The following is a 61,881-nucleotide window of genomic DNA, read 5'->3' as shown; positions in this document are numbered from 1 at the left end:
TCAAAAAGTAGATGGCTGTAATGGCTAGGAAGGCTTTTGCACAGCTTTGTGTTGTGGATTAGGAGGTTCTGGTCACAGTCACTCATGGGCAATTATGTGTTCTCCTAGAACACATCTCCTCTGCAACCTGCATTAGTTGCTAGTTTGCTTTCAGGGCCAATTCAAGGTGCCAGTTTTGATCTTTAAAGTCTTTCATGGTATGGGCCTGGTTATTTGAGGGATTACATCTGCCTGTCCCATCAGGTCTGGCAGAAGAAATATGCTCTATGTTCTTTCTGTTAAGGAACTACATCATGTGGGACCCAAGAGAAGACTTTTCTGCTGTGACACCTGCCGTGTGGAATATCATCCCTCCTGAGGTGAGATTGACCCCACTCTTGAAGCCCTTCCATAAGTGTTACTGTTTTAATGGTTTTATTATATGCTGCCTAGCCCTAGAGTGTTTGTGTGAGATGGGTGGCATATAAAAATGATAAAAAGAGCACAGATACATTTCCAGTGTTGGATTCTAGTACAAAAGCACCTGTCAGTCTCAATAAAAATTCTGCAGAATATACTTCTGGTCTACCAATTTTTGAACTGTTTACATATTGTAAAAATGGGAAGGTGAAACAATATGTTTACATATGATTTAGATGCAATATGTTAAGGAATTTAGTTAGTTCTATATTAATATTATATGGCTCCTTTTTCTCTCCAATTTTAATTCATTTTAACCATTATCTCTTAATTTATTTTGATTATATTATTCAGGTTAAATTATAAAATTCTCTGTTAAATTTAGTGCTTTAACTTCTGCATCTTTTTAGAATGAACTCAAAATCATTTTCTGAGCCAATTGATTGTTGCTATATTAAAATTAGTTCTTTTGGATAAAAATGTGCAGATTTTTACTCTCAACACTGTATAATCTGAAAAAGAGATGTAATAAAGATTTTGCTAAGCCTCATCATATATACTGTATACACACACACACACACACACACACACACACACATACACACACACACAATTAAATATTGATAGATTGGCTGCCAGAAATCACATCTTTCAAAAAAGATATTTGCCCAATCTTCGTGTATTGGTACTAAATATACTAATAACTGTAGGTGGGTGAAGATGGTTGTAGGTAGAGGTTCTCTGCTGCATTTAAGACTCATGTAATGATTTGTGGTTTTTTTTGGTCAAAGTGATCTTCTGATGAGCACTTAAATGAATTTCCCTTCAACAATAGTTATTCTATTGTTAAATAAAAGTTTCCCATCTACAAGTTCAGATTGCTTTAATCTCTATGGCCTGAGAATAAAAATCCATGCTGCAATCTCTTGTAGAGATATGCATGGTTTGCTGGGTAGATAACATTGCAGAAATATATCACCAACACTTATACTATGTCCCCCAAGGATAGACAGAAAGCAAGAGAGTTCTCATAATCCAACATAAATTAGTCAGCTATATCTCAGACACAAGCAAGATACCAAAAGGCATTTATGTTTTTTTCTTCAGTAGTGCCAGGTGAAAAGAAAGAACTGAGATCAACCTTGGTGGCACTAGCCTGAATTTTAAAAATGGTAATCAGCTGCAAGCATCTGTATTTGAGGAATCCATCAAAATGGAGATTTTTTTTTTACAATCTTTTAAGGGGGTGGGGGAAAAATGTGATATGTGAATCAGCAGTAATAATCAGCAACTAGGAAAAATGCTGCAGATGAGGCAGAAGGCCACCATCAGTCTTGTGTGGGCTTCAGACCACTGTTGCTCCATCTGTATATTTGGAATGTTCTAATTATGGATTTCTACAAATAAACATACATCCAATTAAAACAATTGCTTAAACTGTACAGCACTCTGCAGTGTTGTATGCTGAAATATTGTGTATATATATATTCAAGAATGAAAAGCACATTTTCAGAATTGCTAGCTCAATCTCTAGTGGTAAAGCTAGCTGCATAACTAAGGGAATCAAGCAGCTAGGGAGCAGATGTTGGATGATATGCAGTGGCAATAAGGTTGTGAAACAGAGAACTGTGGGTACCAGAGAACCTACAGATAGGAGGATGCTATCCTGTAACTAGTAATACTGATACAAGCTGCTGATCCATTCTGCATTTGAATTGGAGTAGCAGACACCAATCTGTCTTCATCTTGGTTGATAAATATATCTCATGGGTTTTGAAAGCTTCAGGTACTAAATCATATTGGAATAGGATTGGGTGCTTTTATGGAATAGGAGATCTTGGAAGCCAGCAGACTTGCTGGGGAAGTTCATGAGGTTTCTTAGGAATACGAAATCATTTCACTTTGGAGAAAAGACAATAAACTTGGTCAAAGGGCCTTAAACCAGAAATCAGTTCAATTTGCTAAATATGGGAAAGAAAATGTGTATGTGTGTAGATGAGCACTGTTATGATCCTTTCTGAAGTTTCAGAATTATACTGTGGCAAACAGTATGACTTTATTGAACTCTGGATTCTTCAAGAAGATATGAATCCTAAGGCCCACAATGAAGTTATATAGCATTCTACTCCAGATACATTGATCTACAATTCCCATCATTCCTCAATCAAGACGGTTTGATGCAATAGGAGTTATAGTTGGATATTTCTAAAAGGCATCAGGAGGAAAGTCACATGAGAGAAACAAAACAATTATCATCTGGTGTATAGATATAAACATGAATTAGTTTAATCAGAATAGAAAGGATAAAAGAGAAAAATATATGGCAATTGTACGAAAGTATTACATGGAGAAAATCTGGTTTTAGTTAACAATTTGTGTTTTGTTCATGAAGTCTTAACTTCAGCTACAAAACTTCCAGTTGCCTTTGGAAAAAATGTGGTACTGATTGCCAGACTTCAGAACAGTAAGTACAGTCTGACAACATTGTATAAGAACATTTCAGGAGCAGGAGATGGGGAAATTGTAAGATTTCTTCACTTCCTCACCTGTAAAAAAAACAAAACCCAGTGACTGCTACTCAGGATAATCCATTCACTGATGTAATGATGTGAATTTGTCAAAGAATGAATTTTTGCTCTACTTTTTAAGACTTAATCTCCTTTTAAAAAGCTACATTTTTACATATTAGAAAGAATGTGTTTACATACATATCATTCTTTGCCAGAGCTGGCCTCTTTTCTTCTTACATATAGCTGCAGTTATTAATGCAATGGTCAATTGATTTGAATTAGTGCAAGTTCAAACTATAGATTTGATAGAGTTCTCATAATACTGAACAAGCTATGTCAAAGAAATGAAATTTTACTGTAGAAGTAATCATGATAAACTGTTATTTTCATTGAAATATTTCAAAGTATTAGTGGATGGAGATGTACAGTAATTTCAACTGAGCATCCAGCGAAAAACAAGGCAATCTATCTCCAGTACACATTTGCTCAACTAGAATGAATTTTCATCAGTTCTTATGGGACAAACAAGAAACAGACTTTAGAAGAAAAAGTGTGTAAAAAATGGATGTCCTAGGTTTTTCATGACTAATACTGCAGCAAGGCGAAAAAAATATTTGTAGACTAAGTAATATAATTATCACAACACAGCTACATCTGGAAGTCTTTACCTTGGCCCCTAGGACCACCTACCAAAATTGTAGAATCAAAGTCTTTAAATTATATCATTTTCTGAACATACATTTCGGATTTATGGTGTTTTGGCTGTCAAAATTCTACTTTCCAAGGAAATCATCTCAATTCCTGCAAACTGGAGAATGTAATTTCCACCTTTCCTGCTGCATATACTTAAACATGCATATCCCCCTTTGAGCACTATTTCAATAATATTGATATATCTTTTGTCTCTGGCATGCTGATCGAGCATGCAGCTGGAGGACAGATAAAAGGATTTCTAAATGTGATCACGCCCCTGGTGATTACACCCAACATGCACCCAACATGCCTTCCTTCTCCAACCTGTGGGATGCTGGACAAGGTACTTATCCATACATATGGTTTCCAGGTTCTTAAAGCCAACTGTTTTTCCAAATAATCAATTCCTGTGTGCACTGAAAAGTATTTTCAACAAAGTCTTTCTTGAAGCACTAGTAATGCCTTCCTGACCATAGGGATGCTCCATATAATACACTTTGGTACTACGGGGCCTTCACCTTAAAGAAAACATTTAACTTGGTGATTGGAGGAGGGAAAAGCTGAGCATTTCCAGGTATGCAATAGTGCACTTTCATGTTTATGTACCTTAGTCTTCACCTTCTATGGCAAAGCACATAGCCCTAGAAGCAGAGATTCCCCCATCATTTTTTCATATGCCCAGCTTGTGATGGATGTATATGTAACACAACTTCTACTGTACCTTTCCTCATACTTCAATCTCTTCCCATCTCCAGATTTTAGCCAGATATTTACATTTGTACTTGTACTTTATATCAGAGTTCCCCAATTTTTCCGGCTTTGTGGACAGGCGAGGGGGGGAGAGGGGATGGTTCTGTGTGAGCGGCCAGCAAGTGCGCATGCATGGATGCAGCTCCATTTGTGCAAGTGGCATCCACACATGCCTGCAGCTGAGCATGTACACACGCACCTGCCCACTGCACATGTGAGGATGCATGCGCAATTGCGCAATTGCCAGCCATTTCCATGGCCCAGTTGCAATCCCATCATGGCCCACAGGTTGGGGACCTCTGCATTACATTATTTTATTTATCCTTTATTTCCTATATTATTTACATTATTCCTAAGCTCTTCAAATGCTTAGATCAAATTTTCTTCTCCAAATTATATTTTGATTTATTTCTCTTCAATTTCTTTTTAATACTGAAACAGGTGATAAGTCTAGTCCAGTTTTTTTAGAGGATGTGCTGAATGCTGATTATTGAATAAGAAGTTTGGAAATTGCAGAGCAATTTGTGAGCAGTGAACTATTTATTTGTCTTCTATAAGAAAAAGATGGCTAATTCTGTTGTTGCTAATATTCTTCCAGACAACATTCTTTGTAAAGAGAAAGTGAACTGTGACAATTGCATCAGAAATGAATTGCCTGAGAGTATTAAGCCAAGAATGGTTTTACTTGCTCAATTTGCTACGTTTTTAGATGCCCACCACTTTTATCTTGTTCATATATTTAATGTTAATGCAAACACTTCCTCCCTCCAACTATGTACAATACAGAACATATCTACTAGCTCATCTTCTGGCATATTTTATGTCATCTGACCAGAGATTTTCATGGTTATTTTGATAATTAATTGTAGCCAGCTTTCAGAATGTATCAGGGAAACATTTCTTTTTAAACTTAAATATATCAGTTTGTTCTTTAGAATCAGAAAAATGATTTTTACCACATGGTAGAACACAAATATTTGTCTGCAGGTGTACCAACTTGAGATTATTGTTCAAAGTTCTGCGGTTCCTACACAGACTGCAAGATATGCTACTGAGCCTACCCCCAAGGCACTGTAGCCACAATATGCAGAAAAATAGGTCAGGTTATGTCTAGACATTTGACAAATTTGTGAACATTTGGTTATTCTCTATAGCATTGATCATATTCAATTCTTTCTTTCATTCTTATTTTGTGAAAATCATTAACCTTTGCAGAGGCTAGGATAATTTACTGCTTACTAGGCTAACTTTCCATTACTATTGCCAAGTATTCCTCACATAATTCTCCAGTGTCAAGCGCTGCAGTTTTACTACAATAAACACATCCTAGTTAGAGAGTATTTAGATTCCCAAGGGCTTCTCCTGATTGCTTTGACTTCCAGAATAGCCAAAAAGATTTCTAAAGATGTGCATTAGGAAGCACTACTCATTACTATTCTTCATTCCATTTAACTCTTTTGCACAGACACACCAAACTCTTCCTTTAGCCAAGTAAGTGATGGAGATACAATAGCTCCATCTTTTTTAATTCAGGAAAATGCCAAGAAGTTGTTTTTTTAATATTTAGAAGGAAGCGAGTTCTGATCCTGATTTGCCATTTACCAGTTTCAGTATACAGCCTGTGACAAGGTTGATTTATGGAATAATTTTTATTTAGATGAATAATTTGGGCCTATTCTCAGGACTCACCCAGTAAAGAGACAGATAGGGCCTTACCAAAACCAGAATAGGTTAATATTTCTTGCAGTAGTTATTTCTCTTCTCAAAATTCTTCTTTGCTGGCCAAGTGCATGAAAACAGGAGTCTCAGGCAAATAAGCACATCGTTTAAAGCAAGGATGGACAACTAACTCCCTCTTGTGGTCCCAAGGACAATATTATAGATTTATATTACAAATCAGCAAATGGTCCATTTTGGGTAATTCAAACTGCTTTATAGATAGTCTAAACATCAAATAAAACAGTATAATGCGGCATGCATGGCAAAGTAATCAGGATTCAGTTTCCAAAAGGTAGTTTTGGAGATTTTTTTTTCTAGAAAAAGGGAGGCATTTGACCTACAATCTTCTCCTCTTCCCAAAAGAATATATCTTCCTAAGAAAAACAAGCAGCAACTCTGCAAAAGAAATCAAATCTTTCTTTTGGGTTTGTTTTAACTCTTAAAATTAAGCAGTTATTTCAGAGTTGCTATGTCCACCCTGTACTGTCATTGCCATGGTTAAATTTCAGGCTGGGATTTACATGAATAATGAAGAAAGGAAATTATTACTGCTCTGTTTTTACATATATACTGTTCCAGATCCACATCGGAAACCTGCATGTGAACAAAAACATATCTGAAGCACTGCAAGAAATATTCTGCCCAGAAAATGTGAATGATTGTCGGCATACCTTTCTCTACTGCTTTGAATTTTATGACCCACAAAGGGCTCTTGCCTTCTCTTTCTTTCATGCTTTATTTACTCAAGTTTTTTTTTACAAACATTGGAAAAAAAGCATTTCAAGTATTTCATGACACTTAAAAAAGCTTCTTGCTAATTGAACTGGCCAGAAATATTTCATGAATTCCTTCTTAAAATGTCTTTTTCTTCTGGAATGGTATACTGACCATCCTAATTGCAATTAAACATGGATGGAATCTGTATTATTCCCTTCCTCTTACCTCACCATTTGTAGTAAAAAAATACTTTATTTTATTTAGATCAGGATAATACAAGAAAAAATGTCAAGAGACATATTTCTGAGGCATATGCACTGCACCTTTTTTCTGAGCAAATTAACAATTTTTAACCTAAAATTGATTAAATCAGGTTTTTTTTAACATAGTTATGAAATTCATTTGAGACAGGTCACTCTCAAGAACATGAATGCAACCTATAGTACAATTTGACACACATCTATCCATAAAGGTAATATACAATCCAATAGTTGCTCTCAGGTGCTCTCTGAGTGGCACTGATTTTACCTAGTTAGATAATTAAATGTTTGCAAACAATCAAGCTTACAGAATACCAAGAATTCCACAGTTCAAACCTGAATTCTACATATTATCTTCTATTAGAATACTGTATATCTTTCTTGAAAGCTGAACATTCAATTGTATGTACTTTACACTGGAAAAACAACGGCTTTTAATACTTAGAAATTTTCTGTCTGGAAATTCAGTTCCAGAAGCATAACCTTTAAAAGTCAATGTATGTGTTATAAACCCGCATTTGGTGTTACAAACCAAACCAAAACTGAAGACACAAAAATGGAGAAATTTGTTAACAAGGATCCACCACAAAGAATTATTTAATATAGAAATTTCACATTAACAGATAGGGCAACATTTAAAAAGTATTATTTACAATATTGCATTGCATTGGTAAGTGAAAGTCCTCCATAGCACAGATGAAGTTTAGAATAAAATGTAACAGTTCTTGGAGGCAATTATTCTAGCTATGTTCTAGAATTGCCAATTCTAAGATTAAAGATCTGAATTAAAAATGAGCTTAATATTTTAAGCATTTCGGCAATGCTTTTTAGGGCAGTGTCAAATAGTGAATTCCTTGCATGTGATAGAGCAGTTCACATATCACTAATAAACTGCACATTCACTTTCTCCTCCTGCACAGCATGCTTAGTTATTTTATAGCTTGTACAGGACTACACTTTAGAGTTATATGCAGGTATAGTTTGCATTTTTCCCTCCAAGAGTTTGCAATTCTGATATGGAGAAGATACCAACGAGAGACCTTGCCAGTTTGAATAGCAAATAATTTTTAAAAAAAATGGTTTGCCACAATGTAATCACTCATTTGGAAAGAGTGCATAAAAAGGATTATAGTTAAGTATAAGAATACAATACCAAATAATGGCTTGGTATTACATAAAATATGAGACCGATTTGTCCATGGTGCACACGAAAACTTTGCTTTCAAGATTTGGATGGATTTTTTTGACATCTTTCTGTCAGATTCTTCTCAGTGTAGTAAAACGTGACCAAGTTAAGGTAAGAATGAGAACTTAAAGAGTGTTCCTCTCTAACGTTTCAGTTGTTTTTGCATAATTTCAGCCTTAACTATGAACTCGCAATGTTAGCAACCATTTTATTGTTTGGTTCAAATGACTGACAAGTAGATTTGTGGGTATCCGTATTGGTAGCCTGCTAGAGAAAACCTTGCATATATCAGATTTAGAAGCCTACCCCTTTAAAAGAGAAAATATCAGTCCTTATATTTAAGGAACCCAAATATACACCCAATCCTAAAAATCAAACCAGACTTCGTTCCATATCACTTCGCTTTTTTGGAAAAAGTAACTTACTGAAATTTAAAAACAAAATAAAACCTCAGCATGAAACAAAAGACAACATATACACTTTTCTTTGGGGTGGGGTAATGAAAGTCATGTTACAAAGCTTTCAGACAGCAACGAAGGGAGAAACTTAGCAGTTTCAAGCAGCTGCAATATTGCTGTAGTCTTTTTTTTTTTACTCAAACAGCAGCACTGCTGTATCAGTGCATCCTCCTCCCACATGTGTTCGTCTGTTATTGACAAAAGAAAAAGGAAACATTTCTTTTAGTAATTTGACAGCCTCTCCGCCTTCCCTGTGAGCAAGTCAGCTGCCTTCCACATTAACAAGCTCTTCTGCCTTTTAGTATTCTTCCAGTAGATTGTTAGTCATTAAACTGTCAGCTCTTTGGCCCTGCCTGAAAAATGTGAGTCAGAGCCTAGATTGCAAACAATGGAGATATAATGGTGGTGCTGGGGAGCTTCATCCAAAATGTTTTCTCAGCTCTGAGGAGAAAATAAGAATGGCACTCTCGGGACAAGTACATTTAGCAACAGAGTCACTAGTCCCATGAAAGGAGAAAGATGTAACTGATTCAGAACATGGAGCAGAATTCAGATCAAGAGACCTGTTATATTTTGCTAGTGAGACACTTTCTGGAGATTGTGCACAGCACAATTTCTCCATGTTCTTAATCTAAAAATGTGTCAAGATAGCTCAGGGATTGAAAAATTGGTGTGAGAGTGGCCCCAGCAACCTGTGGGAGATAGTTAAATGTAAGAATCCTTTTCCAATCCTGGTCTTCCAGGATTGGAAAATAAGTATTACATTTAACTATCTCTCACAGAACTGCCATTTCCAAAGGTCACAAGAGGAACGTAGCTGCAAATAAAAATTGACTATGGTGGATGGCAATGGGAACTGCCAGATTATATAAAAAAGACACATCCCTGCTAAGAACAAACTTCACCAGTAAACACAAGCATAGACAGAGGATGCAAACCAAGTGTCAGTTATCAAAATACTGAACAGTTGGTAACAAAAATAATACTACATAATAACCTCTTCAAAGAGAGGCAACACTACAAATATCATCCAGTGCATCAACATATGGACAGACAGAAATGTCCTTATGAAAGAGAAAGACTTGTTATTCTGGAAGACACATAGCTGTAAGCTCCAGCAAGTGAAGTTAGAGGCACCTAGGAGGCCTGACACTTAGCTCACAGCTTGGAGTGAACAGGTATTATTCAAAGGTTTGCAATCTTCTTTGGACATATACACCATCAGCTCAACTTCAATACTCTTGAAGTTCCATGAAATCAAGTGTTTTTAGAGGCATCCTAAATCAGAAGAAAAAAAAATTAACAGATCTGTCCCATGCTTCAAAAGACCACAGACACACATAATAAAAACACCCTTATGAGTTAGCTTTTACTTCCTATTGTAAATACACTTGGGGCACAAATGCATGTACATTTAACTTTTAGTTGTATGGTACAAGTTCACAGACATTATGGAAAGAAGAAAAAATGTGATTACAGGAGATCAATCTATCCAGGACACTTATTATAAATATGAGTGTGCACACAACTCCTTTACATATTAAAACTCTCACCTCTTTCCTATGTTCAAGAGATTTCAGCTTAGCTCGTATCACGTTCATTGCTGGAGAAGAAGCAGGTATCTGCAATTAAACAAGATGCAAACTGAGACTCTTTAAACTAAAACAGTTTTAAAGTCTCCTCAATTATCCTGGCCTTAATGTAAATTAAATTATTTAATCAATTTATTAGTTCCCTTAGTTGCAAAGCAGTTCTTTGCATTAATTTAGCTGTTGCATTGCTTAACACAACAAATTATGATCATATCAATCCAACAAACATCTGGGAAATTTTGTCCTCTCAGGAAACCCAATGAAGTTCACTCTAGCATCCCCCAAACTTGCACCTTAAGGTACATTAAACCATAACTGAAAACTTCTGTATTGATCGATAACTCTAGGAGTTGACCAAGGCTGTTTTATTGTGAAGAACATACCTAATTCCAAATATATTAATAAAATAATATAGAAGTTTAAAATATAACAATTTAGGAATAGGGAAAACAGCTCTTAATTACAAGGGGGGGGGAAGAATCCAGGAGGGCAGAGCAAAAGAGGACAGATGAATTTAATGTTCATCCGCTACATAATTAAGGAACAGCTGTATAATGTTGGTAAGACACCAGATATTATTATGATGACTGATATGCTGGTGAAATGCCTCAAATACAAAGCAATTCGACAATTTCTATTGGAGGCACCATAGTTGAGGCATTATTATTATCCCTTTAATCCATAGGTACAACATCGTATCTGATGTACAAAAATTCCCTTAAAATTGCTCTATGGTCAACTAAAGAACTTGGAAATTCTTGTACCATAATTCATGTTATTCAATTTAAAACTACAAATACGCTACTTTTTGTTATTGTTTGATGGAATTTAGTGGATTGCATTTATTTTTCCCAGTATTGCACAGCGTAAAACTGTTTCAGCTAGTCTTAGGATCAGACATTTCAAGACAGTTTGATGCTAACTGGGCTCAATTACTGTTTTTCTTCTGATGAGCCTCTCAATGTACAATAGGAGTTAGAAGTTGTTGCTTTTTGTCTGAGCCCATGGGCTGTCAAGGAAAAACTGATTGAATTCTCAGACTAGGATATTCAAGATCTCAAGCACATTCCAACAGAGCTGCTTGGACAATATCAGAACATAGGCGATTTTTTATTTGTACTATTAGACTTATCCATTTGGAGCACTGCAATATTATACATATCTTCCTTTTTGAAATGTGTTTGCAAGTGATCCTCACCTAACAACTATCCTGTTTAGCAGTTACAAAACACTGAAAAAAGTAACTTTATGATTGATTCTGACACTTACAACCATTGTAAGGTTTGGGTTTTTCACAGCCAGCTTCCAACAAGCAGTTAATGGCAGGAAAATTGCAAATAGTGCTCATGTGATGTCTCACTTAATGACTGCAGATGATTTATTTAACTACTATAGTGTGAGTGAGGTCATAAGTATGCTGCACTCATGTGAAGTCACACTGTCACTTAGCAATGGAATTGCCAATCCCAGTTATGGTCGTTAAATAGGACTGCTGGTATTCTTTCCTTTCGGCTACATTTCCTCCTCCAGTATTGGCTGAGTACAATCTGGATATAGAACCTATTTTATGGGTGCACTTCCAGCCCCAGTATAACTAAAGTATAGGCTTAGTTGGTGTATAATTTATTTATGCCAATAAGACTTCTAAAAAAAATAGCACTGATTCTAGACTCTCATTCTCAGGACAAATTAGGGAAACAGAATAATGTAGATACACATAGGAAATGTTAGTAAGATCATATGCCATATACAGAAATCCTCATCTAGCAACTGCATCATTTAGCAGCCATTCAATTACAACTGGGATGAAAAAGTAACTTGGTAACTAATCATCACATTTATGACTTGTACAGATTTGTAAAACAAAGAAAAGCTGACGTAAGTTCATGAGCACAGTTGCTGTTTTGCTTAGTGACTGAGTTGTCAATCTCAATTGTGGTTACTAAATGAGGGCTTCCTATAGTTCTTTTAAACAAATTTCCTCTTGCCAAATAGATTCCATTGGTTAATATAGGAGACCCTTCTTCCAGCAAACCTTACCATGCTGATATTCTCCTTGCTGCCATGCTTTGAATCCTTAGTGCCTGCAGATTCCGTAACATCATTTTTCTTTTTGTCTAAAATCACTTGACTTCCCAGCACTTTACGCTGCATTTGGAAAAGAAAATTATTTTGAACTGTGATAGGGAGCAGGAAAGTAATGGAACAATATTTATTAATGGAAATTTCCAGCATAATGAGAGGTATGTTTCTCTGGGTGAAAAGTCAGTGAGTTTTTCCCTATATTTTCTGCAGAGATGTTTCGACTCTGAATCCCACATTTGGTCAAGCAATAGGATTCCTTTGTGCAAGAAGATGAAAGGTCTTATACTGCCTCTCTACACCATGGAAAATTTATTAAAATAAAGTGCTGTTGTTTCTGATGAAGAAGTGGAAGACCCGGGAACAGAAGACATAATAAAATGAGATGGAAGGAAATATTTTCAACTTTCATAAGTGCCATTAATGCAGCAGCACCTAAGGCAGGCGTGTCCAAGCTGTGCCCCACAAGCTGTGCATGCAACCTTGGATAGCTAGTAATGCAGCCCCATAAAATTGTAAACTTTTCAGAGAAGTTTGTTCTTTATATATATTGACTGGATTATATATCATATGCGGCCCAAGATAATTCCTCTTCACTCAGTATGGCCCAAGCAAGCTCCATAATGTTGGACACCCATTATCTAAGGCAGCGGCTCCCAACCTTTTCTATACCCCACACCCCTATAATGCTTCTGATATAGTCTCACACTGTTCTATACCAGCCTGCTACCGGCCCTGCAGAAAAGGCAGGGACAACCCCTTTACAAACGGCAAGAGGCTGGAATTAAGCCTGCCAAATTTATTAACATAAAACAGAGCAAAACAAGACACCAACCATGAAACAGGAGCTATGAAACAGGAACTAATCAAGTGGTTGCCTTCAGCAAACCAGCCCTCCCACCCATTCCCCTTTTATACAGTTCAGGGTGTGGCTTCTCTCTGCCTCCTTCCGAGGTGCCCCATTGCCTTCCTCTGTTTACTCCTGATTGACTGCCTCCTGCGTCGGGCGTCCTTGAACAGGGCCAGCTGTGGGTCATCTTCATCCACGCTGTCAGGCTCACACAGCTGGGTCTCCGTCGTGACCAGGTGGGAGGGGCCTGGCTGAGGGCTCTCATCAGCAAGATCTTCAACCCCCTCAGCAAGCTCTTCAACACCCCCCTCCTCCTCTGAGTCGTCCGACCCAACTGCCGAACCCACAGGCTGACCCTGAATCACAACACACACCCCTTACCAAAGTTTGAAATAACGGCAACGAATTATGCAAATACACTATAATTTTGAAAACCCAAGTTTTTGCACTCCCTGGAATATCGTCTTGCACCCCCACAGCACTCCTGGTTGGGACCCCCTGATCTAAGGTAACCAAGACACATCTCATGCAACGCCTTCCTTTACATCAGAACATTTTGGTTACAGTAGAGTGGATTTTACCTTGATTAGGCCGCTGAAGGAACGAGTTCGGGCACGTTTCTGAATCTGTGTGGATATAGCTGTCTGAGGAGTAAGTGCTTCAGGGTGCTTCTGAAACTAGAAGAACAGAACCTAATAGCACAGTTCATTCCATGATGATGTCCACACCAAAGCCCAGTTCTACTTTCCACTCGTGCCTTTTTGCCTCAACACCTACTTTTACAAAGGTTACCATGCTTTAATCTCTCATTGAGACAAAGATATCTAAAGGTTGCTTTTTCCTACGTTACCTTGAGCCTGAAATATTCCTTTTAAAGTCTGCTGTCAAGAGGACTAAGATAAATAACTGCCAGATAGCTTTCTGCATGGATATAAAGTTGCTGTGAAAGGCCTTTCTTAGGAGACCCATCCTATATGATCAGTCTGATATTAGATGATACCTTCAGGTCTTTTAATAAAGCTGTGATCTTTGTTATTTGGAACCATCATACAATATAGCCCTATATCTATATTATTGTAAAACTGTTTTTATGGTGCTCTCTCTTTCCTGGGAGCATTCTGTTCCATGTGCTCTTTCATGATATGTTGTGTTACCCTTATTTTTATTTTGTGAGATGAGGCATAGTCTAAATATCAATATCAAAAATAATCATACCTGCTGAATAAGCTTCTTTTTCTTGGCGGAGTCTGGCATATTATGAACATGGCAGAAAAGCTCTTTCAGTGCTTCTTCTGTATGGTGCTGTGTGTCTTCCAGGTGGGCAGAAGGATCTAAGAGCCCTCGCTTCTTGAATTTTAGAAGCTGAAGGTCTTTGAAATTCTGGAGTATTGGCAAATCCAGGTCATCCTTTGGAAATTCAAGCAGGCCATTAGGCTGTTGGCTCTAACTAGCTTGATTCTATAAAGCTGGTTAATATTCCAGTGAAAATCTTCCATGAGAATATTTCCAATTCGAACCTTAGATTCAGTAACAGAACAATATTTGCCTGTCCCATCTGCGGCCTGATCCTCCCTTGCATTGTAACCAAATTCTCTAAAATGGACTCATTTGGTTGACAGTTGAATAAAAAGTTGTGCAATTTTCCAGAACCTTTTTCCCAGCCGATGAACGGGGAATATATTTGTTATTCCAAAATCTCCAAAATGGTTCTCAGCATATGGCCATCCCTCACCCACCCCATAACTCCAGCACACCTATCATAGAGCTGTCATTGTTTATTTAGGCCAAGGTCTGAAATCCAAATATATTTATTAGATTTATATTTTGTTTTTATTTTGTACAACTCCAGGCACTGTACATAATGCTTCCTCCTCCTATTTTCTCACAATGATCTATGAGGTTGGTTGCACTGAGGACTTATGACTGGCCCAAAATCACCCAGCCGGCCGAAGCACCTTAATCATTACACCAAATTGGCTCAAATCCAGACAGATTGTCTAGGCTGTCATATATACATACATCAGTATATGGCTGATAGCTGTCATGTGTATATCGGATCTCTCATATTTAATCTAGCACCAGACAGATCACCCGTCATATCAAATTTTGTAGGAGTGTACAGATAGTACTCAGCTTATGACCACAATTGAGTCCAACATTTCTGTTAAGTGAGTTTTGCCCCATTTTACAACTTTTCTTGCCTCACTTGTTAAGTGAATGACTGCAGTTGATAAGTGAGTAACTCAGTTGTTAAGTGAATCTGGGTTCCCCTTGACTTTGCTTGTCAGAAGGTCACAAAAAGTGATCACATGTTCTTGGGACACAGTAACAGTCATAAATATGAACCAGCTGCCAAGCATCTGAATTTAGATCACATGTTCATGGGGATGCTGCAAAGGTTGTAACTGTGAAAAACGGTCATAAGTCACTTTTTTTTAGTGCTGTTGTACCTTTGAACGGTCACTAGATGAACTGTTGTAAGTTGAGGAGTACCTGTATAATGAGCTAAATGCTAAATCTAAAATTTAATTCTGCCATTTCTGTTTTCTCCAAACATGAATCTCCACAAGACTCCATTCTCAGTATTTCGTGTTATCATGAAGAAGTCTGTTATTTAAGTTCTATTCTTCCTTCCAAAAAAGATGACAACTACGTACCTTTGAGGCATGAGTTCTGGAATCCAAGTAATGTAGCCTGGCATATTCCCGGATATATACTGGAGCCTTACAGTGAAAATGGAAAAAAAAAGTTAGGCAAAGATGAATCAAAATGTTCCTGATATTCAGAGACACATAGGAACTGACTAGAGATTTCCAAGGATCCTGCTGATTATCTTGCTCCTTGAAAGAGATATCAGAGATGGCTCCAATTAGTTCTTCACAAAGAGCAGATCAGTTTTGGTTTGACATAATTCCAATATGATCAAGAAAGGGATTCTGTGGCCTGTAAGTCACACACAACACATGAGCCTTTGGATCTCATCTGCAACTTTCTCTCCTTCACTTTATTTCCCCTAGTATAGCAACTGGGCTTAGAAAAAAAAGTGACCTTTCTTCCTACTTGTAAATCAGAACTTAACTTTTCCTAAGCAGAAATGTTATGTGAGGTTACCAATTTAAGGAATGGTTGGCAGTTACAATTAATATTTTCTTCATCCTTCACACTGCTATATCTGCCTGCTGCCATTAGGTTTAGAAGTAAATGGAGTTTTTTCCCCCTCAAAATAAAACTTCTGCAAAGTGAAGGGAAAAATGAGAAATGAAGGTGATTTTAATGACTGTATGTGGACAATTGCACACAAAAGGTGACAATTTACATTTTCCACTCATAAAGTAATACTTTCTACCCACAACATCCAATTCCTTTGCAGCAAATATAACTTAAAGATAAATCTGGAAAACGTTGCCCATCCTTACTTCATGGATAGAAAACTATTTTATTAAATTTCTATTGAAATTTACAAAGAACATTAAAACTAACACAAACTATATGGGGATCAGAACTTCTGTTGCTAACAATCTAATCATTAGCCGACTCGTGCCTGATTTTATGCTTTTTTTGCCAATCATTAAGTGAATCGTGCACTTTTTAACTGAATTGGACTTTCCCATTGATTTTGCTTGTTGGAAGTCCCCTAAGAAGATCATAAATAGCAATTATGTGGCCCCAGGATGCCACAGCCATTGTAAATATATGCTGACGGCCAAGCACCTGAATTGTAGGCACACTGCAACAGTTATTAAGTACAAGGATTGGTTGTTAGTCACTTTCAACACTGTCGTAACTTCAAATGGTTTTAAATGGTTGTCAGTCAAGGACTATCTGTAATAAAATGTAAACATAAGAAAGAAAAGAGAAGAGAAGAGAAGAGAAGAGAAGAGAAGAGAAGAGAAGAGAAGAGAAGGGAAGGAAGGAAGGAAGGAAGGAAGGAAGGAAGGAAGGAAGGAAGGAAGGAAGGTGGCAAAAAGTGCAGGAAAAAAGAACAGAAAGAAATAGAAAAAAGTTTCTAATCCCTTTTGTAGCAATACTTTTTACAGCAAACTTTATTCTATTCAATTTCTTTTAATCATCAAAACTTCAAATCGTAAGCACATTTTTCATTTTATGCAAAAAATCTGTAATGGTTTCCAGTAAGCCATAAATGTCCTTGCCAAAGCCCAGAATCCATTTTTTCTAATTAAAAGCTTAATTTAACTATCATGTCAAGTTCCATTGTCTTCACCTGCTATTCCTCTCTTGTGGCTAGTGTCAAACCTTTCCAATTTTAAGCATATAATATTAAAATGCCCATTTCTCAAAGAGTTCAGACCTGTGGTGTACTCTCATATGTATTGTATACAGTCAGATGCTGTTTAATAAATAAGTTTCCTAAGAAACTTTAGCCTAACTAAAGACATCATATATCATCCTTCCATAAACAGAAAAGTCTTTAAAGGCCTAATAACCAAATCAATAAGTGATAAGAAAAAGGCATAACAGGACTGCTTACTAAATACAGTTTATGTCCATCAAAAACCCTTAATAAAATGAATATCACCTACTGTATATCCTGCATTCACGCATAGAAAATATTTTTTTAAACTTCCACGTGTGAAAGATAATTTTGTAAAAACATGTAAATGCCAGAGAGCTCAGCAACAGAAACAAGTAACACCTCCAAAGCAGCACCTCCCAAAAAGCAGAGTATCTCATAGTTTGTTCATAGCAACACTTTCACCCAATGAGTAATGCCCTTGGACAATTAGGCAACAGAGTTGGAGATTAGTTCCTCCCTCTTTGTGATCTTACTTTGAAGAGTTTTTGTGAGTGCTTGATCATGAAAGCCATTCCATTATTCAGTTTGTTAATGTTTTCCTGCAGATCGCTGGCAGTCACCTAACAACAGATGAAGAATGAGAACAGGTTAAGTGAGTTGCAAAATCATAGACAGAGGCAAGCTTATTTTAATAGTGAACTCCAGCCGTCAAACTATTGGGCAAATCCATCCTTCCTAGCGTGCCCATCTCCCCCACACTCGCCTTTTCACTTTTGTATTAAACACAATACTTACATTTCGGGGCCACAAAATATGAGGTGAAAACATAAGAGCAAGGTTATGTGCTGACATCTTGTTCCTATCCTGTTTCTTGGCTGTTTGATAGAGCAGATCCAATAGCAATTTGAGCAGATTGCGATTGGCAGCTGGTAAGATCAAGAAGAGCAATTGCAGTGCTTCAATTTGACGCTGTTTATCTGGAACGTTGGTCTTGTTGCCCTTGTCATCAAACTGCATCAGGTCTATAATCCAGGAATCAGGAAAATATCTGTTAAACATTGCTGGCTAAAAGAAATCTCAGCCTCAGGAATTCTATCCAGTTCTTAAAACTATTTATTTTCAATTTCTGAATACTCTTTTAAAAATCCCCAAAACTTCATATTTAAATATCCTTGCCATTGGTTTGAACTGGGAAATATCAGGGTCTCCAAACTTTTTAAAGCACCAGATTAGCATATGGTGTCGTTACAGTAACCAGAAAACCACAATGATATTGCAGAGTAGTAGTTTGGCTCATCAAAGTACCAGCCCTGTTATAGGATACACTTGCATGCTTTCCAAGGTGTGCCACAGGAGGCTTCGCACCAGAGAGAAAGACAAGCGGTTCTTCCTGCTATGCTACTGAAGGCCCTTTCCCTTCCTGGAGCTGCCCCGCAGACGTGTACTGCAGCCAGAAAGGTTCCCAGCCATCACGAATCTGCCTGCCTGCACAGAGCACCAGCCCGTCTCCCCACCAAAGTGATCTCTATCTATCTACTTGCATAGAACGTGCTTTCAAACTGTTGGATGGACAGAAGCTGAGGCGAGTGACAGGAACTCACCCAGCCACGCAGTGCTTGGGCTAGAACCGCTGGAGCTGAGACCATTTCCAGCGTCATTAAGCCACCAAGCCACTGCACCTCCAACCAACAGATGAATTAGAAAAATAGATATTATGAAAGACGGATCTTTTTTCCAGAGCGCCTGCAGGAAAGAATACATATCTGATAAAATTGTCCAGTTAAAATGTTGATTACCTGAAATTTTAAGGTGTGCATGGAAATGTTTGTGAGTCAACAAAGGCTCTGGTAATTCTCCCAGGAACATCTTCAACAAAGTGGCCACATCATTGGAATGAAACTCGCCTGAATCCAGGTCAATTTCTGTTCCGCTATTCAAAGCTTCTTTCAGGTTCTGTTGCCTGGTACTGTTTCCTGGCACTCGGAACAAGCCTTCTGTCCGTAAATCTGCACCATGATGGGAGGGGTATTAAACATATGCCAAATACAGTAACTGCTACCATTCTTAATTTTGAATCTAGATCTTGGTCTAGATCAGGGGTCGGCAACCTCGGCTCTTTTATGACTCGTGGACTTCAACTCCCAGAATTCCTGAGCCAGCATAGCTGGCTCAGGAATTCTGGGAGTTGAAGTCCACGAGTCATAAAAGAGCCGAGGTTGCCGACCCCTGGTCTAGATCTAGAGATTGTCTGATTTTTTTTTGCAGTCCAAGATATGATGGCCCTATTTACATCTTTCTTCTTCTTTTTCAATCTTTTCAGAGCCCTAATAGAAGAGTCAATGAATTGCTCAAAAGCAAATAGAAGTAATCTGGTTATGTTTTGGGGGTTCAAGATTACCAAGCACAATAGAAACTATGGAATGCAATGAAGGGATTTTTTAAAAGTCTAATTTAATGACTAATGCACTCTTTCTTGAGTGCAAGCATTTGGGTGGAGTTCACTTGAATCCTATTATTCCAATGGCACTTGAAAGAAGCAGTCCTGAAAATTATGAAAAGCTGTTTTTAAATATTTACTCCCTCCAACTTATTAGCTAATGCAGAATTATAGTTTTATTCATTTACCTTTTATATACTTTTGTCATATCTAATTTATAAACATTTTTGTGGCTGAGCCATATGTTCTCATATTATACCACAGAATGATCATTTAAATTTATTTTCAGATTGTGTTCTTTTTTAGTTATGACTATTAGTTCACCAGAACAAAAGAAACATAAAATAGAAACTATTTTCAGAAGGAGAGATGAAAATGTTCAAATCTAGAAGCATATGTAGAAAGCTTTTATAAATCAAATTTGTGCCTCAGATTATTCCACAATTGCTAACTTAAGAAAGACCTCCAAAATTACTTACTTTTATGCAAATACTCAATGAGTTGAGATATATGAGCAATGCCTTCTTCAGTCAGTGGTGTTCCAAATACCACCCCTTTCTCTATAAATTCAAAAAAGCAACAAATATATGATCAAAGGTAACATTAACTGTTTTATTGAAACTCAGATTGGTTTCTTCACTATTCCAAAATGTCAGAAGTAAAACCTGGGCCAGTATCAGTATCCACTTTCAAAAAATAAATAAAACCCTACTCTTATTATTAGTGCAAAAGGCATCAGGTTGGAAAAGAGATACTGTTTGTTTTCTATAAAGGAGGCTGTGTCAGAAAATAGATTCTTTTTATCTGTATTTATGCCTGGGACTTGTTCATACTGTAGTATTCAGGTTGTGTACTTTATTAAGGAATATCAGCAAGATATTTTTTCTAATTAAGATAAACATCTATATAATCTAACATTCAACTTCTATTATTTGGTATTTCTGGGTACTGATATATAGAACATTAGTTCACGGCATCTGGGATTCATAGAAACATTGCATCTGTATGTAAGAGATGCTTTCCAGTACTAGATCATCTTTTAATACTTTTAACTAATTGAAATTGCACTGTACTTGGAAAAATGCTATCTTGCTTACTTTTGATCAGGTCTTGATTCTTAGTCATCTGCTAAAGGCATCATAGCTAGGAATAATACTTTGGTTGCCCAGATGTGAATTGTAATCTGCATCATTTTCACCACCCCCATCACTCCAATACGTCCTCTAGATTATTTGAAATGGTCCACAAGGTTTATTACCCCAAAAGCTTCTGCATGTTCAGTGACTTTGCATTGCCATCTTCCAATCAACAGTAACTTCTGATGATTTCATAGACATATACAATTTCTTTGGCATCACTATGGAATGGTTCTCACTCCACTTTTTCCGGGATGTTTTTCAACTTCCTAGCTGGCTTTCATCTTCTTCCGATCATCTGAGTACTAACCCAGTCTTAACTACTTAGCTTGGATTCTAGATGAGGTTGGACAGATGCTGCCACCTGCTGAAACTACATACAGTATACATATACTCCACTTGATTTCAACTCCTGATGAAAATGTTTTTTGAGATAAACATAGCAATAGCAAGCACTTTAATCAGAAAACTTCCTCTTTCAATCACTTCTGGAACATTAGAAGGGAAGGAATAAATCTTATTTCTCAGGGAAATCTATTCTACAAGACCAAAGCGACAGTAAACAAACCGCAGTTCCAGGCTTCCATTCCCCCTTTCTTCAAGAAAGTGGGGCATGATCAAAGCTTATCCAAGCCAGAACATATCAGACAGGCTGATAGAAATAGCAGAAAGTAGTCCTGTAGGTACTTATAAAGCACTTTATGGCTTGGTGTCCGTCAAAATCAATACTCTGAATTAGACCCCAGAACCTGTCAGTAACCAGCGGTTGGTAAGAAACGCAGGGATAATATAATACTGGTAAAATTGCCAGTAAGTAGGCTATTGCATTTTATACCACTTATTAGATGGTCATTAATAGCTTTAATAATAAAGTAGTTTAGTCCAAGAAATGACTATTGTAATATAAAATTAAACCAAGATTTTTCTAGTTAGTATTTGTAGTATTGTGACTACTTAAAAACATCAGGTAAGCAATCTAAAATGTCATTTCTTAAATGTGGCATTGTCATTATACTATGGGAGAGAAAAGAATGGAACTTCTAATTACATTGAGAGAGGATACTGTTGCATATTTGAATTCAGTTTGGAACGAAGTCTAAAGCCCTAAATGGCTTGGGTCCGGGATATCTGAGGGAACACCTGCTGCCAGCATCAAGTTCCCTTCGTCCAGTGCGCTCCCACAGGGAGGGTCTTCTCAGGGTGCCTGCGGTAAAAGATTGCCGGCGGATAACACCCAGGGGGAGGGCCTTCTCAGTGGGTGCGCCTGCCCTCTGGAACCAGCTGCCCGTGGAGCTTAGGACTGCCCCTGACCTTCGTTCATTCCACCGGGATCTGAAGACCTGGCTCTCTGAGCTCTCTGGCCCAGGCTGAGAATTTTAATTTTAATTGGGGTTTTTATTTTTTTCAGGGATTGATTTAATTTTTTTAAATTGTTTTTAACTTTTGTATTCTTCCTTTTAAATACCCTGTAAACCGCCCTGAGTCCTTCGGGAAAGGGCGGTATATAAATCCAATAAAATAAAATAAAATAAGTAAATAAATAAATAGATTACAATGTGATTCCATAAATGTAGCAAAATATAAGACAGGATAAGGATTCAGGGAAAGAATGCAGAACTCGTTTTCTAGACTGACAGAAACATTACTCTAAAATACTATACCAAAAAGAAGATATAAGAAACAGTATAAGAAGTTAGTAATTAGTGGTCAGCTCCAAAGACATAGAATGCTACCCCGCCAAAAATGTTTTACAACTTCACTCTGAGATCTGGACATTTTCCCAAACCTAGTAACCCAGGATGGGATAGCAGGTAGAATGAACATGCCTATCTATAATAGAAAGTATTAGATAGCTGTTGGATGTAATTTTGTCCATCTAGTTTAATATTATCTTCTTTGAACTTTTAAATATTTAAAAAGAGCTGTTGTATCACTGTTGTATCACTGAACTAGAGTTCTCCTGTTCTAAGAACATAAGGAACAGGATGACTTTACTCCTGGAAGCACCTTCAATACTGACTTTCTCCCCCCCCCCAATTGTGTCATCTGTTATTAAAAAGAAACATTACTATTCTTTAATTTCCATAGCGAAAACTAAGGGTTGATTGTAATAGATATATTTGTAATGCTGCTCTTCTAATTTTTACTTTGGAAGTTTATTAATAAAGTTGTGGGTTTTACTGTAACAGAAGAGCCAGCTTTAGGGGCTCATTTAAATAAGGTCAGAGTAGCAGCTGTATGAATCTCTGGGGAGATATTATTTTATCAATTTCTTTGAGCACTGTGGCCCACAAGATTAGGCCACTGGGCTGATGACCGACTCGTGTTCAAGACCCAGTTGCTGCCATGGGATGGGGTGAGCTCCAGTCACACATTCCAGCTCTTGCCAACCCAGCAGTTCGAAGGTGAGAGACTGCAAGTAGATAAATGGGTATCACTTTGCTGGGCAATTCAACCAGGATGTGAAAGGAGCCCCCAACTGGCATCCCCCGGGCAACGGTGAAGTCACCATTCAATCCTTCAACCCGGAAGCAGTTTGACGCTCCTGACTCGACTGTAGAAATAACATCAATTTCTTTGGAGTTATAAGAGTCCAGGATATCACTTTATCATTGAAAACCAACAGAAAGCACTAGCAAACACGTCAGGCTTACCTTTGCGTTTAAGAGACATCAAGGAACGGAAAAAACCTGAGGAAACACTAGGCCCACCAGGCAGCTGGGGCTCTTCCTCACCCATCAGTTGAGCAAGTTCTGCTCCAGGCAAGTCAATCAATCGGGTGATGTTGCTGACCACAAGTTCTGTGAATGCCTCAGGTTTCTCATGTCTCAGCTTCTCCACAAAGAAGTCTGGATTAAAGATGATCTGATGCCGCTGAAGGGAAGACTCATTGCAGATAACAAAACTGCAAATGGCATCACTATGGAAGACAGCCATGCATTACTTCATGAGAGACACGCATATACAATATAGCAATAATCTTTAGCCATGCCGGTAGTTAAGGTAAAATGGGTTTAAATTGTAGAGATAATGTTTTTACATAATCTTTTAAGGTTTCCATTCCACCCATTTCTGCAATATCGCAACATATCAGAATATTGATCGTGCTGGCTGCATAAGAGAGAAACTACGGTACAGTGATTTGCATGTTATACTACCCCAAAGAAATACACATTCTCCTGTCAAGCGAAACAACAAACTGTATTATTGACCAACTTTGGGCAATTATAGTTTATACAAATTAATTAGAAGGGACGCAGTGGCTCAGTGGGTTAGGACACTGAGCTTGTCGATCAGAAGGTCGGCAGTTTGGCGGGTCGAATCCCAAGTGCCGCGTAACAGGGTGAGCGCCTGTTACTCGTCCCAGCTTCTGCCAACCTAGCAGTTCGAAAGCATGTAAAATGCAAGTAGAAAAATAGGGACCACTATGGTGGGAAGGTAACAGCATTCCGTGCGCCTTTGGCATCTAGTCATGCCGGCCACATGACCACGGAGACGTCCTCGGACAAGCGCTGGCTCTTCGGCTTTGAAACGGAGATGAGCACTGGCCCCTAGAGTTGGAAACAACTAGCACGCATGTGCGGGGGAACCTTTACCTTTACAAATTAATTGATATAGAGCAATGATCCCCAACCTTTGTGGCTTGGTGGTCTGGATTTTGGGGGGGAGGGAGAGGACCTGGGCCGCATGAGCAGCAGGCCAGCATGCACATGCACACATGCAGCTTGATTTGCGTGAGCAGCATGCCGGCATCCATGTGAATGCAGTTCTACTTGTGCAGCATGCTAGCCTGCCACTCGTGCAATTCAAGCTGCACTTGTGTGTGTGCCGGCCTGTCACTCACGTGGCCCAGTTGCAAATTGGCTACGGCTCAGTAGTGGCCACAGCCCAGAGGCTGGAGACCCCTGATATAGAGAACATTAAATTTAAGATTTAATTCATTCAATCGGCTTTTAACAATCTTTTATAATATAGGCAGAGAAACATTTTTTAACAAGAATAATGTTCTAAAACAGTAAGAACGTTTGGAAATTATTCAGAACAGAGTTAGCATGGAAGTTACATCAAAGGTACATACTGTAAGTATATCATCCTGTAGATATCAAAATATTTTCTGCTCTTGCTGGGTGGAACATTAGGGAAGCATGCAGTAGAAATATAATACAGTTCTTTTCTTAGAGGAAAATTATGTGTCATTTGTTAAGTTATATGCTATATAAAAATAAAGAGTTTCTGACATACACAATGCATAAAGAAAAAACTGTCAATTGAATTTATCCTTTTTTTGAGAATTCCAGTAGTCCAACATAGTGGAATATTTTTATCAAAATTATTTAGAACTACCCTAGATAGACTATATTTGCTACTGTGGAAAATTGCAATAGATATCTTTTTGCAGTCCCAGCCTGGGGTTGAAGTGGCTAGTAAATCTGAGCAGTGAAGTTGGCAAAATTACTCCAAAAGCAGTAAGCCACAGAAAAGAACAGTTCTCTTCATCCCTGAGCGAGTAAGCTGCCAAGAATAATCTAATTCTAGTACTGCCATTTGATATGTTTAACAAGCTGAAAACAAGATGGAGACCTTCAGTTCAAGCAGCTGGAGATGAATGTTGATTGACCTCATACTTTTCTCCATTACACTTTTAACATATGCAAGTCAGGCAGGACAACTTAAACATGACTTATAAGCTAATCATGGCCCTAACATCTCCTTCTAAGGAAGACCAATGTGATGTCTTGCCCCAATAAAACTGCTAAGTCTGCACAACATCTGTCTCACATATTCAAACTCTCATCCCTATGTTCTAGAATTTAAAGAATCCCTAACCAATTTTCAAGGCATAGTTAATAGCTAGTATATGCCTGCCTATTTTAATTCTTAATTTCCAGGAACCCTTAAAGCAACCATTTCTGAAATAATAAGAAAGTCAAAACTCTTACACAAGTGCTGAAAGTTTCTGGCGCGGCATTGGAAAGCAGAGATGTAATGAGAAGAACTCATTCCTTGTTTTCAGAAATAGAACTGCCTGCTCCAACACAGCCTATGCAAATTCCACACACAATAAACAAGACAAAGACTCATTTGTTGGCCCTCTTCTCACAAATAATCAACTTTCATTAATGTCAGAGCAGAACTCAGATCAACCAACTTGGTGCTTTACATTAAGGAGTAGTACAGAGTAGACCCCATCCTTGAAGAGCTTATCATTTCAATTGTCCAATTTATTCAGGGAGAATCTAGTATTAAGCTCCCAAAACTTAAGACCAAATTTATTAATACTTAACCCAAGATTTATATGTATTGCACTTCTCTTTTAAAATCTTCTTTCATGACTTCCTCCTTTGATATCTAGTTTATGAAACCAAATTTTATAAGAGCTTTTCCTTTAAAAATATTCCCTTCTGATTTCTATTTTTTCTTGATGCATAAAATTAAGCTGTAAATTTTCACCTCTTTCCTTTACCTCTAATATGTCTTCAGCCTAATTAATCTTCAGAGTATGTTTTATTGTTTGAAAACGTCAATCATATATCATAAGCTGAATTACGGAGCACTGCTGTCTGCTTTTATAATCACGTTCCCATTCCTATTTTATGGTGAACAGTCTCACAATATGAGCAGCCCCTAACTCTTTACTGGATTCTGGGCTAAACATTACTAGGCTTTGTAATTTTGAAAGGTCACTTTATCAGCAACACTCCCTCGCACAAAAATATGCTTGGTTATTAATAACACTAATGAAAGTCAGAACTCTTTTCAAACAATTCAGTCACACACTATCCAAAGGTAAGGAAGAATGTGAGCTGCTCATTCCCATTTGCATACTAACAAGAAAGAAATGGGAAACCGGAGAAAGATAGACAACTGTATATCTGCTTTCAGAGACATATTTGACTAAAGAATTACTAAGCTAAAGATTTGCTCAAGTTATCAAGAAGAGGATGGCCCCATAGATATGAGATCCTATCAAATAGAAAAAGGAAATCAAGTTCAAGGACAAATGAACAAAAGCCAGATTGGATTGGCTTCATAACTAGATGTTTTTTTAATAATTTATGGGGCAAGCTATAACCAATTATTTTCCTCAACACAGGACAATGCTGAGGAGCAGGCAAACTTTCTTCTGGTTTTATGGAGCATTTTCCATTGGTGCGTTCAAAGGGAACCTGAGTATCAGATGACGTCAGCCCATTCTCATTACCTTAAAATTTATAATTTTATACAAGCTAATATAATTTTACTTTGTAGAACTGTTTAAACTGTATTTAGCACACTTCTTAAAGAATGCAAAATGTGTTGTAAAAAGTAGCCCACAAAGACTTGAAATGTACTCTATAGCAGGTCCCCAACTTCCAGTCTGTAGACCAGTACCAGGCCATGGCATGCCAGCAACCAGTCCACACAAACAAGCAAAGCCCCATCTGCAGGATGAAGGCAGCACACAAAACCACGCACTCTCCAGTCCGCGGAAAAACCTCTCTCCACGGAACCAGTCCCTGGTGCCCAAAAGGTTGGGGACCTCTGCTCTATAGGGCTGGTTTAACTGACTGGTCCCAGAGCCTGGGAGAGTATCCAGGTCTTTAATGCCTTACAAAGGGTTGGGGCCATCCTGATCTCTGGCAGGATGCTGTTCCATATGGAAAACTGGGAGAAGGCACAATTCCCAGGTCCCAGAAGATGACATTCCCCAATAGAATATGCCAACCCTGCCAGTTCTGATAAGCTGAGCAGAAACGATAGGTGACAGATGATCCTGCAAGTATTGTGACCCAATGCCATCTAAGGCTTTATAGATGATAGCCAGCATCTTGAAATGCACCAAGAATGTCACTGGGAGCCAGTGCAGACCCCCAGACATGTCATATGTATTTATCACGAAGTGTCCAAAAATGCCTAAACTGCTGTATTCTGGATCAGCTGCAGCTTCCAAATGCTCTTTAAGGGCAATCCTAAAGTACAGTAATCCATCTGGAAAGCAACTGAAGCATGAATTATCATGAGTGTAGTCTTACAACTTGTATTTGTTCTTTGCAAGCAGAGAGAAAATACCACTTTTACACTGGAATAGCTGAAGATGAATATTAGTTGCCACCACAATAAAGTGAGTGTCACAGGGGAAAATGAGCACTACACTTCTAGACTGAAAGGATTAGCGAGCTATAAACTGTTGCCCAGAGACACCCAAACGTGTCAACAGCACTCATTCTCTACATAAGATCTACCACCTAGCTGGCATTGCCCTGCCTGCTCTTCTGCCTGCTGTTCGCAGAGAAGCAGCATACAGAGAAAGACTGAAATCACCAATATCTAGACTCTCTATGGCCTACAACCAACTCAGCAGAGACTAAAATCCAGGAAAAGCTTCCTTAGGTCGATGGAAGACTTTGACAAATATGAAAGCAGAATGATTTACGGAAAGCTACAAAGAACCAACACTGGATGGAATCAACAGAGAAGCTGGCACTTGGATCTGATGAAAGCTGGGAAGTATGGAAATTGTTGAATAGACTGCACACGGGTACAACAAGATCCGGAGACACTCTGAACAAATGCGGTTATCCAGTGGCTTCTGTTTTCTTTATTGTGGTGACATGCAGTCAACACATCCTTGCACTTTGTGTCCCGATCAGTGTACAGTTGAGGACTTCGTGGCAGTGAAAGAATGCAATTAATGTTGCCAGTTTCTGGGCAAGATCTGTTTAATTTGTACATATTTTAATCTTATATTTTATACTGTACAGTATCCTTATTTTAATTGTGATGCTTCTGACATGAATAAACAAACAGCAAACTATAAGGTGATAATAAAATCAAGATAGTCATAAGAACATGTCTTTCAAAAAATGGCTATGACACCAGAGCGTTTTTATGCCATGGTTAATGAAATACAAAAATGAGTCTTATAACTAAATGTAGACCAACCCATACCTTTATTTTTGCTTTATTTTAATTTAGAGGTTTTCAAGCTACTCAAATAAAACTATCATCTAAATATGTTTCTTATAACAGTATTATTTTGACATTTTTAGTCCAATTATCATCATTATACCTGCATTTTGTATTTAGTCTGCAAGAAGAATTATAATTCTGTCTGATCTTGAACCCCCTTAGAATCTTTCTCTCCAAATCCCCAATCTAGTGGTCACCCAAGATTATTTCAAACTCATGTTCCCTATTTTCCTCTTTGGGTACCAAAATAGTTTTCTCCATTTATGTCCTATTAATATATTATTCTTATTATACCCCAGCACCATATTGGCTGAGATTAAAGCTTATGTGTCATATTTCGTGGGCAACTGGCTAGGAAGGGTGATCAAGACAATGGAAGGAAATACTTCCATCTTCTTCCCTACCCTCTTTGATGCAGCAAATTTTTGTATTAAAAATGATGGATCTACTCTCAGGGAAGCAGCATAGTTATAAAAGAAGCTATATATGTTAGTACTATAATTCAACTGCCACACAGGAAGTTGTTTTATAAGAAATTGCATTGGCAAATCATCTAATCCCATTTTCTTGAGAAAAACTAGCGAACATTACACATCTTATCAATCCATGGTTAACCAAATGACAATTTACCCATTTATCTCTGTGTGCAAGTAAACTAACACATCATCTTGGTTCAAACAGTATAATAGGGTAGCATGTGCTGTAGTGGAGTGTGCAACCACAGCTAATCTAGTTTATGGAGAGGAGGGAATAAAATCACACAGTATTCTAATGAAATAGGAGTGTAATTATTTAACATACTGAATCATACAGTAACCACACTGGGTGGGCTCACGACACACACACACTGAGCCATATGCATTTTAGCCTATAGTACTACTGGTACAACCACAGACATTGACTAGCAGTAGTTTATTCTTATCTGAAGACCCCAGGGATCACACCTAGCGTTTCTTGCGCACAACTTATCTAGTTTATTACTGAAATATAGTGACGTGTGGAAGGGACTAAGTAGAAAATATACTGCTGCTTTAATTCAGCACTAAAACAACCACGGAGGCCATGTCTAGTCATCCATTCGAAACTCGACTCACATCTTTTCTACCGTACTCCTACATCAAACGCTACCAAACCGCTTTCCTGTCAATCTTCAGCGATGCATTTCAGTGCCCCCAGGCCTTTCCAGGAGGCCGCGTTATCTCCGACGGAGGCGCTTTGCCGTACCTATATGTTTGCCCAGCCGCACCTTCCCTCCCAGTCGGCTCCGTCGCCATTTCATATCTGCCGCTTTGCTTTCCCCCATAGGCCATTCAATCGCAAAAGTCAATTGGCTATTTCCAGAGCAGCTTGTTTCCTCCCCCCACCTTTTCTTCATGCAGCCATTGGTCCGTTCGAACGTGCCAACAGCTTAATGATTTCTCGCGGACTAATAGGAAAACTGATAAGAAAGGCGAAGCAAGGAACTGTATTGCGCTAAGTTACTTGGGATTTGTAGTTTTGAGGCGACGTTTATAGTCCCTATGGTCAGAATCGATAAGAGGTGGATGTTGCATTTTTAATGAGACGTGGACATCTCCGATGAAAGGACTCACGTGCAAGTTTTATATGCTGAATTTAGGTCACTAGAAATATTTGGGACATAGGAGCAATCTAACCCCAAAGTTAGATTATAGGACTTGGATTGCCCAGAAACCATTACAAAAGTTATGGAGCAATGTCCAGTTGAAATTAAGGATTGCTCCATCCCTTTTAACATTTCAGAAGTTACTTAAGACTAAATAAATTTAACTTAATTGATTTTTTGGGCTTTTGTTATTTTACTTACATAATTTTGTCTATTGGTTAGTATATATTTTACTGTATGAAATTATTGATTTCTTAACTTTTACCATAAACCATGAATTTTACCATTTGCCTGCAATGAGTCTTTATAGATTTGGCGATGCAAACAGAATGAATAAATAATTCATGCAAAACAATTGACAATTTTATATAGAGTAGAAATGAAGTAACAACAACATAAATCAACTGGCTGGCTGGTTAATTCAGTGTTTTAAATTTAAAATAGCTCAGATCATATTTCAATCTGCAGAACATACTACATAAAGAATGAAAGACCTGCAGATTCAGCTGAAAGCTTAAAGCAATGTAAATAATGTAGCAGAAAAAATATGCAGATTCGATAACTTTTTAATATACCATATTGAACTTTATTTTGATAAAGAGTACAATGCAAAAATTATGACATTCTAGGTAAATGAACTGTGAAAATTAGAAATGTGGCTTCTGTTTTAATAAACACACAAGTTTTATAGTATAGTGTTTGAATAATTAGAAATGTAGCCTTTTTAGAAATTTTAAAGGAACAAGAAAAATTGAAAGGTGAAAATGAAAATGTAGAAAAATTAAATATGTGCAGTTTAACACTTCTTTATCAAATGCATTGTTAATTTATAAAATGTATTATTTATTATTTGATTGTGTATTAAAGTATAGTTAGTATATAAAATTGAAAAGTATATTTTGTTCAGGCAATTGTAAACTAATAATGCATTTAATAAAATGTTTAATTTTTTTAAATGGAATTACAAACTGTTGAACCCCAAGGATGTAACTTACATGCTTTGGAGGTATGTGGGCAAAAAACAAAAAGAAACCAACTCTGTAGTAAAACAAAGAAAACTATATATTCTAGATTTTTCCACCAATATCTCAAACATACCTACAGAAAGCACTACTTTTCAGAATAAAGCTGAACATGTTTGGCATTGATTTGCCCAGCTTGTCATTATTTGTTGTTCTATCACTTAGCAGCTTCTATTTTGATTTTGATAATTTTCAGGGACTCTGTAAACTGAAGCTTTGAGTACCATATTTGCCTTTTACAAAAGTATTTCTAAACCATTTTTCACATCTTAAACATTTCACATTATTTAAAAATAATATATTACAAAATTTTCATAACCTTTTTAAATTTTTCAGAGAAAAAATGAAAATATTTTGAGAAAAAATATGGGTTATGTTTCCAGTTCTTTAGTGAGTCCAGAAGTAATTCTCAACAAGAAGTAAATTTTAAATTAGGCAGCAATTTAGTACCATGTTCACATTATTTCACTTTGCATCTTTTTTTAAAAACAGCTTAAGAAAACCATTGAACATTCCATTTTAGAATCATTTTAACTGACAGAAGTCATTTTGAGAAATCAAACTTCCATGAGCATGTTGGTCTGCTTAGCAGATGGTAATTTCATACTTATAATTGTTTTGAGGTTTTGGTATGTTAATTAATGACTAGCATTTCTTTCTGGCTTTTGGGGGAAGGGGTACCGGTATCTTAAATTTGCCAGAATAAATTTGTTAAATTACTGTACTTCGATTTTTCAGATAACATTTTTTCTGCTGCAAAAATTAACACTGGAGTTAGGTAACCAATATAAATAAATGCAGTACATTTCTACGTATCTACCTCCCTCTAACTATACTGATAGCTCAATTAATTTTCCTAATATATATTTTAAGAATCAATAAAGACCACACAATCCTAGTCTGTAAAAGAAATCTTTCAGGTGTCAAATTGCTTCCTGAATGTAGAACTTTGATTTTCAGAAACAGGAATGATAAAGTTGGACTCCAGAGCATGATTAATTACTGGCTTAATTTAAGCTTCTGGCCATAAAACCTAATCCCCTTGTAGATCAGGGGTGTGGATTCTGGCTGGTTTATCAGATGCCCCTATGGATTGAAATGACAAAGTGAAGACAATGCTAAAACAGAAAATAATACTGATAGCTATAGACTCTCTGCAAATCTAACAATTGACATTTGGATATACAAACCCCAGACATATGTGGAATATCTTTTATACAGTGGTGGGATTCAGCCAGTTCGCACTGCTTCGGCAGAACCAGTAGCTAGTTTTTTGTTGCCCAGGCCCAGAATAGACTTCCGGAAGTGGCATCCATAAGAGAACCGACTGTTCACATGTTTAAATCCCTCTGCTTTTATAGTATAGTGTAGTATTGTAGAGCTTTTAATGTCCTTCCCTCAACAATCTAAAGGAAGAGAGAAAATTGCCCCAAACAGTGCATTGGACTAATTGTTAACAGAATGGTCCATACGCACTTAGTAAGGGTTATGCTACTTTATTTAATTTTATTTATGCAATAGTTGCAGGCCACCCTACTCACTTAAGACTCTGGATTGTGAATTACAAAGCAAAATATGAATATACCAAATCAAAACAGTACAATACTGCACATGATGAACACCCACAGCAATCAGTGTGAGCTAAACATGTTGGAACAGTATGACTGTAACTACATTAGATGTAAAGTGGGAGGGGGTTGCCCAGAGTTGTTTGTGTTGTCTATTACAAGCATGAACTGAAGTATTGTTCAGTAACTATAATAAAGTTGAATCTGAGTATTTTAACATACCTGTCAGTCAAGTTCACATACTATTTAAGGTGACTGCTATCTACAGAATTCTTTCTATACTAAATACATTTCTAAAACAGAATGAAGAACCTATGTTTATTTATTCAGTGGTGGCATTACAATGCCTAACAAGCTTAACAAGCATGACTAATAGTGAGGGATCTTAAGAGTTGTAGTAAGAATATGTGGAGGCTACTAATTACCCATTTTTGCCCCAAGCAATTGAAATACATCCAAAAAGGATGTATATTAATTAAGTGCTATTGAACCAGATGTCCTGCAGAGACATTTCTTTGGAAAGATGAGGAAGAAAAATGTACAATACATTCACCAAAATCTTATTAGAAAGGGTCAGATAGTACAAACTTCGCAAAGTCTTGCAGAACATAAAGTCTACAAATCAGCTGAAAAGAATGGCCCCTTCCTTAGTCACCCTATTATTTCTGAACTTTCTTCTAAACTTCCCTAAAATTAGTCACAGTCGAGATGGCTTAGAAGTTCAGATAAGAACAGGAATGGCACACGCTTGGAGTGTCTAGTTTTTATAAGCTCATAAGCAGATCTAGCAAATACCTTACATGAGGGATGGGATAGATAATGCTTAAAAGTTTTGATTACAGTTTTATTCATATGCAGAATTCACATTCATCAAATAACTTCCTCTATAGGGAAATGGAAAACTTCTAGGCTCTATTCCAGCAAGTTTTTGCTTTAAACAAAATTGGAAGCAGCTTCTGTTTGGAGTATAGTCAGATTCAATTAAGAAAATAAAAAGCTTGACTGCTTCCAAGCTTAATTAAGAAAAACACAAGCAGATGGATAAACGTGCAGATTTTACTCTTATGGGGGAAGGCAAAGTGCTGCCGACCAAAACTTATGATAATTCAAAATTACAAAATATACACCCTTGGATTCTAACTTAATTTTTGCTTGCTTGCTTCCTTGAAAACAATTGAAGATATAAAGAATATAATCTACGTAGCATTTCCATGAACTGAACATTTTATTATGGTAACTTCTCAGAACAGCAAGGCAGTCTATATATTTCAGTCACCCCTTAATGTTTCATCGACTTTTCCAATTTCTTTGTTCCATAAATGAGAATAATTACTTAGTCAAAAGTCTAAAGAGGCAAGTGCAACTTTTTGAAGATGTGGATGATATGCAGAATTCCATTTATGTTCTTGTTTGGATGATGGCATCAATACCAGCAGTGATACTCATCAGCAATCCATTACTCATTCTACATTATTCCCAAAATTTGTAATTCCTGAATGTCAAAATACTGTAGTTTTATCATTTTTAAATTAGTTCTGCCTCTCAAAAAATCTTTTCAATGTTTGTGATCTCAGTAGAAAAACATTTACTCTGTCTATATAGATCTTAGTATCAAGGAATTAGAGGAACAGAAAAAATAATTTCCAGTCATTATTAGATCCTTTTTACTTTACTTTCTCTGAAAACAGGCAACCTCTTTGCTATTCCACCTTTCAGTGGCCTCCTCCCTGTGAAGTCAGTGCCAACTAACTCAATCTGAAAATAACAAGCGCACAGCTGTCATGCAAGCTGTTATTCAGTTTTATATTAAGCTTTTTAACCAAAGGGATGTACTCCAACAAAGAATATCCTCCCAAAGAACGTAAGGTTTCCATAGCAAGCAGGGAGTGAATTAGAAGCAGTTCAAATAATTCCAAGCACCCTCAAACAACAGCTGAAATCCTTCCTCGCGAGTGGAGGTATCTTTTAACCTCTTTATTGTTCCCCCAAACTAGAGGGCTATTGTAAGTCTGCCCCTTTTATACAGTATTATAGTTTTGATCCAGAACCATAGTTCCTCTGTAGTTCAATACAGAGGAAAAATATATAGGCTCAACACAGATGCCTCTACCTTCCTGTGTGGCTAACGGCTATCTGTGGATATACACGTCTCAGATAGTAACCAGAGATTTTGGCAAAAAAATTATGGGTGAAAGTATTAAATTCCTCTCCTTGATACCACAGCAGTGAAGCCTAGCCACTAGGAGGAGGTAACCAGAAAATTACTTCGTGCATCTTGATACCACAGCAGTGAAGCCTAGCCACTAGGAGGAGGTAACCAGAAAATTACTTCGTGCATCTTCTGTAATAGTATCCAAAACAATGCCCAGCATACTTTGAAAGCAACATCCTATATCCAAGGTGTGTTTTTCTCGGGAGAAATAAGGATTTACATCCAATGTAGCATTTGTCTCTGGTTGGGAGAATTTCTAGGCTCTGATTCTTGTATCTTGCAATAGTGCAACCAAGATAAACTGTGGTCCACTACTGGCGTATTTTCTATTCTAGGTCTCGTGTCTCCAAGAAGGCAGCTTAGATCAGCGAAATAGCTGGAAAAGAGTTTAAATCTGCCACTGAACAGTTTTGGATTCATCCTCAATGTCTTTAGATGAAAATGGAGAATCGATAATGGAATTTTACATTTCCTTTTTTCCCCCCAATATAATAGAACAGAATTATTGCCACTGATCACTGTTTTCATGTTTGGAAAGCAGGTTTTTTTTTATTCTTGCATAGAACATATCAGAAAAACAAATCAGTGCAAAACCTAAATCACACATTTGGTTGTAGAACTTATCTTTTCCACATGACAGTACTTAAGTCTCAGATCTGGGGCTATGATCAAAGTTTTCCAATTAGTCTAGTCTACTCTGATAGTAGCAATAGAAGTACCAATAGAACTTTTATTCAGAAGCTAAGATCATTATTCACTGCTCTAACTTCTCCTTGGAAATAATAATTCCTTTCTTTTGTTTTTATTACTATGAATCCTTTGTTCTTACCTACTACCAAATAAATCTAGACTTCTTGGAGAATTTGTAGTCGTTACCAAATAAACAAGTTGCTTCAAATAGAGAAAGACAAAGACAGAAAAGCAGGTTTCACAGAACCAGTGCCTATATTATAGTGAAGAAACAGAATTTATTATACTGTGAATTGCTCAGGTGTTCATTGGGAAGCAATAATCAGTCTCTTATCCAAAGTTCTAGATTTGCTCACACTGCTCATAGCTGTGGAAGGAACCAGAGTAACAACTGGCAAGAAAACCCCTATTGCAAGGATCCATAAATAACAAAAAGAAGGATGTGTACATTTTTTTTACTACTTTTTTTGCTGAAAATAATATGTATAGCCAATATGCAGGAATAATGAGCGAATTCCATTTTTTAGAAATTAATTCAGACTGTGGAATAGCAGCAACAAGATCCACAGCCCAATGTCTTAAAGGGACTGCTTCCCAGGTAAATTCTGAGTGGCCTTTTCTCCTTCAGGTATGGGCCTGCTTTTTGAAGAGTCTCTTGCCTGCTTGGGCACCACGCTGAGCTCCCTTCATCAGATTCGTGTACTGTCCTTGAAGTTTGGCTTTCTTCCTACCAGAGAGAACAGATGAAAATCAGTACAGAGGCTAATCTGTTTTGCCTACATTTGAGCAGATTTATTTATTTATTTATTTATTTATTTATTTATTTATTTATTTATTTATTTATTTATTCATTCATTCATTCATTTATTTATTTATTTATTTTTGGGACTTATATGCCACCCTATCTCCCGAAGGACTCAGGGCGGCTAACAACAATAAAAATACAATAATACAAAAGTTAAAAAAGAATTAAACTAGCAGCCCCAATAATAAGTTAAAAACATTTTAAAAATCCGTCAGTCCAGGTCAGCCTGATGGAAAAGGAATGTTTTAAGGCCGCGGCGAAATATATGTTTAAGGGAGTAAAAAAAGGAATATGTATATTTGAAGATAAAATATATGCGTTATAGTAAACCATATTCACTATAATACATATAGAGTTTTGGATTTTTCTGTATCTGGAGCTGATCACTGGTTGCTAGGTTTCTAGCAACGTTTTACACTCTTCTTCTCTATTCTTACCTCCTGTTTAGTTTTGCTCTGTTCAGTGGGATGTATGCATAAGGATCGAGCCCACCCTTTTTCTTGATGTCACCTTTACCTTTCTGTAAGAAACAACAGAATCTATGCTCAGTGATAGGCAACCTAGCAAAAGTACATGGTAGTAGCCCTGAGTCCCCAAATCCATTCCTCCACTAGCTTTCCAAAAGACTTGATATTTAAGATGTCAGTTATTTGCTCTGAACATAAAATTTTTAAAAAGCTAATCCTGTTTTTACCAATGTAATGCTGTTATATTAATTATCAATATAATCCTGTTTTTACCAATACACACACACACACACACACACACACACACACACACACACACACAATAACAGAAATGGAAAATGAATTGATTCTAGATGCAGAATATGATCTTGTCTCTGTCTAATCTACTCCTCTCAACTTCCCTAGAAAGAGTGCAAGAGGTATGGACTGTCACTTCTTAGGCCATGGGTCTATTTTCTTTCCCACCCTCCACTTAGCAAAGGTTGCTAAAAAGTTATGAGAGCTTTGAGGAATTGTTGAAGAAGAAACTTTGTAAGCTGCTTCAACAACATAGAGGAGCTGGTGGGAAAGAGTGTGAAGGAAAAGTCACAAATGAGGATCTTAGAACTCAACTCCTAAGGTGGAATTCCCTACTCCTGTTTTAAATTATGCCTAAAGAATACAGTATGTCCGCAAAGAAAGATACAGACATTTCCGTTTCTGTTACAAACCATCTGAGGATATCATAAATCCATGCTTCAATTGACAAGATTATAATGCATGATTCTACAATAGGAAAACAAGTAACTTTTTATACCTACATCAGATTTGGGCCTTAATCAATCACCTTATGATCTTACCTTTGCTTTGTATTCTGCCCCAGGTGCTGCATTCTTGCTAACAGGCCGATGAATTCCTTTGCCCCCCGCTATAAAGAATAAAGAAACAAATTCTACCTATAAGTTTTCATGCAGAGAAGTTTGTGACCTTTTTTAACTAACATTTTATTAAAAGGCATGTTTTCATGAAACACAGCTTACTTAACATGGGTCTCCAAAGACAACTTGTACATCATGTATAATAATCTATGTTATCAACATGATTGGCTGAATGCATCAAGATTAGAATGGAAGCAGAGGAGGCTCCACTGAGGTTCTTTCAATGGATTATCATATAGATGAACGACACACAACTGATTTTAATCAATGTCTTATTTCTAACTATTTCATTTCTCCGCCTCCCGAGTCACAATAGACCAGAATCCATGCAGCGGTGGCTCATTCCATAACAGCCCCCAAAGGGCATCCCAACCTTTGTACTGTGGCTGTGTATTAGCAGCAAGCCCTTCATCATCTGCCTCTTCCCGAAATCGATGTTTCCGAGTCTTCTTCTGCAAGAGAGATATCATACATCAAAGCAACACTTGGTAAGGTCAACCATCTTCTTTTCTGTGCCTCCTTCTTTCCTGCATTATTTAATGGAAACAGGGACTCTATCTGATAAGTCAAATGTAATTCTCTCCAAACATCTGAGATCCAGCCATCACAACCCTAAGGCAAAGTAGAGACACACAACTTGTGAAACCACATTTGCATTCAGTCCTGACATCTACCAAAGATGTTGCCAAACTTACCAGGAATGTAACATAAGGGGAAAATATGTGACTGCAAAGATCATTTCAATGTAATTTAATTTTAATGAAATCAAATTTAGTTCTTTGAGTTGGTTCAGATGGTCCCCAACTTGCCACTCAACCTCAACTCTTAAAACAAATTACAGTGTATTGGTATAAAGACTTCTTCATACTTAAAGAGAATGCCAACAATTTTTCCCCCTCTCCTTCTTCACTTACATTCTTGATTCCAACTTCCTGCATTAACTCTGCTGACTCCTCATTCAGTCCTGTGGTAGACAGCATAACAGAGATCAGAGACAGCATAAAATGTGTAGTTTTTTAAGGCCAAATCCTTTTCATAAAATGTATAGATAGGAGAAAGAGCAGAAGAAGGGCTGGAAGCAATCTTGGATGTCTTCTTAGTCCAATCTCCTGGTCAAGGCAGGAGCCTTATATCATCCTAGTCAAATGATTATCTGATCTATTTTTGAAAACTTCCAGTGATGGAGCACCCACAACCCCAGGATCATCCACTGATTAATTGCTCTGTCAGAAAAAAAATCTTTATTGCTAGGGTGGATCTCCCTTTTAACAATCTTCCACAAATTATTTCTTGTCCTGCCTTCTGGTATCCTAGAAAATAACTGAATCCCCTCTTCTTTGTGACAGACCCTCAAGTACTGGAAGACATCTAACTTGTGTCCCCTAATCTTTCTCTTTGATAGGCTAGATATCCTGTACCTAGTTCCCTAATTGGAGGTTATACAATTTAGCCCCCAGACTCTTTATCATCTTTATTGCTTTTCTCTGCACACTTTCCACGGTTTTTTTTAAATGCCTGCATTAAAAATAATCTCAATTCTGTACTGAGAAGCTATTGGGTTCTATATTCCATAAGCTCCACAATATCACATTAAAGAAATCCTAGATATATAAATCTAAAATGCTTCCTTGTATAACCCATTCTCTTTAAATAGTTTTTGTTATTTCTGTAATCAATTGAGAAAGGAAACTGGAGTTATGGAATGGCCATTGGATAGTTATTTGATGTGCATTTAATCAACTGCTGAATGTTTGTACCTGTAGGTTCTTCTTCCTCTTCACATATGATTAAGCGACCATCAGCTGATAATTTGAAATCATGTTTAACTTTTCCAGTCTGGGCAGTGCCTGGCCTGGTAGCTACATGACAGAACAGCACAAAAGACGTATGAAAAAATACATCTGGCCCTCCACCCTAGGCATACTGATCTATCATCTTCCCCATCAAATTAAAGTAGTAAATACTATGAACTTAAAAACGGGCCATCTTCAAAATTCCTCTTACCTAAAACCCTGTGTGCCACATTTGGATCCAAGAAGTTGAGAGGTTCATCACTTTCTCCCTCCTTAAGCCAAGCTTGGTTTTGTTGCCTTTGCGCTTTCCTAGTCATTCCTCCTTTTTGTTTGCCGGTCTCATCTTCTAGATCAGAATCTGAGTCTGCCAAGATATCCTCAATGCTACAAGCAAGGGCATAGAAACCACACAAGCTTATCTATGGAGAGTCCATAGATCATTTCAGGTTCCAAAGCATCAGGAACCAGTCTTAAAAATATTCTTACTCTCTATATTAGTAGGACATCAAGATTCTGAGCATGCACCTCATTCGTACCTGTCTCCCTTAGATGGTACTAATATTTTTTCTTCTTCTGCAGACGTGGCTGCAGCTCTTTTCATAGCTTGTCGCTTGCGGTTCCTTGATTCTGCCTTACGAATATTAAGCAGTACTTTGTGATATGATTCAGGAAGCAAAGCCTGCAAGGGCTCGAACCTAGGGAGTGAGAGTGTGTGTGTGTGTGAGAGAGAGAGAGAGAGAGAGAGAGAGAGAGAGAGAGAGAATGGTGACTACAATTAGGAAAAAAAATACAGCCTTTATCAGGGTAAGCTTTTATCAGGGAATTCACAAGAGCAAAAACAAAAACACAAAAACAAAAAACCTTGTGGGGAAGCATCCTCTGAACATTTCCTGTCTCTCTGCATAAAGTGGTAAGAATGGAAAGGACCAAACACAGTTATTTTCTTATCTGGGATTAGGTTACAAAGTACTTTCTTTGGGAGGAGGAGGAATGCTAGACAAAAATGAGCAGATCCCCATGTAACACCTGCAAACCTCAGTGCCTCATTTTCCACTGCAAACGTCTATTTGTGTATGTGTGTTTATTTATACACATACTTCTGTATCTAAAATGGGCCATCTCAAGTCCAGCCAATCAAGACAGCAAGGCTCTGGGCGAGCTATATTTCTAGAATGTAACGAGATGGATTTTTATCGCTCTGATCACCAAAATATTAGCCCTTTCCCTCTTTAACTTCAGCCACTAACCCAAATTTCCGGATCAATTTGGAAAGGAGATTTCGCAGCTTCATACGAAAGTGGCGCCTCATGTCATCTGTCAATCGTCCAATGGCTTCTAACTGTAGAAAAAGACAAAAGTTTTAAAGTTTGGCCACTCTTTACACCTCACTTTCCCATAAGCCATTCCTGTCAATCTGCTCTGACATGTACTGACACCGTGGACTGGCACCTTGCTACTTCCCAATTGCAATAGGAAGGAAAGAATACCACGAAAGAACTGGACAAAAGATGAATTAATGGACTTCAACTGACAGCAAGAAACTGAGAATGACTTATGGCAGGACAGGTTCTAAGAATACAAATACATTTCCATGTTCCTTTTTAGTAATGCAAACTAGATATCTTTATTCCCAAGGTGCTAATCCCTCAATGTACTTTCTCATTCTCACCATAGTCTCCAAGTGCCGACCCAGCAATGTTGTGTCCAAGAGTAGGACTGTCACTTTAAGGAATCCTAGGGCTGATTTGACAACATCCCGAGTCCGTGAGCCTACTATGAGGCAAACATGTTTCACCAGCTGCTCGAGAGCATCTGACCCAATGTGTTCTGCAATAAAATGGATTATATTAGAAGTATCAACTTCAATTCATCAGATTCTCTTCAAGTCTTAGGAAAACAACAGCATCCTTCGAATTACTACCACACACAAGTAATTCTGCAGCTAAGTAGCAACCTACTATGACTCATAGTGCCAACAGCAGGTACTGCGCTGGGAAACTTCAGGTTTACAGTTCGGGGTACTTGCGAGACCACCTGCTGCCAATGTCAACCTCCCATTGCCCAGTTCGCTCCCACAGAGTCGGCCTCCTCAGGGTTCTGTCGGCCAGGCAATGCCGGCTGGCGACCCCCAGGGGGAGAGCCTTCTCTGTGGGCGCGCCGACCCTCTGGAATGAACTGCCCCCGGAGCTGCGGATGGCCCCTGACCTTCGGTCCTTCCGCCGTGACCTGAAGACCTGGTTGTTCCAACAAGCGGGCCTGGACTGACTACAGTTTTTAATTAGGCTTTTTACTGGGTTAAATTGTCCCGTATTTCTTATATTCATTGTTTAATTCTTTTTTATTTTTTGTATTTTATGTCTCTTAATTTTTATCGTTGTGAGCCACCCTGAGTCCTTAGGGAGAAGGGTGGCATATAAATTTAATAAATCCTAATCCTAAATCCTAAGACAGTCAATGTACCAGAAACACCATCTTAGTTCTGTCTGAACAAATGTTCAATCCAGCTCAGTTCAAAAGCAGCCTCAAACATCAAATTAGTCTTTTTATCTTAAACCAGTTGTCGGTCTCTATTTTCTCACCTTTGAACTCATACAGTAGTCGGGTAAGAGCAAGCACAGTGCAGCTGATCATAGTGACAGAGCCAGTTAAGCCTGCATAGATCAGGAGGAGATAACACTGTATTCCCTCTGAAAGGACACATGCAAGAGTTTGTATTGTAATTATATATCAAGAATGCAACTTATAACAAGACTGATGGAAAGCCTCACAAGACTAATAAGTGAACAGAAATTTGTGTAGGGGAAAAAAAACTATGGAGACAATGTTAAAACCCAAGTCTCAAAGTTAGTATCTTGGGATATCAGCATTCACCCACCTCTAAATGATAACAGTCATAGGTTCAATCATGGAGCAATTACTTATATTTTATATATTTAAAATAAGACAATTCCTAATGTCTCTACGTAGGATGAACTCAAAGGAGCCACTAAGGTGGACGGTTCATGATCTGACCTAATGAAAGGCAGCATTGTAAGATGAGAACGCAGAAGACAGGCAAAATAGGGAAAATGATGGGAAACAGTGCATATGTGAGGCTGAGATGATGAGTGGAGAATTTTAGTCATGAATATATAGTCTCAGACATGGAATCTGATGGCTTTAAGGATGTGAGGAAAATCTAGGAAATGAGCAGATAATGCCAATGGAGACTGGGGTTGCAGAAAAGGGATGAAATACTTTTTAGGTTGGAATTCAGGTCTCTAACGAGATTGGTTTGTCCCATAACTCTTTTTTTCTAACAACTTGGAAATTCTTAAGATTGATTCAGGAGGAAAAAAAAAGGACAGGCCATTGCTGGACCTTTCCATTTGGCACATCCCTATTTTGGCTTTCAACTTTCTATATATGCAAGTATAGGAAAAGCTATGATAGCTAAACAACATTATGCAAAATAACCGGATACACCTGGATTAATTAATTTGCAAAAGTTAATCAACATCTTAGAATTCCGCAATCCTGTGTTTTAAATAGGAACATTAAACATATTCAAACATTATACTAGACCAGACTTGTTTTAAGCAGGGCTTGTTGAAGGAGTCATAATTAGAGTGATTCACAAAAACTAAAATTAAAGAAAAACACTGCATTATGATTTAAGGAGGAACAGTTTATTATACAGGCAGACCACGACTGAGCCCAAAATTTCCACTGTTAAGCAAGACAGCTACCTTATTTTATTAACTTTCTTGCTACAGTTGTTCAAGTGAATCACTACAGTTGTTAAGTTAGTAACCTGGTTATTAAGTGAAGCCCCACTGATTTTGCTTGTCAGGAGGTCACAAAAGGGACCTTCAAAATAATCCTGAGACATTCAACTGTCATAGGTTATATGCTAGTTGGCAAGCATCCAAATTTTGATCACGTGACTATGGAGATTCTGCAATTGTCCTAAGTGTGAAAAACAGTCAAAAGTCACTTTTTTCAGCGCTGTTGCAATTTCGAACGGTCATTAAACAAATGGTTGTTAAGTTGAGGACCTCCTGTACAGACTAGCAATAGGAAGAAGTTCAGTAGTAAAACTGAGAAACATGAAGTACTCAAGATGAAAAGGGATGCAATGTGGTCTAAATGAGAAAGGAGACAGAGCAGAGCAAGCTTGGCAAAGAATGATAAAAAGTGACGCCCTTTGCATGCAAACTCCCACATTAGCAAACTGGGACTCACCACTTGGAGTGAGACCAAAGCGTATAAAAGCGTGACCAATTTCTACCAACAGATTGTAAGCATTTTTGCGGGCCCCCACAGAGACTTCTTTGGTGCAAAGGATAACCTGGAGAGAGCAAAGTTATGGTCAACAGTATGATCACTTACCTACTGCATCCAACCTAATTTTAGTACCTGCATCAGTTATCATCCATTTAAGGAGAGAGGGGAGAAAAACTAAAGAGACTAGAATTCCAACTATTATTCTAAAGCTTACACTTACAACAACAGTAACAAACTTAAGCTAATTTAGAAATTTCTTACCACGGTAATTGTTTTTCAAGAAAGACTCAACTAGGTGGCTATAAAGTTTTTCAGTACTATAAGCAATTTTCTTAACGTTGAGGAATTTACAATCCCATACTCCTATCTTATACTTACTATCTAATATTGACTAATTAATGAGAAAATATTTTTAATTATTGCCAAAATGTTATTTAAACTTACAAGATGGATCCATTAACTCCCCAGCAATATTGCAAAACAGTCAGACTGAACACTGAATGAAGGGAGCTACTCTTACAACTGTAAAGCAGACATGTCAAACACAAGGCCCGGGGGCCAGATCTGGCCCGTGAAGTGGTTTCATGCGGCCCGCTAAGCCATCCTGGAAACAGTGAGGGAACGGCCCCCACTGCCTTGGCCCTGGCCCAGAGACTCTCCTTCTGCCAGAGACCCTCAAATCTGTCCCACTCCTGACCAGGCCCCCATAGGCACCCTTGATGCGAACGATGTAGAGCTGGCCACGCCCACCCAGTAGGCCATACACACTCTAGCCACACCCACACAGTAGGCCATGCCCACCCAGGCCACACCCACCCGGCCCCCTGAGGGCAACCGCAATGCTGATGCGGCCCTCAATGAAATTGAGTTTGACACCCCTGCTGTAAAGGATAAAGTTAGAATCTTTAATTTGCATAACCTCTGCAAATGGTAGCAGTAAGACACTCCAGGATACTCTGGTGATAACTCCATTACAAGAGTGCTGAGGAGAAATACGACCCTTCTTAAAGAAAAACCTAAAGTTTGCAATAGAGAGAGAGCAATGTAGAAGAAAAGGTGATATGGTCTCTTTTCCCTCTTTTACTAAGTTTGCTAAGAGCCTTACAAGTTTTCATAGTCAACTTGATTCATCCAAGTTTATATTCCACCTTCTGATTTTTTTACTGCTGTTTTATGTTTTATGTCTAAGTACATTACCTATGTTGTACAGCTATAATATTATTATCCTTCCCATCTTCTTTACTACCTTATTGGTATCATTATTATGATTATTATTATTCAGTTACTTTGCATGTACACTGAGAGCTTTTGCACCAGAGACAAATTTCTTGTGTGTCTAATTATAATTGGTCAATAAAGAATTCTATTCTATTCTATTCGGTTTAAATAGTTTTATAATATTTTCAGAGATCTTTTATTGTGAAATTGTTGCATTTCAAATTTGAGGTTGTTTTAAACTTACTTATGTATTATGGCCAAAGATCAGGGATGGTTTTATAATAAAAAGCAGATTTGACATTTTATAAATGAATAAAATAACATTTCATTCCATGCACTTAATTTTTCACCATCTCCTGACAACATAATTCTTTACTCAAATTTCCAGTTTCTTCAGGGCTGTGCTCTCACCTCTGGCACCAGGGCTGTGACAAAATCTTCATGTTCCACTGTCAGTTGTTTGATAACATGGAAGAGGCACTTCAGACGGGGCTAATAACAACAACAACAACAAAAAGTGATATGGAAATATACTCAGCATTCCCAGACATCATTCTTTCATATTCATCATGGTTTGCATCATGTCTACTTTGAATGGTAAAAAGATTTTTCCTTACTCTCTTGGCAGGTGAAGTTGCCCTGGTTAGGGAGTCCAACAGAGCACTCTTCAGTTCCTCCAAATGACTTTGAACAAAATTATGACACGCAGGTTGGTCAGAGGCACACACTTCCTCTAGCACCCGATAAACCTTTTTCTGTATTCTATGATCTTTGTTCTAGGATAATCAGTTCAAACAGATTATTCAAAATATATAATTTGCATACATCAAAGCACAGGGACTCAATCTTCATAAGCTTGAAAAGGAAGACACCATATCCACCACCACCACCCGTTGTATTTTGGGCACTACTTCTAAAGACCACCTGGAAAGCGCAGTTGGTTCACAGTGATCTGCTTATTGGCTGGCGCTTATTACTTTGAGAATATTACACCTATTTTGTAAGGTTACAGAGTAGCCACTAAATTTCTGGGTACAAACTGCTACTTTTGGCTTACAAAGGCTTACAAAATTTAGTGCCAGGACTCCAGCCAGACTCAACTGAGACAAGCCCTGAGAGAAACTGCAAGTGGTGCCTCATCTTCATGAGGTAAGAGGGCTAAGACTCCAAAATGTAACTGTTCAATCATCTTACCTCTCCCATGGAATAGCCTCCTTGTAGAAGGGACAGTGGCCTCTTTGGCAATGGCCTTCTGAAAACTGATCTGTTTTTGTGTCAGAAGCACTTACAGAGCTAACTGTAAGGGGTTTCTGGGTTGAAAGGATTTACTGGTGACAACATTGTTGCCCAGGGAACGCCCAATTGCCAAAAATAATGCAATCTTTATCTTGGAGGATCTCTGAATTTGGGGCATCTTAAGGCTTTTAGTTTATTTACCTTGTATTTTATTGTTTGGTGTGAGTGAGGTGTTCTCAAGCTATTACTTTGGATATAAATTGTTCAGTATATATTATCTATTCTTATAAAGTCTCTGGAGTCTTGAAGGATTTAGCAGCATACAAAACAAATAAAATCAAGAAATAGCTACTCCAACAATCAAATAAGTGGCCATTGCTACGCTGTCTTGGCCTGGCCTAAGCTATGTGGAAAAAGCTTATAAATGAGCAATTTCAAGTGGCTGAGAGGATGCTTAAATTAAAAGAAAACCCCACACATTATATGGATCTTTCCAACAAAAGCAACAGAATTCAAATTTCTTTCTTATCAGTACAAAAATTAAAAATGTATGGCTCCCTCAGTTAATGACATTTTTTTTCACTAGCCCCATGAAAAAAGGATTACACGTAGTCATGCCCCTTAGTTTTTTAACTGAAAAGGACATCAGTGGATCTTATTTAAGTATTTCATTAGATCAACAAAATGCTAGATAGGATTGTGCCTACTAACATGGATAAATTCACACCACTCTGTTTGTACCTGCCAAACAAAGTTTTAATTGCAAAATCAATGAATGAAATGTGTTATCTAGAGCTCTTCCTTCAATGTGATAGCCCCAGTTGATCAAAAGCAGCAGGGTTGCAGTGTGAAGTGTCACAACACAGAACCCAACAGCTGAACAGTAACTCACTTGCAGGGAGGAGTAGATGCTGCCATACAGAGCATGCAGAGATGACTCATCAGCATAGGGAGCCATAGCGACCACAAGATCTAAAATGGAAAGCCTGCAGCAAGAAGGACACAGTTAGAGGAGCACAATCCTAATAATCTTCATGAATTTGAACTCTTTCAGAATAGAAGACTAACTCTTCTTATAATGGCATAAAGCTACCAGAATCAGCAATGGAAAGACTATGTGGCTCACCCTGAAGTTTATTTTACTCCTTGTTTCCTTCCCACCTTATCTAAGGGAATGGGACAAAATCACCCTAATTTTGACAGAAGGTAACAGGACCAAAAATAAAAGATCTCTGGAAATGTCTCACAGATTTGATACAAAGGTAACTGAGATGTACGTCCTGTCTTCTGCAGCAAATAGAAGATAAACACTGAGCATATCCACTTGAAGCGTAGAAGAAAACACCACAAGATAAAGCCTATCGCTCCGGTAACTTTACATCAAGACAAGATGGATGGGCACACAAGTCTAATTAATAAATAAATAAACTTTACCTAGTGAATTCTGAACTATCAGAACTGATCAGTTTCTCACAAGCTTTCTCCAGGAAGGAATTCACCAGCTGCAGTGAAAGATAAAAGGAAAAACTCCATATAGGAGCATGCTTTTCCAGGACCAGCATCACACACCACCATAAATCCCAAAATCAGTTTAGCTTCAGGCATCTTCCTCTTTTAGTACTCTAGCAAATGGGGAATTTTTTCCCCCCAAAGGTTGCTGCTCACCCCTGCTTCAGTAACTGTCAAGTAGGCTCGGATGGTGTCCAGCAAAGAGCGCCGGTGCACTGAGCTCTCACGATCACCACCCTCTTGGCTGTATACATTGAACATGATGGGCAGAAAGTTCTTTGCAAAGCGCCCAACCTCAGCACGCTCAGGCTCTGGAAGCAGAGAATGGAATGAAGAAAGAGTTACTGTTGAGCGCAAGGAATTTCAGACAGTTTAACCAGGACTCTTGCCAGGCCTTTCCACCACAGAAGCTTCATCCTCAGACAAATCTAGGGAAGATTACATCATAATCCTTTATTTCCTAAGTCTAGGAACAAACGGAAATGTGGCGAAGAAGTTGCCAATATGGCAATTAACAGGTCATATTTACCTGTTTGGCAGCCCTTATTAATTAGCCTGCGCAAAGCTTGGCACACTATCTGCCGCAGTTCAGAAGAGTCATTAATGGCCGTGCCTAGAGTGCGGGCCAGTCCTTTGAATGAGAGTACCACATCTGTAGCATGGCTGCAGAAACTAGGCAGCAAGGTCCAGATCTGAAAGACAAAAAAGGCAAAGTGAACACCTTTTACCTTCACTGATATTTCCTAGGTCAAAATCATAATACGCTTTATACCAATGTGCTTTATACTGAAAAAAAGAAACCAACCAACCCAAAAGCAAAATTCCTCACTTGCCACTGGAGTGTATTGTAGATCTTAGCTTCTAAATCCTGACCTGCCTGGGCAAGCTCCGTGGCTGCAAAAAGAGAAGAGATCTATTTGTAATTGTGTTTTAATAGGCACAGGGATAGGAATGAGGAACAGATGACTCTCCAGATACTACTGAACTCTATCTCCCAGTTTCTTCATTGTTCATGACTAGAATAGCTGGCATTGCTATTCAGCAACGCACCAGAGCATAAACCTCCATCCTTGCATCTGAAAAAATAACTGACACCACTGTGTCTGCAAAATATCTGAAGTATACATACCAATGTAATATCACAGAGGACAAGGAAATTATCATGAGATGTTTGACACATATTTGTTTACATTTGGTTGGTAATCAGTAATTTGCTTATTGAATACCTTCCAAAACTTTTCACAATGTATAGAGAAAGAGAAAAAAATGCAATTAACCTGCAATTTTAAATCTTGATTTTTATAAAATTATATATGCCAAGTAGTCCAAATTATAATCTCCTAGGAAAAAAAAATCACCTTAAGAGGCTAGGTTTCATTTTTGGAAACCTCAGTTGTAAAGGTGATGGATTCTCCAGGTTTATTTTGACACATGATTTTTGATGTCCAAAACTTAGGTTTACTTGCAAGTATTATAGCTTATCCTACCTGGATATCTAATTACCTCTGTTTTTTAAAGAAGCAGCAAGTGGCAGGAAATGACTGGAGAAAAAAGCAAGTGGTGCACTTTGGATGTGGTCTCGGAGCACAGGAAGGAGCCAACTGCGAGGAAAATCCAGTGTCTCCCTGTAGATAATATAATGGTATAATTAAGAAGAGTCAGGAAATGTCACCAGTGAGTATGCCTGATTTATGTGCTAATATGCTTTTCTCAATGATAGCTAAAATAATATGAAAGGGATTTTTTTTCTGTGCCGAATTCATTAATTTTGATTTTTGATGAAGTAATTGGCAGGCTCTGGTTTATGTCTATACTAAACAGCAGATGCTCCCTTATCGCCTTGTGCAACTGCAAAGAAAACCCTCTATGAATAAGGATAAATGAATAAGGGTAAATGGGGGCATTGCTTTGAAGAAGCAAGTGGCTTTCAGAAACTTTGCAAAATCAAAGTCACATTGCTCCTTCCTCTATAATTTAAAAGTTAGGGGCATGCTGGTTTAAAAAATGTTCCCTGCCTCAAACACATTTTTGGACTTTGCCTCATATGTATTGTATACTTTAATTAGTTCAGAAGACAGAACAATATAGCAACATCACTCACACTGGGCTTGGGAATACGAAGATGGAAACTGTACTCACTCTGTGCCATCAATATCTAGGGGAACAGCCTCCAGCACCATTTCAGGGCCCATAGTGGCCACTGCGGCCCCCAGAGTCTGATCAAGCAACACAGCGTGGGGAAAGTGCGAAGAGCTACGCAGATCAGCTAGGGACTGTAGACACTGCAGCAAGAGAGAAATAGGAAAGGATCACATAGAAAAAGAGCATCACAGTTTTTCAGTTCCTCTAAGCACAGCTGGCAACCTAAGGGTTTTGGAGTCTCTCTGCTGAATTTCAGCAGTATAACTTCCAAAGATAAATCTTTTTTTTTCTTTTGGAAAAAAGGAGCACAATAAAATAGTGTAAATTTAGAACATGTTTAACAAAATTAAGAACAAAAGTTTAAAAAGAGAAATCCAAAGCCTGTTTATCCATGCATTGTCTCATTTGTTGGACTCTTCTCCCCTGGAAAATATGAATTGTGCCTGGCTCTGTAGGCCAGAGGTAGGCAACCTTGGCTCTTTTGTGACTTGTGGACTTCAACTCCCAGAATTCCTGAGCCAGCATAAAAGAGCCAAGGTTGCCTACCCCTGCTGTAGGCGCTCAATTCTTTCAACTGGGTGCCTGCAGAAATTCCAACTCCTTCATTTCCACACTAGGGGAAAATCATTCTAAAAAATCTCTCCCTGCACTGGTTCAAACCATTAAACTTCCAATACTAATTGTATAAACTCACATTTTGTCTCCTTATCTAGGTTCTTAAATCCAGATAACAGCAACCAATAATCTGAAGGCTTTACTCTCTACAGATTTTTTTTCTTAATCTAGATACTTGGGAATGCCCTGCTTATCTCATGTGCCATAAATGTTAATGACCTACAGCATTCCTTTACCTTCTGCATTATAGGATGACACTGCTGCCCACATGCTTCAAAGAAAACCCTCAGCACTTGCAACACCGAGGCCCAAGCTGCATGGTACTGGTATGTCAGACCTTCTTCCACTGCTCTGAAAAGAACACCCGTTGGCAAATCAAAAAGAGTCTCAACATTCTGTTTGTAATAAATATAATAACAACGTAACAACAAACAGGTTGTTAAACTGCTGCAACCAAGCAAGCTATTTCATATACCTGAACATCTTGCAAATGTGAGCAGCAGATCCAGACGGAGTTGTGGATGAAACAAGTCCTAGTTCTGTCACATGAGGGGCCACACATTCATTGAGCAAAACCTGAATCATACAAATTCACATTTGCATCGGCCCACGTTCTCTACAGATCAAGAGCACATAAGCCAGCAATGACAGTGCAGGAAGTTCTTCATCACAAAACTGCACATAGAAATGCCCCACAATTCTTACATTAACGAAAGTTACTAAAATACAGTTCCTGCCAGCTTTGCACTCTACATCTAGAAGTAAGGGCAATGTCATACCACTAGGGTCTGGGCAGCAGCATCCACCACCTGGCTGTGAGGAGACAGGAAACAATTCATAGCTACGCTGAAGAGACGAGGGAGATGAGCCCAGCACAGATCCCACTGCAGCCTAAAATCAAAAGAAAAGTTATTTCTGACTCTCTGAACAGCATTTCTCAGTCCCCACACAAATCTGCCCCATTATTATCTCACTCTTACTTTGCTAGGTTAACATGTGCCCGTTCCATGACAGCCAGCCAGGCCAACAGAGGCTGCAAGTCATTCTCATTGGGTACATAGTCATAAAGAGCCTGGTGGTGCAGAACAATAGAAAATGTTACTTGAACAGCCAAGGTTGGCTGGGCAACTTTCACCCAATCTCTGCACTACTTACCATGATAATCTGGGCATTAAGTTCAGCTGGCAGACCCACTGGAGATGACTGGGCAGCAAAGAGACTATGAAAAGCTTTCATAGCACATGCTGTCACTAGCTGGGCAGTGACAGGGAAAAGAAAAACGAATAACAATTACACTTAATAGAAAAATCATTTCTCTTGCTTTTCCTCTTTTCCCATCCCTGTAACTAGGAAATCAAGTATGATGCAACCCCTCCATTTCCGACAAGAGAGGCATTTGGGTTTGCAACTAGGCTAAGCAAGGTACTTAAGAGAGTAGATAGAGATCATCCATCTTTGTTGTTCATTCCTACTGAAGCTCTCTGATCCTCCAAACTAGCTTACACAGTTGTGACTATATTGCATCCAAAGACAAAGGCAGCACAAAATCAACCTTCAAAGAGGAGGAACACTTACTACATGGCTGAGGGTCATAACTCGAAGCAAGGTTTCACAGCAAGATTTGACAGCTGGAGCAGGAAAACAAGGCAATAAATCACGCAGCAGAGTCAGCATATGCAAAGTTGTTGTGGCCTCCTTAGCACCTGTGGAGCCAAACAAAAATTAGTCCTACTATTCTCTCAACACACATTTATTATTGCTCCTTACAAAGTTTGCATTCCATTCCACAAGTTAATTTTACAAACATCTTGGGATTGTGCAAAGTTGTGGAATAAATATATAATATTAAACTCCTATAATAAACAATCAACATGAGAGTTTTTAGGAAGAAGCATTGTATTTACTTGAAATGTGGAAATTAAAGTGGTCCTTCCTCAAAAAAAGGATGATTAGACATAAATTAAAATGGGAAAATATTTCTAAGAAGCTGGCCTTTCAGCAAATTTGCTTTAGAGGATAAAAAGAAGAATTGACTAGTTTCAGATAATTTATCCAGCAGTTCTGCATGAGTTGCAGAGTCGTCCTACTGCAGAATACCTGCAATTCTCCTGCCTCTTGCCCTTTCAACCAGTTTCTAAATCATAGCCACAGCTCTCCTGCTAGAGGGTTGCTGTTTTTGTTTTTGAAACCAGAACAGATGGTTTCAGGGGAAATTCAGGGGAACAAGGTAGGGATGACAATTAGGGCCAAAGAAAGATAAATCGAACAGCTTCTGATCACATGAATTAGATACCTCCAGATTTCTCAATTTGTTGAACGCAGAACTTAGCAGTAGAAATTGCAGCTGGGTGATGCAAAGGAGCTTCATCTCCAAACAGGAACTCACTACCCCTGAGGACAGAGCAAACACCATGCTGAGCGGCCTTGCGGACCTGAAGGAGACAAGCAAGATGAGAGAGGCTGCAGGCTGGGCTAGAAATTTGCCCAACTTCAAATCATATTATACCAGAAACTTAACAATCAGATTTTAAAAAATTGTGAACCATGAACCATATAAAATATATGAACTCACCTTGGGCTTGACATGGACAGTGAAGCTGAGAAGACCATGGAAAACTTGCATTGTCACAGGGTAATTCCATGTTATCAGATTTTGTCTTCGCAGCAATGTAGCTAGACAGGAAAGGACCTGATAAAGAGGTAAAATAAGGAGAGAAATGAGACATTGTCCTATAAACACTAGATATCAAGAAGCGTCTTTCCTGACATGTCTGTAAAACACCTGAGCCAGGAGTTCAGTTTAAATTTAATGTACCTGACAAATTTAATGTACCTGACAAATTTAATGTACCTGACAACACGCATCAGGTACATTTTCAGCCCAATAGCAGGCTTAATTCAATCCAGCATTCCTTCACATACTTGTTTACGGTACAGTTCAAAATGCTGAGCAAAAGGGCCTCTAACAGATTTGTTCTCTCTTAAAATATATAGAACGTTGCAGGAAGCATTCTTTTATTAACAAGAGCATCCCACGCCTAATATTTAGATAATGCATAGATGGCCTCTTTGATGTACTTACCCATCGTAGAGCCAAAGTAGACTCTCCACAAGCTTGTGAGCCCAGAATTCCCATAAAAGCCTTGGAGGTATCGGAGAACTTTTTGATCAACACAGGGCTGGGTACACTGGGGAGGATTCAGAATATGAGAAGAATCAAAGCATTCCACTGCATTTTGCATTCAGTGATTTCATTCTTGTGCAACTAAAGTCACTTGTGGCATTCTGCATTTTAATCATCCCTCATCCACCCACGGCAAGAACACATTTAAGGAGGAAGCAAACTGGACACAGTTATAGTGATAAGGGAGCATAGTAGAAGAAATGACTAAACATTTCAAAATGTTTTACATAAAAGAGAATATATATGTAAGTCTAAGATATTTCCTTTAAGTAAGTTAAGAAAGAAGGCTATCATTGACTTCTGGCAAGATCTAGAGTCTAATTTGTAGTAGGATCAAGCACATAGGAAAATTATGTCTTCTTTTCATCCCAGCTGAGTCTTTGTCCAAAATACCCCTTTGTTGCATAGAATTTTATAGTGTCCTCCTTGATTCCTTTTAATTTCTTCTCTGAATTATCCTAAAGTGCATCCCCAAACTGCATCAAAAATGGTTGCCATGTTCCTAGAACTCACCGCTTCAACACTAAACTTAACAGATAAGCAACAGCAGCCAGGGATTCAGGTGATTCCACAGCTTCCAGAGTAGTCATCTAAGGAGACATAACATAGTTCAGGAAAGCAGAGAAAAGGTGGATGTGTGGGACTTTATCCTGAAAGAAACTGATCTCTACATTAGCCTACCTAGACACTTTTTTTGATACTTGCTGGTTCTCCCTTCCTCATTCAGCAATCAAAAACATGGAGATGTTTGCTCTCCAGCTTCAGATCATTGATCAGATCATTGACATTTATAGTACGCAATGAAAATTCCTGAGACCAAAATGTGGAGAGGGAAGGGTACTTTTTTTTAAAAAAAATAAGCTGACTACAGAATATACAAGGGAGCAAAATGAAAACTTGTAGCATAAAAAGGGAATCCGTGGCTTTTCAGATATTTTTAGATTCTCATCATTCTTCTTTTACTAAACATACTGCTCCGTATATTTTAGTGTTTTGGAATTGCCGGAGTTACATTTGGATACATTTCCTTTGATACTTACCAATACACCAAAATACTCTGTCTCACTTTCTGTACCACCCTGTGTTCGGATTACCTCTGTGACTGCAGCCAATACTGCACATATCTATAAGAAATCCAACTTAAAGAGTCAAAAACTCTATTCACTCAATTAAAACACCTTGTGATATATTATACTTCTCAATTTATACACAAATCTTATTGATCCTATTCATCAAGCTCTTACAACTTCTGTGAAGAAAGAAGCATTTATTACCCAGAGAGTAGTATCAAAGATGAGACACCAAAGAAAATTCAATCCTTGGGAATCCTCTATCTCATTCCTTTCTTCCATGAGAATAAAAGAATAGTGGGAAATATTTGGCTATTACATAATACACATTTCTTTCTGTAATTTATACTCCATCCATATCAATATAGATTTTGGATAGCTCATATTAAAATATATCTAAAAAAATAGGTTCAAAAATAAGTTAACCCAGCCTATGAAACTTTATCCAAACATGGTTTAAAGTCACACAAATCTCCAACCCCAAATGCTTGATGGTCAACAAGTTTTCATCCACTTCCAGAATAATAAAACTATTAGGGCTCCAGGGATAAACTGTTTCAGAGAAGGAGAGATGCTATCAAGCACACCTGATTCTACCCATCACATCCTTTACTAGGCTGACTGAATTGAAGAGGCAGAATATAACCTATTCATTTAACAAATGATAGAGGCCAATGAAAGAAATATTAATCATATACAGTACCTTTGGCAGTTATTATAATCAATGAACAGCAAAGAACAAACAAACCAATCCATCCAGTATCAGTTTAAGCCTTGATGGTTCAGCAGCTCCAGTCTATTAGTACTATTGCACTTCACTATCCCCAGTATTCTCTTAAAAACTTTTGGTTTTATCTCTAATCTAATTTTTCTTGGGTTTTTCCTCATTATCTTTGCACCTGCTCCTGTCACCAACCATCTTTTCCCTTGCCCTTTTCATCACTTCATGCCCATCCATCCCACCACAAACATCTTTCTGTGACATCGTAAGAGTTATGTGTGCCTTTCCCCCCATCAATAGTATCTATCTCACAGAAGTCAGACATCAAGAATGTTGTACACTCTTCCAAGAATATTCTTGAACCAATTTATGAGATTTCAGTGTGCCACTACAAACTTCTCACATCATTGCATTCATTACTTATCCATAAACAGTTACAAGATCAATTAGGATTATCCCTCCAGATATTCTAGTTTTTTAGATGCATTTTATATTTGTTGTGAAACACAGACTGCTGAACTTCAAAACCAACATATACAGTTGCAAGAAAAAGTATGTGAACCCTTTGGGATTACGTGGAGTTTTGCATGAATTGGCCATAAAATGCGCTCTAAACGTCATGTAAGTCACAACAATAGAAAAACACAGTCTGCTTAAAATAATACTACACAAACATTAGCTGTTGTCATGTTTTAATTGAACATAAGATGGAAACATTCACAGTGCAGGGTGGAAAAAGTATGTGAACCCCTAGCCTAATGACTTCTCCAAGAGCTAATTGGAGCCAGGAGTGAGCCAACCTTGACTCCAATCAGTGTGATGATATTGAATGTGTTGCTGACAGCTGTCCTGCCCTTTAAAAACACACACCTGTTTTGGGTTTACTGGTCTCAAGAAGCACTGTCTGATGTGAACCATGCCTCGCAGAAAAGAGCTCTCAGAAGACCTACGATCAAGAATTGTTGACTTGCATGAAGCTGGAAAGGGTTACAAAAGTATCTCCAAAAGCCTTGATGTTCATGTGTCCACGGTAAGACAGACTGTCTACAAATGGAGAAAGTTTAGCACTGTTGCTACTCTCCCTAGGCGTGGTCGTCCTGTAAAAATGACTGCAAGAGCACAGCGCATAATGCTTAATGAAGTAAAGAAGAATCCTAGAGTGTCAGCTAAAGACCTACAGAAATCTCTGGCACATGCTAACATTTTTGTTGACACATCTACAATAAGGAAAACATTAAACAAGAATGGAGTACATGGGAGGACACCACGGAGGAAGCCACTGCTGTCCAAAAAAAATATTGCAGCACGTTTGAAGTTTGCAAAAGAGCACCTGGATGTTCCACAGCACTACTGGCAAAATATACTGTGGACAGATGAAACCAAAATTGAGTTGTTTGGGAAAAACACACAACACTATGTGTGGAGAAAAAAAGGCACAGCACACCAACATCAAAACCTCATCCCCACTGTAAAACATGGCGGAGGGAGCATCATGGTTTGGGGTTGCTTTGCTGCCTCAGGGCCTGGACGGATTGTTGTCATCGATGGGAAAATGAATTCCAGAGTTTATCAGGACATTTTGCAGGAAAACGTACGACCATCTGTCCGCCAACTGAAGCTCCGCAGAGGATGGGTGATGCAACAGGACAATGACCCAAAAGCATACAAGTAATTCAACAAAACAATGGCTTCAACAGAACAGAATACGCCTTCTGGAGTGGCCCAGTCAGAGTCCTGACCTCAACCCGATTGAAATGCTGTGGCATGACCTTAAGAGAGCGATTCACATCAGACATCCCAAGAATATTGCTACACTGAAACAGTTTTGTGAAGAGGAGTGGTCCAAAATTACTCCAGATCGTTGTGCAGGTCTGATCGGCAACTACAGGAAACGTTTGGTTGAGGTTATTGCTGCCAAAGGAGGGTCAACCAGTTATTAGGTCCAAAGGTTCACATACTTTTTCCACCCTGCACTGTGAATGTTTCCATCTTATGTTCAATTAAAACATGACAACAGCTAATGTTTGTGTAGTATTATTTTAAGCAGACTGTGTTTTTCTATTGTTGTGACTTACATGACGTTTAGAGCGCATTTTATGGCCAATTCGTGCAAAACTCCACGTAATCCCAAAGGGTTCACATACTTTTTCTTGCAACTGTATGTATGTATTGCTGCCTGATAAGCTCTGCAACATGGAGCTAACTACCGAGCTGACCAGAAGAGTATCTTTTCAGCAGACAGGAGAATAGGTTTGTATCTGAGAGAAGTGGCTGGACAGCTGAAGTCACTGGGACAATCTAGAAATATAGTGATCTTCCCTATAACTTCAATTACCTAATCAAATATTTGAATTTTCAAACTCACACATTTCTCTATTTTGTTGAAAATACTTACATAGATTGTCTACTCTGCACAAAATTAGTCTGTTAAGGTATGGAGAATCTAAGCTCTTATCAAGCATTAAGAGGACCTCTTGCTCTTTGTAGTAATCTACTCCCCTTTTATATGTTCTATGCTCTTTGCAGAATCACAGAATAAACAGAAATGGAAGGGACCTTGGAGGTCTTCTAATCCAACCCCTTGCTCAGGTAGGAAACCCTATACTATTTCAGACAAATGGTTGTCCAATCTTTTGTAGAAAAAAATTAAAATCTTATTAATCACAACATTTGTTGGTTTTTATAAGAGTTGGCAGCCGCATACCTCCTTATGGGCAGCAGAATTGGATTCCCAAAGACGCTGCACTCTGCTGAAGGTGAGATTAGTACAGTCAGTCAGGCCACTCAGGAAAGTTGCAGATGATTTGTGAGTCTTAGCAGATTCACTGTTATCTTCCACCACAAAAGACTTTGCATTCTCTCTAGACACAGGTCCTGATGACTGCAGTTCATTATGTAGTTTCAAGGCATCTACAGTCAGGTTACTGTTTTCTGTAAGAAGGGCAAACATTGAGCTAATTCTAGAAGCATCACTATCAAATAATCTACCCAAAGAAATTCGTAATAACAAGGCAAGCTATCTAAAGGGACCCAAAATAGAAATTTACACACCAGATTTTCAAAACCATATCCTAATTCAAGATTAAGTGGCATATTTGTAAGCATTTGAACAGGAATACAGCAATTAACAAGAACCAGCACTTTGGGCCAGTCATTCCCTCAGCCCAATTCACCTCACAGAGTTGTTGCAGGGAAAATAGGAGGAAAGGGTACTGGGATGTTCACCGCCTTGAGTTATTTATAAAAATAATAAAGGCAAATAAAATAAATACCACAAAATAATTTTCCACCTTTATTAACAGAGGTGAATAGATTGGGGAAATGATATTGAGAAGAGAGTGATCTATCGAAGATTTTGGTAGATCACACTCTTGATCTCAGCAAATTTTTGATAAAACCTTTCATGATACTCTCATTAAGAAAATGGTTAAAATGTGAGGTAGATGAAAAAATTAAATGGATTCAAAACTGGCAAAATAACCACATTTTATTAATGACATGGATGAATGTTTTGAGGATGCATTTTTCATCAGATTTGTCATAAAGATAAGTTTCAAAAAGATCTAGCTTGGACAATGGACTGAAACAGGGCAAATTTTTACTGGGAGAAATGTAAAGTCACACTTAAGGGGGAAAAATAAAAGGTAAAGGGATAGGATGGGGGCTTACGTATCTATGACAGAATTTGGATATTCACAAGCACAGCAGACCCAAGCTGAACACGTCAGTGTAGCTGATAAACAAACATGTTCTTTTTAGGGACCTATTTATAAGAGTGGAGAGTCCAGATCAAAGGCTGTAACCGTCTCATCTTTTTGCCTTGGTCAGGCCGGAATTGGAATACTGGATCCAGTTCTGAGCCCTATAGTCTAAAAATGACATTGACAAACTGAAAAACTGAAAAGAAGCTTCTTAGCAGCGATAGCTCTCAACTCGAGTAGTGAAACAGATTTCCTCAAAAAGTGGTATGTTCCCTACTGGATGACAAGGAAGGAGATCATGGGAGATCTTCAAGCTGCCATTTATCCGGAACCCATTAGTAGATCCTTGAGTCAACAGGCCACTGGTGTACATGATCTCCTAGGCCAGGGGTAGGCAACCTCGGCTCTTTTATGACTCATGGACTTCAACTCCCAGAATTCCTGAGCCAGCTTGGCTGGCTCAGGAATTCTGGGAGTTGAAGTCCATGAGTCATAAAAGAGCCGAGGTTGCCTACCCCTGGCCTAGGCACTTGCTAACTCTTTGATTCTATGGTGAAGTTATTATAGCTTCAAGATGTGGGTGTTTCATCCGCAAGCAGACATGGCTAATCTATTTTTGCTCAAAATTCATAGAGCATTCGTACGTGGAATAGTTATTTCTCAAAGAACTGCTGTTGCCGCCGAGAAGAATCGCCCACCGCAACTGAATTAAAGCCATCGCTTCCGTGGCTCCTGCGGCTGCTGCTCTTTTCTTTACCTACCTGACCGGGGGGCGAGTAGACGACCACGGGCGGCCAAGCGGTAACGTCGTCCCTCCGGATTGCTATCGCTGCTGTGCCCTTTGCGCCAACGCTTAAGTTTACCGGCTGTACCAGAGCGCAACTTGCCCGAACGACCCATATCGCTCGGTTCTCGTCGCGGCTCGCCGAAGCAAAAGACCAAACCACGTGCCGAGTAGTCTACGTTACTCTATTTTAAGTAGTTCCGGTTATCCACTTCCGTGCCGAACAATTTCCGATTCTTCCATTTTGCCATCTAGCGGTAGTTAAAAAAAGTAGGAGGCAAAAAAGCTGCGACGTCCTTATTCTTCTCCGGCTTTGATTAGAATATTCGTTGTGGTCCTACAAAATGGCTGTGTCCTGTACGTTCATGTAAATCAATGTTTTTCAAAATTCAGCAATTTTAAGATTGTGGACTTCAAATCCCAGAATTCTCTAGCCAGCATTCTTACGTAGGCATTCTGGAAGTCGAGGTCCACGCAGCTTAAAGTAATTAAGTGATTCTGGGAGATGATGTCTACACTGATGCAAATAACATAGGCAGAGAAAGAAGCTTATTGTTTCAGTTTTTTGAAATCTTAACACAGAAAATTCTGATTTTTTTTCTGATTGATTCTACATCTATGTTGGCTGTTGTGAATAGAATTTCTTTAAGAGCATAACCAAGGTAGCTTTGCTATTATTCAGATGTGAAGCTCTGAGGGATATGCAAGTTTGTAATAATTCTCTGGAAAGGTGTGTAGGAAGATAGCACGTACGCACGCACACACACACACACACCCACAGAAAGAAATATTTTGGAGAATATTAAAAAAAGCAGAATATATTTCCCTAAAGAATAACAGAAAATCTTAGGGAGATACCCCCACCCCCAAGTCTCTCTGCCCCAAGCAGAAACCAACTCTGTAGAAATCCAGATTTGATAATCCTTTCAGAAAGACTGGAGCCAGGAAACTTGGAGCTGATGGGATTAGAAAGACAAAGATCCCTAGAACCAACAATCCCTCACCCAAAAAATCCAACACAGGACATAGCCATCAGCCCCAGGGAAGCACGACATGACCTTTAGGACATAATAGAATTAACCCATCACCATTAGAATACCCGAAGGGCACACTGAACCTCAGGTCAAATTTCATGCCACAGGAACAACTCCAAACAAAAGCCCTAAAAGGTATAAGAATACACCACTCCCAGCTCCACATGGTCAGCCACCCCAGAAACATGCTGCTATCACTGAAGTTTCTGACAACTCAATAAACAAGAGCAGTCTCTATTTTGTTCCCAGCTTGGACTGGACCCTGATGAAGATTTTTCTTTCAACAGGTGGTTGAAAGAGTTTTGGGAA

The 61,881-nt window shown here is 38.2% G+C and overlaps 2 protein-coding genes across 4 annotated transcripts; both read right to left on the bottom strand.

Annotated features, from left to right (window-relative positions):
* Nucleotides 1-10,113: 10,113 nt before the first annotated feature.
* ARHGAP19 (Rho GTPase activating protein 19) lies at nt 10,114-26,013 on the bottom strand (the record flags this gene model as incomplete). The annotated part of the gene is made up of 11 exons (XM_081328561.1): nt 10,114-10,314; nt 12,325-12,432; nt 13,798-13,893; nt 14,432-14,623; nt 15,874-15,939; nt 18,005-18,091; nt 18,267-18,493; nt 19,268-19,477; nt 20,388-20,468; nt 23,699-23,964; nt 25,985-26,013. 11 exons carry the CDS (start codon nt 26,011-26,013, stop codon nt 10,114-10,116), a joined length of 1,563 nt encoding a protein of 520 aa, XP_081184687.1.
* Nucleotides 26,014-35,922: 9,909 nt separating this feature from the next.
* RRP12 (ribosomal RNA processing 12 homolog) lies at nt 35,923-60,676 on the bottom strand. 3 transcript variants are annotated; one of them, XM_081330051.1, is made up of 34 exons: nt 60,516-60,676; nt 58,758-58,984; nt 55,303-55,386; nt 54,776-54,852; nt 54,161-54,266; nt 53,651-53,767; nt 53,372-53,510; nt 52,654-52,781; nt 52,234-52,332; nt 52,059-52,150; nt 51,858-51,969; nt 51,554-51,654; nt 51,315-51,429; nt 50,461-50,603; nt 49,825-49,946; nt 49,151-49,215; nt 48,851-49,013; nt 48,478-48,632; nt 48,247-48,314; nt 47,705-47,798; nt 46,194-46,352; nt 45,988-46,068; nt 44,317-44,422; nt 42,672-42,779; nt 41,762-41,919; nt 41,340-41,431; nt 40,629-40,787; nt 40,304-40,476; nt 40,057-40,158; nt 39,214-39,263; nt 38,673-38,751; nt 38,222-38,289; nt 37,353-37,435; nt 35,923-36,837 (listed from the first exon to the last, which is right to left on the bottom strand). In XM_081330051.1, the coding sequence occupies exons 1-34, from the start codon at nt 60,652-60,654 to the stop codon at nt 36,735-36,737; spliced, it is 3,867 nt and encodes a 1,288-aa protein (XP_081186177.1). In that variant the 5' UTR covers nt 60,655-60,676; the 3' UTR covers nt 35,923-36,734. The 3 variants fall into 3 exon arrangements, 2 of the variants coding, with proteins under 2 accessions (XP_081186177.1, XP_081186178.1); XR_014026745.1 differs by lacking the exon at nt 35,923-36,837 and having other exon boundaries at nt 37,352-37,435; nt 38,673-38,826; XM_081330052.1 differs by lacking the exons at nt 35,923-36,837; nt 37,353-37,435; nt 38,222-38,289; ... (1 more) ...; nt 39,214-39,263; nt 40,057-40,158 and having other exon boundaries at nt 40,360-40,476; nt 40,618-40,787.
* Between the last annotated feature and the right edge of the window lie 1,205 nt (nt 60,677-61,881).

This window comes from Vipera berus, assembly GCF_964194415.1.
Source record: "Vipera berus genome assembly, chromosome: 5".
Lineage (NCBI taxonomy): Eukaryota > Metazoa > Chordata > Lepidosauria > Squamata > Viperidae > Vipera > Vipera berus.
The sequence above is the reverse complement of the archived record's forward strand: the minus strand, read 5'-3'. Positions and strand labels throughout refer to the sequence as shown.

Bases quoted from the DNA above. Each gene is read 5' to 3' on its own strand.
- RRP12 (XM_081330051.1), bottom strand. From the start codon at position 60,654: ATGGGTCGTTCGGGCAAGTTGCGCTCTGGTACAGCCGGTAAACTTAAG. The intron at 48,633-48,850 runs GTAAATATGACC...CTCTGCTTCCAG, and splicing joins TAATAAGGGCTGCCAAACAG to AGCCTGAGCGTGCTGAGGTT. The intron at 44,423-45,987 runs GTGAGAGCACAG...TGCTCTCTCCAG, and splicing joins TCACAGCCCTGGTGCCAGAG to GTTATCCTTTGCACCAAAGA.